The following is a 72,089-nucleotide window of genomic DNA, read 5'->3' as shown; positions in this document are numbered from 1 at the left end:
TTTTGTTTGGGCGCATTTCACTGAATGAACATGATAGTACATTCTGTTTTTGAATGTATGTCTTTGCAAGTGTTTTCGCATGACTTATAGGAACAGGAGAAAAAGGTTTGATGTAGATTTCCACAAGACAAAATATTTAGATATTTGCAGCAGTTTCACTTTGACACATTTCAGGCAATCAACATGACACACAATCTCTTTCCGAATATTAAAGTCTTTTGCATATTTGTCTGCATGATGTGTAGGAGCAAGAGAAGAAGGTTGTAAAGAAAAAGCGTCGACCCAAGAAAAAGCCTGCCAAGAGACTACAGGGCACAGCCCTGCTTGGTGGCAATCGAACTCCCCTCCCACATGAACTGCACTCTCCACCACAGGCCCTGCACGAACAGCTGCCAGTAAGTAGTCTCACTTAGGTAGCAAGATGAAATGGTTATGGGCAAGTCCAAGATAAGGTCCCCTCAGAAGGCAAAATTTTATCTTTGCTCAATATTGACATGTTTGGTATCATTTTGAAGCTTATGAGTTGAAGTTTTGATTTCCATGGAGGAAAAAATTACAATACGTAAATTTATGCAAATTTCAAGGGCTTCATTTGCATAAATGTGAAACACAGCATTACGTATGGGACATTTATAAAAATTCATATTAATTCAAAGGAAAGCAAATGATATTTGATTAATATGTGGACATAAGAAGTTCATCAAATAGTTTAACTTGGTATGAAAATTTAGGGATTATGCAAATGATTACGCAAATTACCTTGTGTCCTATCATGAGATGTCCCATACGTAACAAATTGAGGTCATTTTTTTAGGTTTTTTCTGAAATTGCTAAGGTTATATTAATGCCCTTTTGGAAAGTTCTAATTTATTGTTTAGAGAAATTAAATACCACAGAAAAAAGAAAAAAACAGTAAAAGGAATATTTTTTATAAGGCATTGAAATAATGTTACATATGGGACAAATGCGTTACGTATGGGACATCCTCATACATAATGCATGTGAATGCATGTAGCTAGCTGGGAAAGTCTCTCAGTACACAAATGGTCAATCATCCTGAAGAAAGCATCCCAACATTGTCGCCACTTTTTGAGTTATAGACACTTTAAACAATACATGTACTTGACTGAACAATTTTCAGAAAGGGGGAGGGGAAAATGGCAAAATACACAATGAAAAAACAGCATTAAAGGGATGGTATAATTTTTTGTAGAAATGGGGATTCAGTTTTCAACATTTAATGAGATGATTGGAAACCAATTATATGAATTACTAAAGAGCATACAGTCCTAAGACTAGAGGAATTCAAAGTTTAGTGATGGAGATCCAATTTGAAATGGTTGTGATATAAATATTTAAAAAGAATATAAAGTAAAATGATTTTTTTTTATTGCAAGTGATACACAAATTGTCCTTATTCAGGTTTCAATAATAGCCACGACAAAATTCATGGGTATACATACGAGGTGTGACTCGAATCAATGACCTGACTGCTAGACAGACATCATATATCTACTCGATCACTGGGGTTCCACGCAGCAGGTATTGCTTATTCATAAAAATTAATATTTCTTGTGTCAAGTTGTTTTTTATTGAAACGAAATGGCAAACTGCCCTTCATCAATGAAAGTAAACACTTCACTATTCAATTTTTCAGTAGTAACTATCCTGATAAAAATAGGGCATACCCCACTCTCAGGTTGGTCATGAAAATATAGAATATGATTAAATATGATTATGATGGTAAATATTTGAGGAATATTGTTCCCTTGTCAATCTGGATCAGTATTTGAGTAGTTTCAACTGATTCCATTTCAATAATTATGCAAAAATTTGTTTATGGGTATTTTGCAAAATTATTTTGCAAAATACCCATAAATGTGTCTCTCCACACACTAAACGAATGGGGGACAAAGGGCATGCATTCTCAGGTTGGTCATAAAAATATAAAAATATGATTGAATATGATTAGGATGGTGAATATTTGGGGAATATTGTTTCCTTGACAATCTGGATCAGTATTTGAGTAGTTTCAACTGATTTTACTTCAATAATTGTGCAAAATACCCATAAACATGATCTTCACACACTAAATGAATGGGGGACAAACTGTCCCATACGTAACTGTCCCATACGTAACACGTCATGTCTGTCTTTAATTAGAACCTGTAATTAGAGCTTTTTACCTAATGACACGAAACTTACCTATGATAATCTTGAGTGTTGTGACTTTCATCACAGTGAGTTACAAGTTGTAGAATGAAATACTTTCAGAGAGTTTTGAGGTTGAAAAAAATGTTCAAAAAAACAAAATTTTTCTGGTCCCATACGTAACGGCACATATTTTCTCTTCTAGAATATAATTGTGAAGGTCATTTTTCTCCATTTTTTGCATGATTATACTTCTCCTAGATATCAATCACCATGATAAAGTTTGATATGATCAAAAGCCATTAACACTATTTTTCAGGTCATAAAAGTCTCTGAATGTCCCATACGTAACGCGCGTGTTATCTTGGACTTGCCCTTAAATTCATGTCCGTGGGGAGGTGAAGGTCTGCAGCTTGGGGAATGACTCATTTCTTCATACATGTCCAGTATTTGCTGTCAATGATTATAGCTTCCTTATTGACATTAGGAAATAAATGCCATACATGTAATGTTTAAGTAAATGTTCACAAGAATAATGGTTAACCTGTTTCCTCTAAGGTATTGTAAGGATATTGGAGGTACTAAACAGAATGCACCAAGTTCCTTTTGGCAAGTTGTTTACTCTAAATTAGTCCTAGAGATGGCTGATGCAGAAAAAAGCTCGTATTTTCAAATTATGCCTTTCCTGACAGCATAGAAGATAGTTGAAAATGTTTTTGATTGTTTCATCAGCCAGGAATAAAGAAAACAAAATTGTTTTTTCTTGTTTTCTCCATGTAAGAGCAAAGCAGTACTATCATGTTGTTTTTTTGTTCTTGGTTAAGATATCTAAGAGAATTGCAGGCACAGTCATCTCCCTCTCTGTTGAACCATGGTGGCCCGAAATAGCCTTGTGCAGATTATAGCTTAAACAGTGTCAAAGATTGACATGTGACAGCAGATTTAGTATGCAAGGTTGCATCAACTGTGCACCTTTGGGAAATAAAAACAGTTTGTAGTCTTTCTTGTCTTATTGTTTATTTATTGATAGTGTTAAGTTGAAACCTGAGTGAAACTTAAGCGAAACCTCCTTTCTTTACTTTCATGATGAATAGCTCCTGGCGGAACTCATGCGCAAAGCTGCCGAAGGACTGCCTATTTCTCAGCCACCTACTATGACTGTTCCAGGTAAGCCCTCCTTGATCCACTGTTGGGTCAGTTCCCCCTCCTCAGAGAATATTGAGGTAGTTGCTGTATTCCACAGACCTGTACCCACTACAAGTCAGATTAGTGCTAGTCCTAAGGTACCATGTGTACGTTAAGGAAAACATAATATCCAAGTACTATGTAGCCATCTATGTATATCTGTAGTTGGCGAATTATTCTTGTGAAATCACTTTTGATTGCAGATCAGTGATATGAAATTAAGTAGATTAGGTAGATCTATAGTCAATGCAGTGTGACTGTCAGTATTCTATCTTTCATACTGACCAGTGATATTTCAAATTGTAATCTTTCTTATGTATGACTACCATGTACATTTTGTTGTATTCTTCACTCTTTTGAAGTTCAAAGAGACGCAACAGTTTCAGAAATGGATTTTCTTGCATTTGTACGAAGGCATTGACTTTGTCCCAGAGATTGTGCCCTTGATACATTTTGATGAGTCGTGTTTCTCTTTCAATAAAGAATGCATGAAATCAGTTAATGTCATGTCCAAAACAAACAAGCTAAAGAAGTACACATGATCGTGATATTCATGTATCGTACTGTAAGTAATGGTATATTAACCACACTTTTTTTTCCCCTCTGGAAAAAGTCAAAATTCAGGGTGTGGTTTATACACTGTTACAGCTAATACGTACTGAATGTTTGCATAAAGTGTGCAGACAATGTTCAGTGTCAATGTTTGAAATAATGTCCTTTTTGTTTGTCATTCTACTGTATATTTCCTTCTTTTTTATGGCACAAAAATCAACACATTGTCTCCCCCCAAAGATTTCACTCAATTCAACCAACATGTCAGCAGTATCCCCACCTGTTACTGTAAAAGTGGTTTCTTTTGCGAAGGTTTTATTTTCGCGCTTTGAGGTTGAACCGCGAATTTAACATCACGCGAAAATGGTTTGAACTTGTCGCTTGTACAACGCTATCATTACCGACCGCGAATTCAAACACATGCGAAAAAGTCCGCACCGATGGAAACCGCAAAAGTTTCTATGCGCGAAAGAAACCACTTTTACAGTACATGGCAATATATGTGCTTCTTGGTGGACTGTCATTTTTTCCCTGATGGCCAAAAAAAGGGGGTGTGGTTAATACCCTGCTATTTACGGTACTGACTTGATGACTGACTTGATGTCCAGTGTTGCTTTACCAACATTCAAACGACTATGGTTTTTGTCCACATTTTGTAATCTCAGTAATCTGTAACTTGTTCCCTTTTACCCCATTACTGACATTCTAGGTTACATTGTACAGGTATTTTCTTTGTTAGAAGACATACTGTCTTGGTATTAGTTACATTATGCTGTTTTAATGATGTACAATTTGACAAATTGTTCTGTATTTGTGTAATATATTTTCAGTGTTCTACTGTACATATTCTCTGCCACAGGTTTGACCTCTCCACACGACCCACAGCAGCCATCTCTGCCCTCCCCTCACTCTCTCCTCTCCCCACACCACCACCATCACCCTGTCCTGCTTTCTCCTACGGGGGGTCTTGGGCTCCCTCCGTCTGCTATGCCACCGGGTATTGACCCCCGGGCCTTTGACAGGGGACTGCAGCAGCAATTCTCAATGCAGGGTCTCCTGGGCATGGGAGCAGGTCCTATGGGGCTGGGTGGAGTACCTCAGATGGACCTGAATGCCTTGACCGCTGCAGCAGCCTTGGACAAGGTGAACCAGGAGAAGAGCAAGAAAAAATCAAAGAAGTGAGTCCACTGATAGCTGATCAACAATTGTCATGGAGTATCAAAGTGTGATGCCATAGCCATACATGGCCACGGAAACTGGTTCTAAACCAACCTTACCTGGCCCCGAGTGTTTATGCGTGCACCTGGTTGCAGCCCAAGCTATAGCAAACAACTGTGACATCATCACTTCGGTACTGTACTGACTAAAACTCTGTCATACAGTGGCAGCAAAGGGTTGAAGGCACTTCCAACATCATAGATGGAACCGCTCAAAATAAACATGAACTTTTAACAAATTGGAAATGTAATGTGCACATGCATGTAACTTCTTTTATTTTTATGCATGTGTGTGTGTGTGTGTGCAAAATCATGAAATATGGAAATCCAGTCAAGCAGTCATGATTAATGAGTGATTTGCCCGTTTTTGCTATTCCCATTGTTATGGAGATAATCTGGAATGTGGCATGCAGTCCCACAAGAAGGGCAAGGAACATACTTCCCTGAAATCTTCAATTCTCCTGCAGTGCAAGTTGTACTCTGTGTCAATCTCACCATATGGCAATGGACTGTCATTCCTACAGTTCATGAATGGCTTGCCTTTGCATTCCATGTACAGCTGTATAATCAACGCTATGCTGTACAAGTCTCGAGTATGTTTTTTTTTTTTTTAAATTCACCTAGCTTAATGACATCATGCAAAGATTAGAGTGTGATGCGCTGCATCACGCGCACTCGAGGGTAGTTACAGTGTACAGTGGCACAACATCGTGAGTGCCTGAGAGCATGCTGCATCTCCACTAACATCACAAACTTACTTCTGTGCATTTTTTTTTTCAATTGGTCTATGAACTATGATATCAGGTGGTAAAACTTTGCATTTCAAAACAACAGGGCTGCTCATCTATCGGCTGTGCAGAAGACAGTGTAAATCAAAGGGATTGTTTGGATTTGTGCCTTCACGCACGGCTAGCTGCACAGAGCAATCGGTAGTCTGCCATAGGATAACGTGCCATGCAGTTACATGTATGCTTTTTTGCTGCGCATGTTTTGTACTTCCATGCAGAAAAATAAAGAGAGCACCGTGACTCATTTCTCTGCTTCTTTTTGCCTACATTCTTTAATAAACCCATTTTACAGTGTATATCCTTTTTATCAGTCATGTTTGATTGCATGCCATGAGTTTTACTTGATAGGCCAGAAATATGCAAGGTGTACATGTACATGTGTAGGTGTCAAGGTCAAGATAACACGTTTGAACTAAATGATTGTCATGACTTCTTTCACAGTAGGTTAAAAAGATTTGCCCTGACAGGGAATCTAACTTGTTTAGTTACTTTACTTATTTGGTACTACGGTAAAGGTGAAGGTGAAGTCTCTGTCCCAACAGTGATTACATGCTGATTGAAAAGATAAGGTTCCCTAACCTGCAAATATAATGAACCCTTCCATAACCCCATTGCTTTGCTGTACCAAGGATATTCAAATGAATGTGGAAACTTCATGAAAAGTTGTATTGCTAGGTTGATAAAAAGTAGGTAGCTGGAGGTATGAATTTGTGTACAAAGCACACCCATTTAGAGGCTGGACATACATTTCTTTGAATTAAGAGAGACTATTGTTTTGTTCGAGATTGATATAACATATGCTCTTTTTGGGTGGGGCAGTCTTCCTGCATGGACCCCTGAGTGGAGTTTGAAAACCCCTCCCCTTTGGAAATTTCAGATCAGATACCAATTGTAATTGTTTTGCATATTTTGAAGATTTTCTTCTTTCAATCTTTAGCATGTGGGAATCTGTTCGCATGTAAGAGACCTTTAGATGTCTCTTTCTCTCTACTGCAGAGACTCATCTGAGAAGCACACAGCTACATCTCGAAGTATGCCTTCATCACAGCAGACCATCCCACTCTCCCAGGCCTCCTCCTCCTCTCTGGTCTCCCTTCCCCACCCAGAGGGGATTCCTCTCGGCGAGCACAAGGAAGACCGTGTCACAGACCTCCCAGACTCAAAGGCTTGAGTCAAAATTCTCCACCAACATCTCCAGTGTTCCCCTCAGCTTCATCTGTGCAGAGTCGTGGCTAAACAATGACAAAGATGCCCTTCTGTATTGTGGTGGCAAAGATTGAACTTTAATTGAGGGACCACCTCACCACTAGATATTTTCTCCGACACTCTTCGGTCCATGAGGTGCAAGAGATCAATTTGTTGTGAGATTGTCTTGTCCATTCATTCATCTGTACATCTCAAAAACTTAGTGTGATGCTTTGGATCCTCCTAGCTCAAATTGGGCATCACAAAGCTGAGAGGTTTAAAATACTTTTTTCTCCAATGTTTTTCTACTCACATGGGTAGTTGTGGTCCACAGTGATTTGAATTGTATAGTCTAATGTGAATTTATGTCATATTTTGCAAGATGATAGGAAATGAATTATGCATTACTTATTTCTCTTTTATGTTATTATTCTTTTTGGTTGAAAATTTGTGCTGGTTTTGATTACTGTAAAAGTGGTTTCTTTCGCGATGGTTTTGTTTTCGCGCTTTTCGCGCTTTGAGGTTGAACCGCGAATTTAACATCACGCGAAAATGTTTTGAAAAGTCGCGCAAATTAACCACGCACGGAAATGTTTTGAACTCGCCGCTTGTTACGCTATTGCGCACATGCACACACAAAGATTCTGTGCATTGAGTGTATTGATGGTCAACACACACACAGCGATACTGTGCAATGTAGGTACAAGCATGTTATAAAGTACTCGAGAGACGGGATTTCAGGTAAGCCTGCATTTAATTTTAATTTCTATTTAATAAATAAAAGAATAATTGGATTATAGTTTGGGTTTTCATGTTCAAAATAAAACAGTTTTTGCCGACCACGAATTTAAACACACGCGAAAAAGTCGGCACCGATGGAAACCGCGAAAGTATCTGTACGCAAAAGAAACCACTTTTACAGTATAGCAGTGGCACATTAGAAAAACTGATCTGCTCTCAGGAAGACAGATTAGGAAGTACCAGTTGCCATTTTAACAACAGAGTTCTCAAAATATCAAACTAAAAGCAACAACAATATCAGACAAAGATGCAGTCTACCTCGCCTAAGTCAACCTTGCACAAGTCAAAAAATTGGCTAAGTGAAGGAAAATGTTGTACCTTTGTATGGGTATTAAATGCGATAACTCATGTGTAAGCAAAGGATTTTCTTTTCTTTTTTTTTTCTTTTTTTCTTTTTTGTTCTGGTCCCTTTGGCGAGGTTGACTGTATGTATAGTAAAGTATGTGATGAGACAAAAGCAGGTATACATGTGTGAAGATCATTTGCACACTAAATGTAGATTTGGAACCCAGTATGTATCGGTTGTTTAAATGTCATACAATAAACACAAGAGAGAGTCAGAGAGAAAGAAAAAAAAAGGCAAAAACATGGCTAAATGGCAAATGTACTATTTAGGAAACACTGTGTAATACATTGGACATTTCTCTCGGTCTATCTCTTTTCTCTTTGTATTTTTTGTTTATGTATGTGCACCGAGTATCAGTTTTATGTGTTGCATATTTGCTACATGTGTTGCACATATGTGTACCTCAGTCATGCGTATGTGTTTATTCTATATTTGTGTTCAAAGATGATATCTCACATAGGGCTAATTGTTGTAAGACTCTCCAAGAGTTGGTGGGATTATCTCAGATCCCTACTATAAACACAATCTCACATTGATATCATATCAATATTGTTCATCTTGGGTGTGTTTGAGCACTCTAAAGCAAACCAAAGTGAACTGAACTAAAGCGTAACATACTGAACTGTGCCAGATTTGGAGTGTTCGAGCGCTCTGTTGAGAAAGCGTACCTCACGAGTTATTTTCAGAGGAGGTCACACATTTTGTAGCAAGAGGGTCATTCACTTGGAATGTTTAAACTACTTACAGATGTCCCGAACAAAGAGAATGAACTATTTGCATTATGACATGTGTACATGTTACGCAAATTCTTCACATGCGAACTTTTGGTACCCTTTTGGAGCTCAGTGGGAAGTTTTCCACTTTGGGCTTGGTTCACTTTAGGAGTGTTCGAGCTGTAGGTCAGTACAATGTATGTTCTACTACAGTACAGGAGAGAATGACAGCTGCCTAGCACAAATTGTGGAAAGGTAAAAGCATTATTGTATACAGCTGTAGGTCAGTACAATGTATGTTCTACTGGAGTTTTTAGTGTGATGCAAGGTGCACTATCAGTGGTATTAGATACAGGCAGGCACTTCAATTGGAAAAACATGTACTTTGTATCATGTTTTGTGTGAGTAGCAGTGGAGATTTTATGTGCCCTCTGTAAAAAGCTGAACACGCCATGTATTTACTATATTGATGTATTGTTTGTAAGAATTTCATAATGATTTCATAATCTGCACTGGAGGAGTATAGAGTAGTTTGTGGGGTGAGCACTACAGCTAACATTCGATTTTATGATTTAGCATATACCGGTACTGTACTACATTTTGTGTGTGTTCATGAAGACAATCAGCTGCAAAAAATCCTCATTTTATGTGATTTTTGAAAAATATTTCAGGGCTTGTTTATATACGCACAGTATTGTTCACAATGAATAATACACAATGACACTTGGGACCAAGTCAGCAATGTAGTTTTGTAAGGTTTCTTTATGTATCCAACGTAGAAACAGGTTTTTCATGTTCGTAGTAATAATAGCTGAAGAGTCGTAAGAGTTCAGAAACTGGTTCCTAGTCTTTATGTAGACTATTTAAACTTGTGGGTTTGTGTGTTAAATATCTACCAAGTACAGTGTATGAGGATAGCTTTATGTGGCAGAAGATGCATTGTGACAGAGAACTGTCCCATTGCCCTCTGTAAGATGAAAAACACACTTCTGTACTGATAGTCTACTAAAACTGATGTTTGTACAGAGTTGTACAAACAATTATATTGTTCATGTATGTGCTGTGTGTATCCTTCTGAAATGTTTCGGTATTGTCTCAAGCAAGTTGTCACAATGTGTCTCTCACATCTGCTTAACAGTATATGCATGGAGGGGGTTACTTGATAAGCACTGGAACCTATTACACACATCAAGTAAAAATTAGCGAGAAGTATCATTGCCAAGTTGTCAAATAGATTTTTTATTGTAAATACTAAAGGACTGTACTTTCAGTATAGACAAGAATGTTGGTGCAAACACTGTACAATAATTTGTATGACATCTTATGCTAGAAAGAACAGGATTAAAATTGAACAGGAATTAGATTCAGTGGAATGCAGAGTGAACTGTCTATTGCACTTTGATATGCTGGAACCTCATATTTCAGCAGTTACATCATAAAACAAGTTTAAATAAAGATTTATTACACTTTCATCTGTCACTGAGGAGATCCTGATGTGAGCAGTTTACATATACTGTACAAAGTCACGAAATGGATTCTGTTCATGAACTGGTTTGAATTTTTTAAACAGGCAAAGTTTTTGTGTGTTCTTTGTGCTTTTATTTCATAGTCAAGGCTTCAAAAATGTGTACAAAAAAACATCACGTAAGGTGATTAAACTCCCTGCCCCACTCTATTACCTTGTGTGAGTAAAGAGGGCATTGAGATGAAAGCACACTTTTATATGATACTCTAACGTTACTTATCTCAGATAAAGATCAAATATTTGATACACACACGGGTAAGAATTTTCTCAGTCTGTTTTCATGTACAGAATAAATATATATTACTCAACACAAAGTGGGAACAACATTTCACTTGTATTGTTTAAACTCATTTAAACACATTTAAGCCAAATTTTGAGTTAGCTTTGAGCTAAAATTGAGGAAATCATTTGCCCTGAAAGTTTTTTTTTCCTATTATTTTGCTATTACAATGTATTCACTGTTACTTTCTGCACTTTCTGACACTCAAGAAATGTGTAGTGCACATCTAATATCAAGGTCAACATTTGTGATATATTCCAGTTGAATTGTTTAAAAGCTGCAAAAGTCCTTCACTCATTGGAAGTTACCTGCATACACGTCCAAGCCATTTGAGCTTTTTGTTAAAGTGTAAGAGGCTCAGCATGTTGAAGGATGCTTGTTGTCAATGTAGTACCAGCATCCATACTATATTCTCACAAAAACAAACAGAAGGCCCGAAGGAAAAAAAAAGAGCCACCTAACTTACTTACTTTGAGTAAAAAACATTAGAAGCCAAAAACCGGCTATTCGCAATCAGAGATCAAATGTAATAAAGTCTGAAACATTCATTTTGAGATATATTAATTACTGTCAGCAACATTTGCCATAGAGGTATTCCTTGTATCCGTCGTCAGCTAAGTCTTGATGATGGCAGAATTATAAACAGGGTCTGAGGGAGAGTTACTTGTTGCTTTCTTTTTCTCATTGTAATTACACATGATGTGGCATTTGTATTAAAGTTCATGTGATGCACATTGACATTCAAATGGGTCTTTAAGTGTTTCTGTTACTGATCAGTGCATATACTACATTGCTGTCCTAACGTAAGTATCTACCAGTATACAACAAACACTGCTGTACTAATAAATTGCCATATATGTGGTATGGTTTGAAGAGTCTAATATAGGAATGTTTTGTGTAGAAGTCCATTATAAAAGGAGCTGTTGTGGCTTAGTTAATGCTACCATAAGTTTAAAGGCATTATTTACCATTTGCAAATGAAACAAAACTGCAGTGCTTCAAAATACAGTAGTTCTAAAATGTGAGTTAGGGATAAAAAACAACCAATGTTAAAATTCTAATCGATATCATCAATATTAAAGGGACTGTACAGTACTGGTTGGGGTGGGGATTCATGTTTTGAACATTCTTAAGTGAGATAATGAGAAACCTCATATGAAATATGAAAAAGCATGTAATTTTAAGAAGGATTCAACGTTTATTTGATGAAAATTGGTTTTCAAATGGCTGAGATATCCCAAAAAGTGATAATAATAAAAGGCGACATGCCACAACTTTATTAGTTGTTTCACCTTGTTTTTGGATATTCTCAGCCATTTCAAAACCGATTTTCATCAAATAAACTTTTGATACCCCTTAGAATTGCATGCTCCTTGACATCTCAGAGTGGTTTCTGAATATCTCGCAAAACGTTAAAAGCTAAATCCTCACCTCGACCAGAACTGTACACACCCTTTAAGTATTGATAAATATACAAAATGTGAATACTTATAATAAAATTGTTTCGAGAATAAGCCAGATACAGTTATGGTTTATTGAAAAAATAGTGATATCTCCTTATATTTTAATAGGCTTTATTGCTGAATTGTTATATAGTAGGATGCTTTGTGATACAACTGACTTACACATATGCATCAAATGTGATAACTTTTTTGAATCACTGTTCCCAATGGTAAACAATACCTTTAATATTCGTTAAATAGATTTACAAGATGCTTATTACTCGGATCTTATCCGAGCATCAAAGAGAAAGTATCTGTTTCATTTTGGAAGAGAAATCACGGCAATATAACCCCACCCCCCCTCACTTCAGCTCTGCCCCTAGGCTCTTGGTAGATGTGCTTAAGGACGTTCCTCAGTTACAGTGAAGTCCATGTCATTTTCTTCAAACTTTCCATACTGTAACTTTGACCCATCCGAAGCCCAAATATGTAAATAAAACCACAGGTTCATGTGCTTGTTTTTCTTCTACGGGACTTTGAAGAATATGACCATCTGCCATCCAGTACCAAACAAGGCAAGTGCCAAAATGTGCCTCCCCCATTCGTGTAGAAGAAATTAATGTTTTTCTAGCTCCAGGAAGTTCATTGACCGCACCTCTGAGCTTTGACCTTGTGGTGAGCTTCAACTCCCCAAGGGACATTTACCAGCCAAGCTTTGTCACAAACAGACATATGGATCAAAAGTTATGAACCATAATCGAAATGCGCTGTAAAAACTTAACATTGGGCCTTAGAAGTTCGTTGACCCCTGTCTGTGACCTTTGATCTTGTGATGAACTTTAACTCTGCAGAGGACATCTACCATCCAAGTTTGGTTACAAACAGACATAGGGATCAAAAGTTATGAGCCATAATCGAAATGCACTGTAAAAACTTAACATTGGGCCCTAAAAGTTTGTTTAACCCTGTTTGTGACCTTTGACCTTGTGACCCTCAACTTCCCAAGGGACATCTACAATACAAGTTTGGTCACAAACGAACATATACCTCAAAAGTTATGAGCCATAATCGAAACGCGCCGTAAAAACTTAACATTGGGCCCTAAAGTTCATTGACCCCTGCCTGTGACCTTTGACCGTGAGGTGACCTCCATGTTTGGTAAAATGTGTAACTTTGCATAACCACTCTTCCCTCCAAGTTTGATTGATATTGAAGTCCTCAGTAGAGAGTTATTCAAGTTTTTGTAGCGTTACGGATGGACGACGGACGGACAGATGCCGCAGGAGATCCCTTAGTCTCCCCGCACATCCGGTGGGCTCGACAATGATAGCGGTACATGATCGAGACTATGATTGCCAACAAAATCTGCAGTGACAAACTTTAATCCCCATAATTTGTTCAAAATCCAAATTATTTTCTCCAAATTTACAAGAATTGCAGAAAAAGGTACCCAAAACGAGGAAAAGGTTTTAAAGTAAGGGTTTACACTCTCATTCTTGAGCAATCAGCGTCCTCACGCCGCAGAAAACACCGAAATCTCTCAAATCAGGGACGTTTTCTGTTAGGGGTGAGCTAAAGGACAAGGTTCATAAAACTTATGCTGTACATTCAAAACCCATGTCATTTTCACGAATCTTGACCAAATTGTAGAAGAAGGCTCACCAATTCCAGAAAAATAATAAAAAGTGTGGGTTCATGTGCTCGTTTTTGTGCTAGCAGCGCCCCCATGCGACATATATCATCGTAAGACCCTAAAATCTGGTCAGGAACCTGTGCAGAGATGCCCTGCCAGGGTGGGTTCATAAATCTCACGCTGTACATTCGAAACCCATGTCACTTTCACGAAACTTGACCATATTGTAGAAGGCGGCTTACTAATTCCAGAAAAACAATAAGAATTGGGGGTTTGTCTACTAGTTTTTTTGCTGGCAGCACCCCCATATGATAGAAATTATCCTCGGACCTCAAAATCTGGTTATAAACCTATCGTGGGTGCCCTGATTAGGTGGGGTTCATGAATGTCATGCTGTATATTCAAAACCCATGTCATTTTCATGAAACTTGATCAAACTGTAGAAGAAGAATTACTTTGCAGAACAATTGCGAAAATGGGGGGGGGGGGGTTCGTGTGCTCACTTTTGTGCTAGCAGTGCCTCCTTGTGACAGAAATCATCGTAAGATCCCCATATTTGGTCAGGAACCATTGCAGGGATACCCTGATAGGATGCATGAATCTCACGCGGTTCACTCAAAACCCCATGTTCCCCCCCCCCACCCCACACCCCCCCAAAAAAAATGTGTCACAATTGCAGCGATGGGTGGAAAGATATTCAGAAAGGAAGGTCCATGTGCGTTTTTGTTATTATTTCCCTTGCACAGCCATAATGATATTATGTCGACGCAAGCGTGGAAAACTCCACATTGACATGCTTGTTTGTTTGTTATATTACCCACTTGCTGTAACCACGTGCAGAAAGTGACACTAGAGGAAGAAGAATAAATATAAGGAAATGGGAGTTTCGGCATTAGTCTGACGGTCCTCCAAAGGAAAAACAAATCTTAATATAATGGCGTTGATTGAAGATTGCATTTGTTGGTTGTTGCAGTGATTGGTAAAGTGTGTGTTGTAAACTATGGAGATGTACCTTGAGTACCCCCCCCCCCCCCCCCCCCGAAAAAAAAATAATTCTTTGATTCTCAATTTGTTACACTAGATTTGGTAATCAAAAATTAATATCTGAATGGTGAAAGTGATAAATACATGTTTGGTTATACTTTCGTGACCTTTTATTTTGTAACCAAAAATCAAAAACTAATATTTTGTATTAGTAATGACAAGTTTAGATCTAATTTAGATTTTAACAGAGATACTCAGATTGTTTTAGTTGTTAAAGTGAAAACAAAGTTTTGGTAAGGGCTTGAGAATCCGTCTAGCACCATTTCATGTTTGCTTGCAATATATCAAAAGAGTCTACTAAGAAACTTACCTGGCTGACGCGGTTTGCCGGAATGATGAGTCGTTTTGGAGTATTTTGAGAAAAATGATAATAGTAGGAAAACCGACTTTTATTCCAGAAGGCTCCAGACTAACTCGGTCTCAGGAAAAATTCAACCCTACTTCAGACAAATTACATGCAGTTTGTGATCACCATATTCTACTGGCCACTGCATAATACCAAACGAGGCCTAACTGAATAGACAGGAAAGTGCGTGCTAACGTAATCCTGTACAAAACAAAACAAAACAAAAATCACAGCGCGCGGTCCTCAAGCCTATACGCACATCAACTCAGCTGCTGAGTCGAGACGCGCGGTCTTTGAAGTTATTGTTGTTGTTTAATATCGAGCGTCTTTCATTGTTTTAGAGGTGCTTGATAGGCGCACACTAATTTTACATGCGCGCAAAAGAAGTTTTTGATGCGCGTGGTGTAACAACTCGGACCATTACTGCGAGTAGTCAGAACACCAAGCGCTAGTTAAGTTTATACAGGCCGCTCCCACAGGACAACACTGAACAATCAGATGGACAACCATTGCAACTCATCCCGCCGTCAAAGCAAAGCCGAGTTATCCCCGAGTCCGAGTTTGGCCTGACCCCGCTCGGGTAAGTTTTGAGACTGAATCTTTTTAGTTAATATTTCGCATTTTCGTCGTTAACCATCGAATAGCTTGTTATTAAAGCGTTATCCAGCACATTTCCTAAGCATACGTTCACATTTGGGAGCGAAATTTGACAACTTTTGCAGGCGTACCAAAACTTTGTTAAGGCTTTAAACCTAAAGATGAAATGTATGTCATATGTTTGTTGTTGTTTTTCACACCTAGTCTAGTAGACTAGTAGTCCCCGACAGGTACCTTAGCACTCGACTTGATCATGTTTATGAACAGATAATGAACTGCATGTCACAAAACAGATCAATGGATTGAAAATGGAAACAGCTTAGTTCCACTTCCAAGCTTCCCGATTCTGTTGATCAGTGTTGTGCTACCATAACCATGTATATGCGGCTCGGACCGCTGAACTTTGCGTAGTACGTACAGAATGTAATGCGTACAGTCGGCACACGAGCCGAGCGAGGCCGCCCAGCGTGGCCGCGGTGGGGAGCTGTCGGGTATCTGTACGTACTACACTCTAGCTCGATCTACTAGCAGCTGCTCAGCTCAGCTAGCTCAGCTCATCACTCGTGCGTGCCCTTCTACGCTCTTTGTTACGTCACTGACCAACCTGCGCAGCTAGGATGTGCACGAACATAACTGAGGAACGTCCTTAAGTTAGCTTTCTCACATCTTCACACAGAATGATGTATTTTTATGTGGGTTGCCATTAAAAACGCAATATTATCAGACATTCACAAGGTATTTTGGCCTTATGACCACCACTAGCCTGTTATCAGAACTGAGGTCATAATGCATTCAGAGGTTTCTCTCCTAGAATAGAACTTTTTTTTTTTTTTTTGTAGGGCTTATCTTAGACACTAGAGCAAAATTGATAATGAGCCAAGGATGACTTTTAGACACTTCCTCTTCCCTAATCTTAAATTTCTCCATCCATCAAAAAGGAACAGGCTAAGTGGTTGTAAGAGCTAGATCCAGACAAAGCTGCAGGGTTGGCCCTGAAATCTTTCTATTCAGACAAGAGAGATAGGCATGTCTTCCCAAGATGAGATAATACGACAGCTGTGGGCTGAAGTTCCCCATCTGCAATCAGCTTGTGTTTTTTCGCAGTGGTGCATAAACCAAAACATTTGGCTGACAGCAGCCCATCTACCAAGCAGTCAGAATTCTGAGGCAGATTTTAAAATCATACATTACAATGGTAGAGCAGAATTAATGTTGCCTATGAAGAGTTGTGAAAAGATTGTACACATGGCACATCGTACAGTCACAACTTTTATGCATCCACTCTGCATATGCAGATAATGAGTTTATTCAGTTGAGAAGAGATGCTGTGTGCTGAGATACTAAAGGAGTGCACAGAATGTACCAGTATATCTGGGGGGACAGATAAGCATCTTTTCATGTGCAATAGGAAAGCACACCATTGAGTCAGCAGACGACTGTTTCCGAGATGGATTAAAGACACTACACATTGGGCAGGTGTTGACACCATTAGCTGACAACATTCAACAAGAGTCATGGTAGTCACAGTGGTAAAGGTAATATATGTCCTCAATGCAGATATTTTGAGACAAGCCGGATGGTCCCATTAACAAACTTTAATCAGCTTTACGATAAACTGACAGAAAGAATTAAATCTCACTCCTCACTGGCAGTACTTGAGAGTCACTATAGGGTATTAATGCACTATGGTGTACTACGTCAAGATTGCATTTCTACTAAAAGTGCTATTTTATCAGAACCTTGCCTGATATAAAAGTACAAGTTGCTGACGAAAAATGTGTCCACTTTATACTTCATTATCTAATTTCAATGAGCAATGCATCTTACAGATATAAAACAAATACTAACTGAATTTAACCTGGTTAAGTTTGGAGTTTTTATGGTAGATGTTGTGAGTATACATGCCATCTACTTTCTTCCTCAATTCAAACTCCATGGGTATGAAAGTCGGTCACAAGTTTTGACTTACACTTTATATTATGATTTACTAAAAGTAATGTCAGTGGCTGCACTTTTTAGCTCAAAGGCAAACCTCCTGCCTAAGAAATGTTGGCAGATCAACGATGGGCAATCCACTGAGGTCATTTTTTGCCACATACAGGTTTGCCTGAGCAACTAATGTTGATTGCAGTGTGAACTAGTAGGCTTCCCATATTCCTGTATAAGCTGTTATTTTTGCGAAATCCACAAAATCACATTTAGACCGTGAATTTAACAACATGCAAAAATGCATGAAGTGTATAGTGCGCTTATGAAGGCCTCTGTGTCCATTCGTAAAAACAACATCTCGCGAAAATGTCTGTGACTTCCTCTTTCGTGAAAATAACAGTGTATACAGTAGCTCTCAACTCCCAGTCCTGTGACAATAAAAATCAAACTCTACACAAATTCATTTTCATTCACTATTTGCGTTATTTTTCAGTTTACTGATTCTTCTTGAAGTTACCACAAATACATGAGACTCTTAACTGTCAGCTCTGTTTATGTCATAAGAGTCTGGGGTCTTTCCTTGGTTTATAACCTGTTAATTCCTGGGTATTAGCCCATTATATTTTGAGACTGTTGGTTCCTGGCTTGTCTGGTAACATGTTTCCTCCAGGCTCTTGGCTCTGACTGCAACACAAGATTGACAATTCCTGTGTAGGAGGTTCTTGGCTAGAGGCTCCAGGCACCAGGTACTGGCACACTAACTCCTGTTGGTTCCTAGTGGTTACAGCTGTTTAAAAAAAAAAAAAAAAAAAAAAAAAAAAGAAGATATTTGGCTCCACACAGAGAGAGGAACCTCCTTCATTAAACTGTAAATGTTCAAACTGCCAGTCTACAATTTTAACTCTGCTTCTCAACCAGCGAAGACATCTATCTGGAAAAGTCCTTTCTCTTGATGTATTTCTCTTCTACCTTCATCTTCATGTGCCAGCCAACTGTTTAAGAGTTTCCTGGACCTTGTTACATGCTTGGTGGACATCATGTTCTATTGCCACCTTGACAGGGAGGAGGAGGTCCAGAATTTCCTTCAGCTTCAAGTTAGACTGTGAAATAGAATGTAGAGAACAAATAATGTGTGATTGAGCTAGTTGGCGACATAAGCAAAAGCAAACTTTCACAATTGTTGAAAATTCATCTCAAAACCATACAAAGGTGGCTGATTTACTACAGCATTGCTCTACTACTTTGGAAATCATATGATAAAAATATCATAATCACCAACCATATACTTGTCAACGTAGACTCCTTTCCCCCTCCCCCCCCCCCCAAAAAAAAAGAAGAGAAAATGCGTAAACTTTCCAAACACTCAAATACTACACCAAATCCCCTAACATGTAGTATTGCATCATGGCTACACAAATGCTGTTACCTGAGATACTATTGATGCTACCCTGTAATTCTGCTAGAGATTCAGTGTAATTTCAGTAGGTGACAAAGAAATTGGCATGCTTCATATACAGGAGCCTACTAGTGTGTATGGCACATGCCATGATATAGCCCATAAATCTCATGTAATTAAAGGTACTCTAACTAAGGGGGAAAAATACATGTAACATTTTATAGAGACTAATGAGCACAAAAACAGAGAATAAACTAGCACATTAAATTTATGAATTAGCATAACTGTACAGGGTGCACAATGTGAGAGTTACAGGAAATTGGAGCCTGCTTGGGCACTTCTGGTAGTGGAAGCTGGTTTGAGAATCATAGTCAAGGGGCAGTGGGGATTTGGTTATTACAAGCGAAATTATCATCTTTACCATCTGATGGTACACATACAAGTGCTGTAACAAGAGGAAACAGTATGGTAACCCCAAAGTACTGCAAGAGGCCCTTACGGGCTGCATATTACACAAGACTACCACAACATGTCACTATGTACCCCATGAGTTAAAATGTGACTTAGTTCTTTAATTTTTAAATTTTGAGCCAGTTGAAGATTTCCCCACCAAACGTGATGACACAACCAAAAGTCCTATTGTTACCAACCTGCTTCTCAATGACGATGGTCTGATCACCAGTCTGGGGGTGCTTCTCCACTACCTCCCTTAGTTTGTCACCAATCACTCTGGGTAGAGACTGGGGAACAAGGCTGCCTGGCTCATTCAGCACCTCCTGTACCTTCTCCAGGTATGCTGTACTCATATTACCAAGGGTAGACTCCTTCACAGGAAACTATGGTTGCAAATTATAGGACATCATCAGTTTAGACAGGACTTTTATCCTGGGTAAGCCAGGTGAATATAACAGTTGTCTACTTAAATGTAGATATTTTGTGCACATGTGCTTTCATAAATGTCCAAAACCAGGGACACATGATATAATCAAATATGTATTTTACCACATCTGATACTCACAGGACATATTTATCATGTGTAAATCTTGACTACAAGCAGGAAATTTGAACTGCTTTGATTTAGTACACACAAAAAGGCAGACTTGATCATAAATGAGGAGTGATAGGAATAACTAGTTAACCACAAGCTTTGACTTGGCATTTTTTTTTAAAATTTCATGTTAATACTGTCACCTGCTTTCATAGACCATTTCACTCTTACCCCACTGAACTTACTCAGCATGTCAACACCACATAATATAAAATTCTGTGTCTTTAATTTGTCACAGAAAAAGGTATTCACTCATCTCCCCTATTCAGAAAGTGAAGATTTCACTTTCAGTAATACACTGATAGGCAACCAACGTTATAATTTCATGATCAGGTTTAGGGAGATGATGGAATGAAATTAATTCACATCTACTGGTGACCATGAAGCAGCTAGTACAAACAGAATGTAGTTTATTAAACAAGGAGAGTAGAAAGTGATCAGGGCAGTCAGTGTGTGGAGTATAAGGTCTGGACATTGTCTTAACATCCTGCTCAGCACAATAAACCAGTCCTAGGCAGAAATGTTTATGCATGGTCCGGAGGTAAATTGCCTGTTGCATATTTCACAGATTATCATCTTAGTGACCAACCTTCTTGACTGGAATGGTAACCCCTTTCTTGGCCTTTGCCTTTGCTGCTTCTACACTCTCCGTGTACTCTACGGTTTCCATGGCGTTAGGATGCTGAAGGACGTAGCGGATGACATCACACAAGGAATTGGTGAGGGCAAAGATGTACTCAAACTTGAAGGCCACACTGTGTAGCATGCGCCATGTATCAGCAAAGTACTCTGCATTCTGCTCACAAGCAAGAAAAGGAGATTGAAGTCTTTTCTTTTAGTCTGTCTTTCAGCTGTCAGTCTTTTATATCACAGAGGAAAAAATCACATTCTGAAAGGTTAAAATAACATATTAATTCTCTGTGTCAAAATGTGGTGTTTGGCACAGTTACAGCACTCTATGCTCCTTTCTAGTGGCAATCTTCTGAGCCATACTGAAAAGTTCACAATCACTGACACAATTATGACACTAACTCAAAATTCCGAAAAAAAATCTGATTTATTTGCATGAATAAAGCAATAAACCCAGTTTTCATATACATAACTAAATGAATGCACAATGCATGTTCTTTCTGTGGGAGGCCACTATGCAGAATAGACAATCTATAGAAGAGATAACAATGAATGTCCATTGATCACAATCAATTCTGAGAATTGGCTCAGGTATGCAACTTCTGACTGAAGATAAGCTGGTGTTTTGTAAGTCAACAAATTGACTACTGCCTAATAGCCATGTTAATACAGTGCTCACCCTTTAACTGGGAACCACTTTAGCAAGAACCCCAATTAAGTCAAAGTGCAATGTAGTTTCAGCTAACACATTTGCTTAGTGTTATTTTCACTGCATAATCACGACCATAACTCACATTCTGCAGCATATTTTGGATGAAATTCTGCCATTGTTTCAAAAAATGTCTCATAATTGATGACCAAACCCAGAAAATACTAAAAAAAGATCTAATTTTCCTACTAGCTATTTTCAAGCACAGTAAATGGCAACATGCAGTACATATGTGGTAGACGGAACAAGAAACTTCAGGACCACACTGCAGTCAAGTTACAGTAAACCAAATTGCTCATCTTCAAACAATTGTAGAACTTACTCATGATTAGTCCTTGTATCAACTTGAAAATTTCTGAGCCTGGATGAAGACTAACCTTGTTGATGAGGGATTTGGTCATGAGCAGCTTGTGTACCCCAATGAGATCCTGGTCCCTTAGCCGGCCCAGCACACTCTGGTCTATGGACTTATTGATGACAGCAACGTTGGTAGCACCAAGGGGGTTTCCCATGACAGAGACACCACTCTGCTGGTAGTGGTTGATGGCCTGTTTACAGTATACAAAGAACCAATCATTATTAGAAACAAGTTTGTATTCTCTTCAAACGAGCAATCAATTCGTATGTTATGAAATCCTCAAGAACAATTTGCTTACCTCCTCCAATGACAAGAAGACATTCTGGTAAAGGAAGATGGGGTCATCTTGGAAATAAGCCACATGCCTGAAAATAAAAGTTCAAGACTTACACTTAGGGTTTCATGAGCACCCTTGCCAGCATCTAGCTAACATGTAGCCTGAAAAGTCGAGAGTGTCCATGATCAAGTGGGGTGTAATTTTCATTTGGAAATACATGAAAAAACTGGTTTGCAAACAAACAAACCTTAAAACAAGAATTGTGACAAGATAGCGCCAGCATAGTGCTGTCGAATCCAAAGAAATCCTGATCAGACTTTGTCTTCAAGGGGATACAATACATGTCCCTTTGCTTTGTCATCTTTTATGTTGTTTTCTTTCTTTACTTTTTGCCAAATTACTTCAGATGTTAAAAATTTACTCTTTCACAAATTCTTTCCTCCAAAAATACCAAACCGCACCATACTGAATTTACAGCTTTTAAATTCTAGCTCTTCATTTATGATTCATACTGCAAATAATACAGAAAGAAAAATCATTAAAAGAAAGGAAAGGAAGAAAGAAATGAAAAAGAGAAATAACATAAGAATGCTATCACATGCATATCCTTATCATATAAATGTACTTGTACTATGATATACAGCTAGTGGCATTACCAAGACTTACTTGTCTTCAGCGTGATCCACAAAGAGGTAGTGCATCATGTAATATTTATGGATAGCCACATACCTCCAGCCAATAGCAGTGTAGACCTGAAGAAACAGTAGCAGATACATGTACCACAAAACACAGATGTCAACATAGTGACTTATTTTGTGTTTCTTATGAAGAAACAAAAATAAATACGATCATCCACATTTTATGATTGAAATAAGTGGAGCATTTTTAATTCTATATGTCTGGTAAGCTATCTTGTCAATGAATGTTCACTGTGCATTACTACAATTCACTGTGTATCAGCTTTCTTTGCAGCATTATACAACTACAATAGCTGCAGAAAACAAAAATTATCAGGAATTTCACGTAAAAGTTTATTGGTCAACCAAGTAACATTTTCCACTCCATATTTTTACAACACATTTTCCTAGAATACAAAATGGGCTCAAAATACCTTTAAATACAGAGCACTTTTCTGATTGGCTGCTTTGACGATGACTGACTCCGCCCCTTGCTGATCTTCTTCCAACTTGTCCTGGTTCAGAGCAAGCTGGTCATTGACATAGAGTCCTGTTATCACATACTTCTCTGAGCTGCACAGGTCTGCTATGTGGTCATAGACTACAGTGAATAAACATTGAAATAGAGCTTGGTTATCTGCATGGCTTCTACCTAATTTGACTCTAAACAAGATGTCAAGCTATTTCTATGCAACCACACCAACTTCACTGACTTTTCCCCCCCAATTTGAATTCACCTAAGATTCTTTCGAATGCATGATTAGAGTATCACAAAGGGTCTACTTTTCATGAAGTAATAGGATTCATCCCGACTTTGCTATCAATACATTTTGAAAAGTATGTGTGATGGTCACTATTACCTGAAATGTAAAGATTCAAACTGAATTGTTTCTTGTTATCAAGTGGAACACATTGATGACTATGATAAAAGAAAATTCTGAAATAAGAAGGCATTAACATTACGGTTGCTTTAAAAAAAATAGGATAGACACAAGACACAAGACTTGATGGACAAATGAGGGTTTGTTTTTTTTCATAAGAGAGTGATAAATAACGATCTATAACTGAACACATAAATAATTCTTCTTTTTTCAAGTTTCAAGTTTCTTTATTTCACCAAAGCATGGAACATATTAAAAACAATACATACATCAATATTCAGATACGATTACAAACATATCAATAATACAGTGAAAAGGAAAAAAAAATACAACAGAAATAGATTGAGAATAACACATACATACATAGGTTTAACAGATATGCTATGGAAGGTAGCAGCCAGAAAGGAAATGTCCCTTATTTTTAGCTGACCTAAAATCATTCATTCAATTTCAATTATCTATAGTGTGTTCAATTGAAGTAAAATGTAGGAACAGGACAAGACAAGACAAGACAAAACAAAACACACAATGACAACAAAATATGGGATGTCTCGAATCATAAAGAACTAGATATATCGCTACGGCTACTGATATGCCTCCGCCATAATGCATGGTTCTCCTAATAGGTCTATAGTACAATGTCTTGACAATGTGTGATGACAGTTTCACACAATTGGCAAAATAATAAAATGACAGGTTTGACACAAATGTGCTGAATGTTCACTTTCCTAGAACTAGGTTCAATTGGATGAATGATTAAAATGTCAGAGTGCAGGTATTTGGGGAACTGATAATTTTTACTTGACTTTTGACCCTTTTATGAGTTTATGCATTGAGTAATTTTCAAGGTATTGAGAAAAAGTATAATTTCAGTATCAAATGGGAAAATAGCATTATCTAAACCTGGCCTTTGACCTTTGACCTCACAGTTCCAAAGAGAATCACTGTTAGGTTGAACACGCATAAATATGTAAGTTTCATGATGATACCTTGAGTTACTTTCGAGATATGGAGGAAAAAGTGCAATTTAGCACTTTCACTTGACCTTTTACCTTTTAACCTTTGACCTTTTGGCAAGAAACTTCCCCAAAAATATATATTGGGTAATACATGCCATACATCAAGTTTAAAAAAAAAAAAAACCTTCAGCCTATTGCATTTTAAGGAAAGTAGTGATATTTTGAGGAGTTGACCTTGACCTTTGACCCCCTGACCTTTGACCCATGACCCCCAACTTCCCTAGATAATCACTGCCCATCAGTACAAGCATATATACTAAGTTCCATGAAGATACCTTGAACCATTTGCGAGATATGGAGAAAAACTTGAAATTTCAATTTTTTTTTCACAAAATAAACCTGTGACCTTTGACCTTTGACCCTGTGACCCTAAAATCCACACAAAGTATTATCCCCCAAGGATATACCCTCATACCAAGTTTGATGTAAAACCACCACACGGTTCTTGAGATATCGACAAAAACAAAACGGGACGGACGGACGTACGGACGGACGGACGGACGGACGGACGGACAGACGGACGGACGGACGGACGGACGGACGGACGACCCGAAAACATAATGCCTCCGGCCACTTCGTTGCGGAGGCATAATAAAAGATTATATGCTTGACCTCAATGAGTTTGGCTATAATTATAAAAGAGAGTTTTTTTGTAACCAGATTTAAATGTATTCAAAGAGTTAGCATTACGAATTGCACAGGGGAGAGAATTCCACAGGGTAGGACCAATGTAAATGATAGATCGTTGATAAAAAGAAGTACGGGATAGAGGTAGGTGAAAATCATTCGCAGATCGCGTGCTATAACTATGAATTTGATTATTAAAAGTGAACAAATCTAAGAGAGTCTTCGGTAATAAACGATTTTTACACAAATACATAAAAATGCCAGCTTGATATTTGTACATATCATTCAACTGCAATATCTTCAGGGACAAAAAAAGTGGCTGGGTATGGGCAAGAAAAGTGGTATGGGAAATGATTCGTATCGCACGTTTTTGAAGCACTAAAAGTCTTTGAATGTAACATTCGTGAGCATTGCCCCAAACAGTTATTCCATAATTATAAGGTAAAATTATAGCATTATAGATTGACTTTAAAACAGACTTCGGGAGAAAACTAAGTTTATACATTACACCAATATTTTTTGATAATTTATTACAAACAAAATTAATATGATTCGACCAATTCAATTTATTATCTACATGAACTCCAAGGAATTTCACTGAAGACGTCTGCATAATTTGACAACCACACATGTTAATAAATACATTGTCAGTGTTACATTTTTTCTTTGTAAATATCATAATATTAGTTTTTGATATATTGATTAATAATTTGTTCACTCGCAGCCAATTTGTAACATATTGCAATTCCTTATTAAAAACCTCTTGCAGAGAATCAATATCATCATGAGACAGAAATATACTTGTATCGTCTGCAAATAAAATATATTGTAGAATATTAGAAACATTGGGTAAATCATTTATATACAAAAGAAATAAAATAGGCCCGAGGATCGATCCCTGGGGCACTCCACATCTTATGTTTTTGTAATCTGATATATTATTATCAATGGACACAAACTGTTTACGATTGCTCAAATAACTTTTCAAAAGTTTTAAAGTGACTCCACGAAATCCATACGCACTTAATTTAGCTAAAAGAATATTATGATCAAGTGTGTCAAATGCTTTGCTGAGGTCTAAAAATAAGCCAAGTAAAATTTTCCTGCTATCTATTGCACAGATCACCTTATGAATAAAATCAATCAAAGTAGAAGATGTGGAGTGCCCCGGTCTAAATCCATACTGATTTTTCTTAATGATATTGCAGTTCGTAAGAAATTCAACAAGCCTATTGGAAATACATTTTTCAAAAACCTTGGAAAAAACAGATAACACTGATATTGGTCGATAGTTTGTCATTACATCAGAGGAACCACTCTTTAGGATTGGTACAACTCTGGCTATCTTCAATCTATCTGGAAAAATACCAGATTCCATACACTGATTAAATATTGCACATAGGGGTTTACATAACAAATGAATAGCTCTTTTAACAATTCGAACATCAATATTGTCATATCCAGCACTTACATCTTTCTTAAAATTGTTTACAATATCAATTATTTCTTTACAAGTAATTGGTTTAAAAAATGCGGTTGACTCAACCTTTTTAACATATTGGAGATAATCATACTCATATGAATCATCAAAAGAAGAGTTAATATCATTACCAATATTGACAAAAAATGTATTCAACAAATTATAAATCTCTTTGCTATTTACTACTGTTTCACAATTACACTAAATAGATTTAATGATTGTTTTCAAATTACACTTTTTCCCAAGGCAGTGTTTATCACATCCCATGTCTTTTTACTATTGCCACTACTGTCAGCTAGCTTTTTCTCATAATATTTCTTTTTAGCTAATTTCACCATATTAGTAACTTTATTTCGATATTTCTTATAAAGAGCTTTACGATAATCAGTCGGATTCTTCTTATACAATTTATACATTTTGCATTTCTTCCTTATCAATCTACGAATATCTTTTGTACACCATACATTATCATTTTTCCTGAGTTTACAAGTTGAAATTAATGGAAATGATTCATTATATTTGTCAGTGACTGAATCAAAAAAGTTATCAAAACTAATATTACCATCATTTCTGTCACATACCCATGACATGGATTCCAATGACCGTAAAAAATGTATAATATTATTTTCATTTAAATCCCTCTTTACTTGTCTTTGGTCTCTTTTTACCAATGAAATGACACTTTTACAAATGCAATAAACAGAAAAATGATCTGATATATTAGTAAGAATAACTCCGGACTGGATTTGGCAAGAATCATTGGTGAAAATATTGTCAAGTAATGAAGCGGAAGAGTCAGATACACGTGTAGGATGACGAATCAAAGGTAGCATAGAATTCAGTAACAACAATTCCACAAATTCATTTACATATTGCACATGCCCTACTTTAAGCAAATCAATATTAAAATCTCCCATCAAATAAAAAATTTTCTTTTCTTTCTTTACAATATCTAAAATATCATTCAAGGACTCACAAAATTCTTTAACTGACTTATTGGGTGGTCTATATCAAACACAAATTAGAATAGAGGAATTGCAATTTGTTATTTCTATAAAAATACTTTCTAAAAAATCAGTATTGGTATCAAGGTCACAACAGCGATTAAAAGATATGTCTTTGTGTACATATAATCCAACACCTCCTCCGCGTTTTGTTTTGCGGCTGTTACCAATAAACTCATAACCATTCATATTGCACAATGATAAAGGGGAATTATCATTTATCCATGTCTCACTGATGCCAACAATTTTAGTTTGCATGGACAAAGAAGATAAAAAAAGTGACAAATCATCAAAATTATGACACAAGCTTCTCACATTAATATGAATACAAGACAAATATTTACTCAAATCATCATTAGAATATGTATTTTCTATAAAATCATTAAACTCCTCAGGTGTACAATTTGTTTGTCTCATTATTTACTTCAGATTCAGGTGGTGATAAATATTCATTAAGAGTATCAAAGTCTACATCATCGAGACATCCTAGAAATCTATGCTTACATGACATTACACACTATTGCACACAAAATACAAATATACTAACATATACAGTGAATATATCAAACTGAAACACACAAGAAAAGGAGTAATATACCAATTGGAGATAAAATGATGCTTGGAGGGTTATCATTTTTCAGAAACGATTAGTTAAAAGTTAGGATGAGAACTAATGTCATTATTCTAATTGCACAAAACCAAAGTTAAAATGAAGATGCCATGTTTATGAGGATCAACATTGCACGTACTACAACCTGGTCAGATCGGCTTTGCTGTGAATTTGTCTCCGCATTGTCTTTCCGTCTGATGTCCTCACTGCGACGATGATTCTACCATCTTGTGACCAAGCGGAGACAACTTTGCTGTTCTGTGTTCTACTGGCAAGAAAGGCATCATGGAGGAGAGATCGATTGGGGTCGGTCAAGTCTTCACAGATGCTCAGGCCGGTGCCTTTGAGTTTCTTTCTGTTCGTGAGCAGGCGTTGGCGAAGTCGGTATGACGTCATCTTCACAATTATCGCTCTCGGCTTGGATGATCCGACTGGTGGTGGAGATCGTCGTTGAACGCGGTGACTGCGATCAATGTCGTCTCGTCGTAGCTCCACTCCGAGGTTCTGCGCACAGTTTCTGCGGGAGTACTGCTCCTGGTTGTTCAGGTCAGATTGCAGTTTTGCAATCAGGTGGCGATCCTTTTCAGCATTGGCTTTGAGTGTGGCAAGATCTCGCTCTGAAGAGTCTACTTTATGCTGAAGATCAAGTATCTGCCCAGCCTGTTCCTCGAGTCTAGTGAAGAGCTCCTGGAATTTGGAGTCAAGTGCTTGCATCACAGCTTCTTTCATGACCTTCAGCACCTCATCATCCTGGAGGATCTCCTTAATGAGGTTCTTTGTTGTCCGGGTACCAGCCATTGTTCTTGCAATGGCTATAGCAGTCAAATTTGAATATATTAATGTCAGATATCAGTTTTTAGGAATAGTGTTGGAATCTTGACATTACAGGCCCCACTGAACTTGTCAAAGAGCCTTGACCAATTCTTTCAATTACAATTAAAATTTTACACAATGGCTTATCAAGTCTGAGCCATCTTTTTCAAACAAACAGCTTCATACATTGAGGTATGAGCTTTCTTTAATTTGTCTCCCTCTGTACAAATGAAATTTGTACATTTGAAGAAAATTCATGTCTCAATCTTCACCCTTCATATCAGTAATCTCTTGCTTTCTGCTTTATACATTATAAGTAACTTGTACATTTAGAGAAATCAGACCATCATACCAAGTTTAGCAAAGAGGTCGATAGCACTGTGGTCTCTACCCATTGGTCCCCTGATGTAGTAGTGTTCATGAAGCTCCAGAAAGGGTAGGTAGGGCATCATTTGGCCATAGAGGGGCGAGTGTCCACTGATGGCTAGTCCTGATGACAGCTGGTCCACATTAAAATACACCACATATAAAATGACTAATTTATCGCATCACAACACACACATATCACTCACTGAACTGATGGAATTTAGAATAGACTTCAGCATTCTGCAGAGATACCATTAACCGAAACACACAGACCGCTTGGCTACATTTCGTATTAAAAAAAACCCCAACCAATTAAAAAACATGTATACCAGTGATATACAGTATATCTGATATTACAACAAATTGTTTGGAAGAAAATAATTGTGACTAATTCTTAGACTAGAATAGGTTTGTGTGGTCTGGATTTCAAATTAGACATTTGTCTTGTAATTAATCAAAATCGTAGTAATATGTCACAAAAATGAACAAATGAAAACAATATTTTTATCATACCTGTCAATTTCACATACTTGTTGTGAGTACTGAATGTGATTTTATTCCTTTAAAATTCGATAGCTTGCATTCACACAATGATTTCAAATGTAGCTTTTCCATGGACAATAACACTAAGACTTGGTCTTGAATTTTTCATTCTGAATTCTGGAGGACTTGATGATAATTAAAACCTTCTCACAGTGTCTGTGGTTAGTCATGGGAGGTAACATACCTGGAACTCCCCTCTATGACTTGCCATGCTATGGTTGGTCATCATCTCTATCATGACTGAGAGCTTCTTCAGGCTGGTGGCCTGCACTCCGGCCATAGCGGACGAGAGACCGTAGCCATCACATTCCTCCAGGACGGAGACATGATTGGTGCGGTCAGCCGGCCGGACCATGCCATGCATCGTCCTCGACCTCAGCTGTTGATCTGTTTCCCTCCACAGCTCCATCCTGGTGGATGCAATCAGGAAGGGGATGTAAACTGTGATATTTGGCATGATTTCATTATTCAGAGGTCACAGGTCTTCAACAGGAGTGGTGAAAATTTTTTCCCCTTTTAAATTTAATCTGCTCTTAGCTGTTACCATTATATTAAATCTGTTGCCTATATATTTATTTGCAAACCCTTCCCAATTCATCTCTCATTGTAATCTTTATTTGCACAGGTCCTATTGCATTACAGAAATTGTCTATAAAGTCAAATGAAACTTGACATTAACCATCAGTCATTCATAATGCAAATATTTGTTTGCTTTTACACACAAATATTCATGCTACAGAGCCCAGATCAATAGATTTCAAGTTAAACATAAGAAAAAAATATTTTTGAAATTTGTCTATCAGCTCCTCTGATTAATTGCAAAGGATCTCAACCCACTGCTTGAATGATGTTACATCATTACGGCCATGTGACATATATGGATTCTTTTTTTTTGCGTGTGTTTGTGTGTGTACATGTGTAATATGCTGCTGTGATTAGCTACAATAAAAATGAAGCTGTTGGTGACCTCCCATGCTGTCTGTCTTTAGGTTTTATCATCTTAAGGAACTCACATAAATATCAAAACTAATATTTAACCCTAAAAAAAAAAAATGCATGATTTGCGCATGAAATCACAAGTTCCTGTATCATTTTGATGAGGTAATAACTGCAAAGATCAAAAGAGTGAAGACTTATAACCTGCTCATTTTCTCAAATGAGCGCAATGAAGTCTGTAGTGGAGTGATGGAACTCACTTGCAAGCAGCCTGTCTAAGCCTGGTGATGAGTCTAGGGTATGGGTTGGGAGGTAGACTCTCAGCCATCATTAGCTCCATCAAGAACCCCTTCCACACCTGGTCCAGCTTCACATCAATCAGGTACTGTGCAAGCAAGTAACATTATTTTGCATGCAAGTTACATTATCAATCTTGCACTTGGTTCTCATGTCTTACATTAAAAAACAAACAAATAAAACAAAACAAAACAAAACAAAACAAAATAAACTAGAAATGTCGCTAAGGCGACTGGTATGCCTCTGCCAAAATGCATGATTCTTCAAATAGGTCTATAGTACATGTGGACAATGTGTGATTACATTTTCACAAAATTGGCAAAATATTAAAATGACAAGTTTGTCATAAATGGGTTGAATGTTCACCTTCCTTGACCTAGGTTTAATTGGATGAATAGGAGAGCATGTATTTGGGGATTTAGGGACTTTGACTTGACTTTGCCCATTCATAAGTTTATGCATTGAGTAATTTTCAAGGTATGGAGAAAAAGTGCAATTTCTGTGTTGAAAAGTACATTGTCACCATTTTCATCTGGCCCTTGACCCTAAAATTCATAGGATAATCCCTGTCAGGCAGAACATGCATGAATATGTAGAAAGTTTAAAAAGATAACTTGAGCCACTGAGGCAAAAGAAAGAAAGAAAAAAAAAACGAAAAAAAAAGTTTCCAGAGAATCTCTATTAGGTTATACATGCACACACCAAGTGTAAAAGAAAAATAATCCTGCTGGCATTGCATAAATATAAGGGAAATAGTAAAATGTTGAAGTGTTGCCCTTGACCTTTGACCCCTGACCATTGACCTCATGAACCCTAAATTCTCTAGATAATCACTGCCAGTCAGTACATGTACATATATACTATGTTCCATGAAGATACCTGGAACAATTTCCAAGTTACGGAGAAAAAAAGTGAAGTTTCAATATTAATACTTGACCTTTTGACCTTTGACCTCATGACCCCAAACTTTCACCAGAGAATCTTAATTGGGTAATACATGTATACACTAAGTTTAAAGAAAATATCTTCAGGCATTGCATAGATATGGTGGAAATAGTGAAATTTTACATATTTGACCTTGACCGTTTGACCTTTGACCTTGAGCATGTGCACCCAAAAGTTGATAGGCACAACATCACCCCCTAATACACATACATGCCAAGTTTCATTAGGATACCTCAAAAGGTTTTTTAGTTACGCTGTCCACAAAATTCATTACGGACGGAAGGACGGACGGACGGACGGACAACCGGAAAACATAATGCCTCCGGCACCACTTCATGGCGGAGGCATAAAAAGTACTCAGCACTTGTCTATTCCACACAAGATACAGTGTAATATTTCATTGGCTTGTCACTTGCCGTCATTTTATTTGCTCTTTGGGACACCTTATGGTTTTCTTACAATGAATTCAAAGCTTTGGTTTGAATTCATTGTTTTCCTTGACAGTACAACAAATTGACATTTTCAAATCACTTTATCTGTAGTACTCAAAATAAACAATGTTATACCTTTTCAATTAAGATTCAAAGATAAACTCTGCAAATATATACTTTTCTAATGTAGGAACAACTTTATGAATAACAGTTTTAAAAATCAAAGTTCACTTTTGCTTACATAATTTTTAATCAGAATATTACAAACACAAATACAAAACGATACTGTATATATATCACAGAGAAATTAAGAATTACCTGCATAAGGACTCCTTCTGTTGCCATGACAACTGGATGCATGCTTGTTTGGACTGACCACTGTACATTGACAACTGATGATTAAAAAATAGACATCAATCAGTTATCAAGTTTGTCAAAAAATCTAAGTTTTCATAGAGTAATGATTCTGGGCATAGTTTCATGTAACATTTCTTAGTACTGGTAATGCAAATTCAAGCTGTGGCTGGTGTTTCAAATGGTTGAGAAAAGATTTGTTGAGGGAAGAATATCATACTCTACAATTACAATCAGTACTTTGGAATGAATCCATTGTATTAATAAGTTAAACCCATGACCTGAACACATTTACTTCTATCAAGCTGCTTCAACAAGCTGCTAAAGACATGAAGTCCATTCCTTGGATTGAAACATTCCTTTTAAACACATGACATTATCTACATGGAAGAAAAACAAAATGTGACCCTGCACCACAAAACATATGAAGAAAAGCAAAAAGTTGCCAGACATAGATTTTTAGTTAAGGGCAGATTCTGAAAGAGCAGACTTTAAGCTTTAAAATGATGTATAATTCAAATGGACTCTCCTAATCTGAGTGAATATTGGAAAGAGAGCACACACTCTGGAAAAGTGTGAACTGAGAAAAGAGGCTCTGAAGTGCAGGGTCTATTCAAGCGCTTAACATTTTAATACTAAGCTGTGCTAGGTGTGTGAAGAATGGGACAAAAAAGAGGATGTAAACCATTGTAGCAACAACAATGAAGGGATTATCAGATTAAGCTGAAAGTGATCATGCTCTATCAACACATTCTGTCCATGATCAATGTCAACTTTCAAAGAAGTAGCATTATCCTTTCAAAAGTTATTAAGAGTTGAAAGTGAAGAGTGTGCAAAGGATTTTCAAGAAATGAAAAGGGGCCTCAAGACCTTAATCACACTACTCTACCAAAAAAGTTGTAGAAAAACTGCTGAAAAAGCACTTTCCCATTCATTTCATGATCCCAAACTTAGGAATAATATAGAAGTATAGCTCTTTAAAAAAATATGGAAAACTCAAAATTGACTTGGTTGACCTGAAGTAACCTTTTTTTGAGTCCTCACGTAAAAATCAAGGGGTGCGACATTTTGTAGGTTTTGTGATGCACCACCACATATTATTGTGATAAAAAAGGAAGATAAATCTCCTATTTGATAGACTAGCTTCAAGACATACCAAGGTTTTTCTGTTGAATGATGGAAAGGGTCTCCACACCATGCTTGAAAATCATTGGCTGCGTCTTGATAGGTTGTCCCTTGGTAGTCTGCTGGTAAAAAAGGGTATTATGCTATTACATAAGCTCATAAGAAATGGGCAATTCCTCAATAAATGGTCAAGACTACATACAAGCAAGAATTGGTGCCAAGAGCCACGAGTTAAAGAGTACAAAAATGAGAAACACCGAAAGACAACGAAGGATCAATACCAATCGCACTAGCTTACCACCAAGCCTCTGATAAAAATGAGCTAAATACACACAGCTTACCCTACGTATTACCTCTTATAAGACAGAGAACAGCAAATACTCCTTGAAAATTTAGTCACATGCATGATATGATTGCCAAATTTTACGAATACCCCACTGTACTGGTTAGTCCTTGTGATAGATAAAGTCGATCAGAGTTTATTGCCTGCTGCATGAAGATGGATTAATCTCTCACCTTCTTTTTGGTGCTGCTTTCTGGAATGGCTTTGACTCTGGTCTTCAGTTTTGGTACTTCTTCAGGAAACTTGTTTCTGAGCTGAACAATGTATTCCTGTATTGGGGACACCAACAAAGATTTAATAGACCAGTTCAAAGTTAGCGTGATGCAAATGACTTCGTATTTTAAACCATGAAAACAAAACAGCTGCAAATCTAGATATTATTAACTCACTGTTAACAAGCTCTCTTGAACGTTTTTTCACTGCAAAATACAGAAACCATTCAGGTGCTGTCCATGACATTGCAAATTACAACTTTGTGTCATAATTACGTCAATTTTCTCACATGACCCTTATCTCCTCATGTGCAGAATGTAACTTCAAACTGGCTTATTGTGAAGTCATGGATTCTTGAGCCCTGTTTTTCCCATCACCAGCCGGTAAGCCTGTGACACATGGCTTACAGGAAGGCTGCACTCTCTAATCATGAGGAAGAGGAGCTATGAGGAAAGACAGAGGAGGAAATTCAGACAAACTGAATAGAAGAACCTTCATTCTAATCAGATGGAATATAAGAAAGTTAAAAAATTTTGCGGCTTGGCATATTCTCAACAAAAAGTGGTATTTGTCCCATTGTCATAATCACACATTAGGCAAAACAATACTATCATTGCCTCAAACCTCATTCAAAGAGTTGTATCTATAGGTATAACAAAAATTATCCTCTTTGTCAATTATTCAGCAATATCAACTCCTATCCTTTACAAAGTCATCAGTGTTAAAATGTCACAACTCTTCAACAATTTAACAGGAAACTAAACATTCTTCTCAAAGAAGAAATTTATAGGAAATAATATCATATAAATTGACTGTTTTCCAACATTTAATGTTATTTTGATTAATTTCTGACATAAATCATGCAATAAAGTTGTCTCTGCTTTGAATATAAGAATCTTTATTTTTACCAAATTTGAGCACTGGAAAAAGTTCAATGCGGCTACGAAAAGTGCCAAATCTGCGACGTCACTAAATGTGTATGCAACCTAGTGGGATTTACGTATCTATAGGCAAACTGTGTGCACTTTTCAGGAAATTGGTGTGTAATTTGTTGTCAATCTAGAATAAATCGTCCGCCAAAACTATATATTCATGTTGTGAAATTGTTTGTTTGTTTGTGTTCATTGGAATCATTTTTTACACCCATGAATTTACGAAAAAACAAAGTTTTAAAAGCACAAAACCTATCGTCAGCTCAAGATTCACGATTGCCGTGATCAGCTGTTCCTTCGTACAGCCACAATTTGCTGTTATTATTGACACAACAAATCGATCATTGTGGGGGAATTGCGTATAGCTGATGTAATTTTACATACTCATGAAGGATGATAACTAAGTCAAAGAGCTGTAATTGATTGGAAATCATTTTTACACCCATAAATTTACGGAAATACGACGTTTGAAAAGCACAAAACCTACTGCAATCAGCTCAAGATTCGCGATTGCCGTGATCAGGTGTACTCACAACAGTACCAGCAGAATCGGCAGTGAAGAGGTATTCCTTGATGCTGTGATTTCAGCTTGATTCTTCTTCGAAATGGCATGATGAAGGTTTGTTAGATACATGTGACCTTCTTTTTCTCTTGTGTGTTGGTTTAAATTCTAATTTCTACCTCAACTTGCTAAAAAAACAGTCTAACAAAACGGGAAACTGCAACATTTCCGTGCTGAGCAGCAGTCACGATACATGTGTTGCATGTGCTTGCACCGCTGCTGCAGCGATCCCCATAGTATAACACGTAGGTTGCTTGGAAACAAGAGGGTCCTCGGCGCTGTTGACCAATCGTGCACACGTATTTCGATCACGTGTCTTGGTAAGCAACAAGGCTGTTTACACGACTGGGAGACGACTTGCATAAACGTACGCATGTTTCAGACGAATTTATGAATGAAAGTGAGTACCATGACATCATGCCATGACCATATTTGGAATAAGCAGAGGTAGAGCTTTCTGTTAGTACCAAATGTGTCAGGGTTCAACGCAGAATATCTAAGACACGATCGCCAAAAGAACAGTCATTTTCGCTGTAAGCGAAGGCGATTTGGTCTTTAGATGTAAGATTTTGGCCAACTTTTTGAGATTGACATCCCACTTTTCTCTTCAAAATTCCACATTTTGTAGGTTGTATTTCAAAATGTTGTTGATATCAATCAGAAACTAGAAAATTTCCCCTACAACGTGATACCAAAATGTCAATTTGGTCCATGAGGTAGGGCATTTTTTGACCTTTTTCGGGCTGTAGCGCAAAATCACATTTGCCGAGAAGTTTCGGGTTTTGCCAGAGCGGGTCTCATATAGCCGTACGGCAAATAAGCTCATACACATTTGGTGACGTCACTCAAATCCGATGTTTCTTGTAGCGAACGGAGCTACGTGGCCATGGAAATGGGGTGATTTTTCAATCTCAAAAACAGTTTGGGGGTAAAGTTACATCGTCTAAAAGATATCCAGTTTTGTTAACTAGCTTCTTAGCTTTCCGTAGATATCAAACTTGTCATATTTCTAGATTCTCTATAAATTTCTGCTTTAAAGGGATGGTACAGTATTGGTGGAGATGAGAATTGGGCTTTTAACTTTTTGCAAGATACCAAGATAACACTTATGAAATAGTACAGAGCACACCATACAAAGTTTATTTGATGAAAATCGCGTTTGGAATGACTGAAACATCCAAAAACAAAGTAAAACAAAGCGATCGTAATAAAGTGTGGGTCCCACACTTTATTAGAATCGCTCTGTTTTGGATATCTCAGCCATTTCAAAACCAATTTTCATCAAATAAACGTTGAATTCCTCATGGAATTACATGCTTTTTCATATTTCATAAGATGTTTCTCATTATCTCACCAAAAAATGTTAGAAACCTGAAATGAGGTCTCAACCAAAACTATACGATCCCTTTCAGGTCATACAAAAAAGGAACATCTGTGAGTAAGCAAATAGTTAAGATTATGAAGGCAGGTACTAATAATCATAACCTTGTTTAATTTGCCAATATCACTGTGACACATATCACTATTCTGGAAAAAGCCATAAAATTTTACAACACCATAACTTTCCTACTTTTATTGGCTACTTCCGATGAAACCTTCACTGTTCTGTTCACTAGGTCAACTTGAGCACATAATAAATGTTCACATCAGCTCCTCAGATCCCTCCATACTTAACTCTTTTTGTGTCACAGTGTAAACCTCCTCGATGCCACATTATTCTGAGACTGCAACGCAGGCATGATTTGGGAAAACATTCTGTTTTTCATCTCCATGTATAACTTTTTATGGATTTTTGTTTTGCTGGACATGCAATGAGCAAAGTCGTAAAGAAAATTCAAAGTGTTACTCTGATGTAAATCTTATAACAAATCTCCAATTACTTTTCTTTCAAATGACTGGTAGCTACAAGTTTGTCCAAGCATGACTTACAAACACAAAACAGTGACTTAGAAACTTAGAATTTGCTCAAGAATCCAACAGGGAACAATGCTTGACATTCAATCATCACAAAATGGAAGATACGTGTGGGCAGAAGGGGATTGCGAATGTAGTTTTCATCGTACTGTGGCATTTGGCAATTTATCAATCGGTTTGTGTGGGTTTGTGCGTTTGAGCAAAATATGCGAACTTGGCAAGCCATCGACTGAGTCGGGCTTGCGAACGTGGCACACAAAGAGTTAATTATTATATTGTGGCTGACAACAAAGAATTCCCTTACCTTCAGGTCGAAATGCTTGACAAATGTCAGGGCCTCCTCTGTGAGAGCTAGCTGGACTGTGTGACAGTAATGCTCCAACTGCAGCAGCTGAAAGACTGTCTGTTAAAACAAAAGGTGGGAGAAATATGGTGACTTCATGCCATGGTGTCCATGTAAGTTTTGTCAATTAAGATCTGAATGCAGCCTTCAATAGGAGAGCATAGCCAGTATTACCCTTCTGGTTTAAAGGAGAAGTCCGGACGATTTTGAAAAAAATTAACCAAAATCTACATAAATAAAGGACCATAATGACTAAGTTTCATTGAAAAAGACCCTCCCAACTCGCCACAATCGATTTTTTAGCATCACTAATTTTGAATCGTAACCGTTCGATTTCTGTACGCCGGCGAGAAAGATCACGTGACAGCGTGACGTATCATCCTCACATTGCTTTTTGCGTGGAGCGTCAGCTGGCTCGGGGGAGCCCTGCTTGAGCAACGGTGATACGGGCCAAGCAAGCTGTAGTAGCGTACCGCTCAACAGTCTCTGACCACACAGCGGATGCACGCGGCATGATCTATTGCTTCATTTAAAACAAGGAAAAGTAGAAATTACGCGGTGCGTAACATATGTCCCCGCCGGAAGTAGCATTTTGTAACAAAATGTGCAATATAGGTAAAAAATCAAGGTCAAAGGTCAAAGAAGTCAAAGGTCAAAATTCTGTGTAGAAGTTTTGAAGCCCTCACCTAGTGCTATCACATAAAGCAAACGGAATCGAAATCGGGTTAGAAATGGCGAAGGAGTAGCATTCTGTAGCAAAATGCACAATATAGGTAAAAAATCAAGGTCAAAGGTCAAAGAAGACAAAGGTCAAAATTCTGTGTAGAAGTTTTGAAGCCCTCACCTAGTGCTATCACATAAAGCAAACGGAATCGAAATCGGGTTAGAAATGGCAAAGGAGTAGCATTCTGTAGCAAAATGCACAATATAGGTCAAAAATCAAGGTCAAAGGTCAAAGAAGTCAAAGGTCAAAATTCTGTGTAGAAGTTTTGAAGCCCTCAACTAGTGCCATCATATAAAGCAAACGGAATCGAAATCGGGTTAGAAATGGCGAAGGAGTAGCATTTTGTAGCAAAATGTACAATATAGGTCAAAAATCAAGGTCAAAGGTCAAAGAAGACAAAGGTCAAAATTCTGTGTAGAAGTTTTGAAGCCCTCACCTAGTGCTATCACATAAAGCAAACGGAATCGAAATCGGATTAGAAATGGCGAAGGAGTAGCATTCTGTAGCAAAATGCACAATATAGGTCAAAAATCAAGGTCAAAGGTCAAAATTCTGTGTAGAAGTTTTGAAGCCCTCAACTAGTGCCATCATATAAAGCAAACGGAATCAAAATCGGGTTAAAAATGGCGAAGGAGTAGCATTTCGTAGCAAAATGTACAATATAGGTCAAAAATCAAGGTCAAAGTCAAAGAAGTCAAAGGTCAAAATTCTGTGTAGAAGTTTTGAAGCCCTCACCTAGTGCCTTCACATAAAGCAAACGGAATCGAAATCGGGTTAGAAATGGCGAAGGAGTAGCATTTTGTAGCAAAATGTACAATATAGGTCAAAAAATCAAGGTCAAAGGTCAAAGAAGTCAAAGGTCAAAATTCTGTGTAGAAGTTTTGAAGCCCTCACCTAGTGCCATCATATAAAGCAAACGGAATCGAAATCGGGTTAGAAATGGCGAAGGAGTAGCATTTTGTAGCAAAATGTACAATACAGGTCAAAAATCAAGGTCAAAGGTCAAAGAAGTCAAAGGTCAAAATTCTGTGTAGAAGTTTTGAAGCCCTCACCTAGTGCCATCACATAAAGCAAACGGAATCGAAATCGGGTTAGAAATGGCGAAGGAGTAGCATTTTGTAGCAAAATGTACAATATAGGTCAAAGGTCAAGGTCAAAGGTCACGACTGAAATTCTGTGTAGAAGTTTCAAAGCTCCCATGTAGTGCTATCATATAAAGCAAACAGAATCAAAATTGGCTCATAAATGACAGAGAAGTAGCAAATTGAAGATTTTGATCACACACGGACGCACACACGGACACACGGACGGACACACGGACGGACGGACGGACGGACACACGGACACACACACGTACGGAGCCCGTTTCATAGTCCCCTGCTCGAACTCATTCGGCGGGGACAAAAATGCCGATGTGTCAAGTGTTAGGGTGTTGTCAATACTTCAACTTTACTAGTAAGTTTTCAAATTGAAGAAATATTTCGATTTTAAATTGATATTTATCCACGATACTACCTTTACATGATCCTGAATGCTACAACACGCAGCCCGATTACGCTGTGTGTATTGGGCTGCTGGTCGTAGTTACCGGCGCGGCGCGGCGGCGGTACCAAGCTGGCGCTGGCGTTTCTTCCGCGGTTCAAGTTACATGTATACTGTCGTATTTTATCACCGTCAGACACACTTTTCAACAGTCTCGGACAACAAAAGAGGCAATAATTCTGACATTGACAGACTGATTTCAGATTGTTCACACTCAGAAGTCGAAAAAACGATCGCGGATTGTGATAGCACTTGGCAGCAGCAGACGTAAATGTATGCCTGCACAGCCCGACAACAGCTAATGCATTGTAAGTGATGGGGTGGACACTAATAAGTAGGCAGTATTATAATACATACATATTTCAATTTAAACGAAAATGTTATAGCATTGCAACTATTTTACATTAATCTTTGAAGATTTTATATAGATATATAACGAAGATTATTTGAATAAAGGAATACAGCGTTTGGCAACAGCACTCCTAAATCGGTGTACGGTCTCCTGCAGTAGCGCCGACAAGGCACACCTATGCAGGCATGCAGATACCGCCCGCAGTCAGCAGTGCAATGGGAGATTGATGCGTAGCTGGGCTTCGCTCGCGGTGCTCTCAGCTGAGGAAACTGCGCCCGATACGTCACGCGCAATGCATCCTGGGACAGATAGTACGATGGGCAGCTCGCGACGGATTCGAACATGAAGAATTACCTTATTTTAAAAAAAAATCATAGCAAATGTATCTGATGGTCTTTTCTCGTCAGGAAAAGGGTAATAGGTTCATGAAATATTGTTCTTTACACACGAAACGGCTGATAATCGTCCGGACTTCCCCTTTAAGTACCTCCACAACTGCGTGTTCTCTCATATGCAGCTGGATACAGATGCAGAAACAGAAACAAAAATGTTCACAATTACTTTGGCTGCAGTCAATGTGGTTTTTACTTCTTATGACCATGCTACAGTTCTGGGTATAATCCCTTGTCAAAAAAAAAAAAAAAAAAAAAGGAGCAAAATTCTATAGTCTAAGATGTGATTTACCAATCTTCATTTGAAGCTATTGACAGTGTAAATTGATGATGAGCTGATTAAATTTTGTGGATAATGGTACATACAACTATAGCACAAAAACAGAAATAATGTCTATAGCTCTACTCCAACTGCTAGTCTTAGTGCTTATGCAAACTGAGTAGCACACACTCGCACATGCTAAGAAATGCATTGTTTACTAATGGTAAAGCTACCTCCAACAACAGCTGTACCGAATCATATAAGCTGACTTCTCATCTCATCTTCACTTTGGCTTAGATTTATTCTACATTGGCCACTACAGGAGCAATTCAATGCTTAGGACTGAACAGGCACCCATGGGACTGACAGCTCTGAGTCCTCACTGAAGGACACACTCAATGGGGATACACTACAAGTGCCTTGTATAGGGGTTACTGCTGCTGCCAGGAGGTCCTACCAAGGTCCTCTTCAAGCAATGAGGATACAGTGCCTTGCCTAGGGTGTTACTGCTGCTGCCAGCAGTCCTAAAGCAGGGTCCTCTCCAAGCAATGGGGATACAGTGCCTTGTCTAGGGTGTTACTGCTGCTGCCAGGAGGTCCTAAACCAGGGTCCTCTCCAAGCAATGAGGATACAGTGCCTTGCCTAGGGGTTTTACTGCTGCTGCCAGGGGTCCTAAAGCAGGGTCCTCTCCAAGCAATGGGGATACAGTGCCTTGTCTAGGGTGTTACTGCTGCTGCCAGGAGATCCTAAACCAGGGTCCTCTCCAAGCAATGAGGATACAGTGCCTTGCCTAGGGGTTTTACTGCTGCTGCCAGGGGTCCTAAAGCAGGGTCCTCTCCAAGCAATGGGGATACAGTGCCTTGTCTAGGATGTTACTGCTGCTGCCAGGAGATCCTAAACCAGGGTCCTCTCCAAGCAATGAGGATACAGTGCCTTGCCTAGGGGTTTTACTGCTGCTGCCAGGGGTCCTAAACCAGGGTCCTCTCCAAGCCATAGGGATACAGTGCCTTGCCTAGGGGTGTTACTGCTGCAGCCAGGAGGTCCTAAACCAGGGTCCTCTCCAAGCAATGAGGATACAGTGCCTTGTCTAGAGTGTTACTGCTGCTGCCATGGGATCCTATACCAGGGTCCTCTCCAAGCAATGAGGATACAGTGCCTTGTCTAGGGTGTTACTGCTGCTGCCAGGAGGTCCTAAACTAGGGTCCTCTCCAAGTAATGAGGATACAGTGCCATGTCCAGGGGTGTTACTGCTGCTGCCAGGAGGTCCTAAACCACAGATCTCAAGATTGAGAGTCCTTGCTCTTGTCCACTGAGCATTCACTGTTCCTCTGCTAAGACATTCATGATTTGCTAGTATTGCTGCCTCTTTCTTCTTTCTTCAAATTATTTATTTATTTATTTTATGATTGTAAGATATCAAACGAAAATACTTCAAATATTTTCAAGCTGACAAAATGCTGGGTTCCAATATGTGGAAGAGCACATTTTACCCATGGCACGCATCACTCTCTTCATCCTCGATTAATGCATATATTGTAGCTATTGTCAACAGTGGATTAGATACCTGTAGTCTAAATGGAAGGATAGTGGTTGTGGATCCATCTGCCCTGGTCTGAGTCTCTGTGACCCTGTCTAGCTGTCTCTTGAGAAATCTGTGCACTGCCTCATACTCTGAAGATCTTTCATGTCTGAAAAACATAAGAAACACAAAACCAGCTGATACACTCAGGTGGTAAGGCCAATGGATTACTTTTTGCTACCCTGGCAGATTAGGAAACTTGCCAAAGAATGAATAATGATATCAATTCAAACAATTTTGAAGGTTCAAAAGCTTTGAGAATGGAAAAAGGGTAAACAGAGGAGGGTCTCAATGATGGGAACAGACAAAGTGCTCCATGGATTGAGGGGCTGATTTCATGAAAAAGGCTCTTCAAACTTGCAATGTTTCCATGAAAGCTTGAGAATTGAAGGGTTAAAAAAGAAAGGTCCCCAGTGATAAAGGACTCCAAAAGGCTGAGAATACGATATCATACAGGGTCTTCTCTAAATTAGATATAAGGAAGGCCCATACAAGGGACAAACAAAAGGTTCCATGGATTGAAGGGTTAACTCAACAAAATGGCCCTCTAGAATTGAAAAGTCTTTGATATGGCTTTACGAGTTAGGAATGAAAGGGTACTTGTCAGTGTCTGCAATATCTTGTCATTAGCAAAACTAATCTAATACACATTGAGAGTTATAACTCATTTATCTATAATTACCTCCGCCACAGGAGGAGGTTATGTTTCTTCGGCGTTTGTTTGTTGGTTTGTCCAAGTGCAAAATAACTTGAAAGGTTGGGAATGGATTTGGATGAAACTTACAGGAAAGGTTGAAAATGACACAAGTAACAGATGATTAAATTTTAGTAGTGATCCAGCAATTTTTGTGGATTTTATGAAGGATTTTCAATATTTTGGCAGGTAGGGTCAATGAACTTGGGAGTTCAAGCTGCACATTTTTTGAGGTTTGAATACGAGCACTAAAGTGCGTGCTCCAGTTTCTGCTAGGGCGAGGTGCGTCGGAAGTTTATGATGTAACAAAAGGCTTCTAGATTGGGAAAACAGGCGACTTTCAGCACGCATACGTATGGAAGAACAAGATCAGTGGTGAAAATGAGCTGCTTGACGGAGGTCTGCGCTCTCAGAGTGCTCCTCTTGTTTGTGTTTACATTTCATGGTTCAAAATATTTCTGTAGCTGTACTGACTCTCTACATCAGAAGGCGATCTCAGAGGAAAAAGTGCTCTTAAAGCCATCTCAATACACTCACAGTGAATGATCCAAGGTGTGTAGCAGGCAATGCTTGTACTGTAGGAAGAGTTTGAGAGCAAACTCCTGATGGCTGTCATCCTGTTTAGTGATGAAATCAAGAAACACACAGTCTTGTTCCATGCCATCGAATGCAATACATACTAGACATGAAGAACTATTTCCTCCACAGCATTCTATCCATATTCTTGAGCTTAATTCACAATTTGTTTATTTTTAGCATGCCATTTTGAATGTAATTTAGTGTATTTGTTTTTAACTCTTTATGTGCCATGTTTGCACGTCCCACTCAGTCGACGGCGTGCCAACTTCGCAGATTCCACTCAAATGCACTAATCCGCTTAAACTGATCGATAAATCGCCTAATCCCGCGGTACAATGAAAGCTTTTCTCGTTCTTCTGTTCCTTTTACATACAACTTGCATTCTATGTGGTGATTGACTATCAAGCGGTGTTCCCAACTAAATTTGCGTGTAAGTTCTAAGTTTCTATCACGGTTTCACGTGCAAAATTCATGCCTTTACAGTAATGGAGCAACTGGTCATTAAAAAAATAAATAGAGATAGATTTGTCATACAATTTATATCAAAGCTTGGCATTCCTCTTCAACTTTGCTCACTATTTTGTCCAGCTTAGCGGAAATTTATAGAAGTTGTATAGACTGGAAAAACAGAATTCTTTCTCAAAGCATGACTACCTTCATGTCTCAGAATAACGAGGCACACAGGGGGTTTCCACCATGGCAAATAAAGAGTTAAACAGTACTTTCAGTAATTTGTAAGTTTGTGACATGTATCAAAAGGGCTTTTGAACAGTAATTGATTAATGTAAATGTTTTTTCAGTGAGATGACATATGACTCCACACTTAATGATAATAATATATATGACTTATATTGCGCCAAATCCACTTTGTAGAGTGCTCAAGGCCTATACATATTATCATTACCCCGGTTATTGGATAGGCCTACATCATTTCCAACCAGCACTGAACACTCCTCATTCTTAATGATTTTCACTCCTTCGGGTTAGTGTCATCCCACGTAAGAATGATAAGCTTTGATGAAAAGAAAAAAAGACATTATTTCTAGATCATTCAAAGAGCTTTCCTTTCTCCACATAGTTCAGTAATAGTCAATTCTTTATATCTGATATCATAATGCCAACACTGGACATGAGAGGTAAACATAGATCACAACTATTCATGCCAAGAAGTTGAAGTCAGTGCTCCCTATCTGACATGCCATTTACTTGCAACAACTGTGAGGTAAAAATGTTTGCATCTGAACATCTGAACCTGTACCTGTTGAAGTGTAAAATGAGGAGAAATGATGAGTATTTCATACATTCTTGCATAGGGTAGGATTACTTACATATTGCCTGATATATGTCCGCAGGTAGAGATTGACGGATGACACTGTGTGAAAGATGTGGGACGTACTGCGAAAAAACCGATAGATGTCCACCAAGTGCTCCAACTTATACAAGTTTCTGTGGGAGATATCAGGATTGGAATGGGAGGAATTACTGGAAAAAATCCAAAGAATTTCAAGCAAACAAAGACATACTACAAGGAAATGATACAGAAAAAGAATTCAGAGCCAGGAGAACAGTAACATCAACCTGTATTCATTCCAGAAAAAGTGGGAGCCAAAGAAACATATACATTGTAAAAAGAACTAGAAATGTCGCTATGGCGACTGATATGCCTCCGCCATAATGCATGGTTCTCCTCGGGAAATAGTGAAATTTTGAGATGACTTGACCTTTGACCCAAGACCCCTAAATTCCCTGAATAATCCCTGCTAGTCAGTACATGTACATGTATCAAGTTCCATGAAGATACCTTGAACCATTTGCGAGATATGGAGAAAAAAATGAAATTTTAATGCTTTCACCTGACCTTTGTCCTATTGACCTTTGACCTCATGACCTGAAACTTTCTCTGGAGAATCTTTATTTGGTAGTACACGTTTATACTAAGTTTCGAGAAAATACCTTCAGGAATTGTATGGTGAAAATAGTAAAATGTTGAGCATTTGACCTTGACCTTTTGACCTTTGGTCGATTTCATTAAAAAACTAATTATTCAACTACCCCATCAAATATCATCCTTGGACCAAGTTTGGTAAAATTTGCTTCATCCAGTCTTGAATTATTGCATGAACAGACATATCTTAGGATTTGACCTTGACTATTGACCTTTGACCTCTGGCCTATTTCACTAAAACACTAGTACTTGCCCCATCAAATGTCATCTCTGGACAAAGGTTGGTAAACTTCGCTTCATCCAGTCTCAAGTTATCTCGTAAACGGATACAATTTCATGATTTGACCTTGACCTTTGATCTTTGACCTCAGCCGATTTCATCCAAAAAAGTAATTGCCCCATCATACTTTACACCTGGACCATGTATGGTAAAATTCCACTCAATATTACTCAAATTATCGCGTAAACAAATTCGGACGGACGTACGGATGGACGTACGGAAAACCTGAAAACATAATGCCTACGGCACTCTTCAGGCGGAGGCATAAAAATGAAAGGATGTACTGAGGCTCAGAAAATAAAGGAGTTAACCAAAATATACTGCCATATCAAAGGGCCTACGAAATAGCTGGGAATAAAAGGGTTATTAAAAATCTTCTGCAAATTGAAAGGGTATACAGCGGTTCACACAATAACGGGGTTAATTAAAGGGAACTGTCATATCAAAGGGCCTACAAAATAGCTGGGAATGAAAGGGTTATTGAAAATTTTCTGGAAAATAAAAGGGTGCAGAGAGGATCCGAGATTAAAGGGGTTAACCAGATGTACTGCCACATCAAACCGCCTACAAAATAGCTGGGATTGGAAGGGTTATTGAAACTTTTTTTTTTTGCAAAATGAAAGGGTACACAGAAGTTCAGAGAAAAAGAGTATTAACCAAAATGTACTACAGTATCAAACAACCTTCAAAATAGCTGGGAATTATTCACACTTTTATCGACACTTTTCTGTAAAATGAAAGGGTGCACAGAGGTTCTGAGAATAAAGGGGTTAATTAGAGGGAACTGTCATAACAAATGGCCTACAAAATAACTGGGAATGAAAGGGTTATCGAAAATTTTCTGGAAAATAAAAGGGTGCAAAGAGGTTCCAAGATTAAAGGGGTTAACCAGATGTACTGCCACATCAAACGGCCTACAAAATAGCTGGGATTGGAAGGGTTATTGAAACTTTTTTTTTTGCAAAATGAAAGGGTACACAGAAGTTCAGAGAATAAGAGTGTTAACCAAAATGTACTACCGTATCAAACGACCTACAAAATAGCTGGGAATTATTCACACTTTTATTGACACTTTTCTGTAAAATGAGAGGGCGCACAGAGGTTCTGAGAATAAAGGGGTTAGTTAGAGGGAACTGTCATAACAAATGGCCTACAAAATAACTGGGAATGAAAGTATTAAACATTTTCTGCAAAATGAAAGGGTAAACAGAGGTTCAGAGAATAATGGGGTTAATTAAAGGGAACTGTCATATCAAAAGGTCTCCAAAAGAGCTTGAAATGAAAGGGTTATTGAAAATTTTCTGGAAAATAAAAGGGTGCACAGTGGTTCCGAGAATAAAGGGGTGTCACATGGGCGGACTTAAATAATACTCAATCACACTCGTGCCATTCACTTTAATGTACAATTTAATAAACCATTTGTAGAATATTTACAAGACTGAAATCAAGGAGTTGTGACCAACATAAAATGCAAAATCAAAATTCTGAGTGAGATAAATTAAATTACAATACTCTTATATTCGACAACCATGTGAACGGGACCCTGTCTTGGTCCGGTTCCACCTGTACTTTTGGCTTGACACTTCTTCAGAATAATTATAACAGCTTCACTATTAATTCGTTATCCCTGACAATACACTATCTGCTATCAAGCGCAACACTATATGGTTCACACCACCGTAGTGCTGATCCTGAGATGACCAGCCTGCACGCACGACGGTTTACCGCGGTTATAACACTTGCCTTCAATTACACTGCTTCCGTTTACATCCGGGTTCTGTGTTAACCCGCAACTCTCATGGAGTGTATAAATACCAACATTCGAATTATGTGCACATCATATTCATCCTTTTACCAATTTAACATGACCTTCACCTCTCTACTTCGGCGACACTTCCTCGTCGTAACCAATCATATCAACAGGGTGTCATGCACCCGCCAGGTTCATCGCTCACCTGCGTTGTCCACAGAGTCACCTTAATTGTCAAACTATTCGCTTCCAGAACATAACTGATTCGTGGGTGGAGCGTCCTTGTATGCGAGGTTGCTGTTCCAGCTCCAAAGTCTCGCGAGGGACCCGCGTTCCGTATTCATTGGCGTCAAAAGTTCTCCCTAGCGAGGGGCGGGCACAGTCGCTCCGCTGCGAATGCGTCGGCCTGGGAGTAGATTCGACCTCGGCCTCGGCGCCATCAATGACCGGTGTAATATGACCAAAATGCCTCTTCTTCTTGTCTACTGGGAGGCTGCAAAGGCTGTTGGAATACGCCTTCTGGCAGCAAACAAAATCTGAACTCAAATCAGCCAGTATACAGGCTGACGGTAAGGTGGACGGACGGCTCCTGGCCGCAAACGAAATTGGGCTTAGACACAAAATTATCTTGCCAACTGGCGCCTGGGTGTGGCAGGTTGGTTTTCTGCCATCACGGAGCTAACTCAATGTTCTCTCGGTGAAATCAAACTGGTGTCTGCCACGAAAAGATCCAACTCTACTGTTAAATTGCTACTCGACTACGACACTCCTTTTCGAGGCATTTGGAATATTTGATACAACTAAAAGGACTTGAACGAAAACACCTATACCGCACTCTCCCGGAACTGGAGCTATTTCCTGTCTTTTCTTTCTACATTAATTGACATGCAAAAATAAATGAACTCCTCTCGGTCATCGATGGCGCGACTTGTAAAACATTTACACCTGTCCTAGCACTTTCTCTCTCTCACTCTCGCTTTCTCTCTCGCTCACTCACTCGCACTTTTTGTCTCGTTATCCCTACCCGTAAACATGTTTGTCTAGTTGAATGACCGATAGGTGTCGTACATGAAACAACCTGGAAATGCATTTTCAATGTGACAAGGGGTTAACCAGATGTACTGCCACATCAAAGGGCCTACAAAATAGCTGGGACTGGAAGGGTTATTAAAACTTTTTTGGAATATGAAAGGGTACACAGAGGTTCAGAGAATAAAGGTGTTAACCAAAATGTACTACCATATTAAACGGCCTACAAAATAGCTGGGAATAAAAGGATTACTGACACTTTTCTGTAAAATGAAATGGTGTACAGAGGTTCTAAGAATAAAGGGGTTAACTAAAGGGTACTGTCATATGAAAGGGCCTACAAAATAGCTGGGAATAAAAGGGTTATTAAAAATTATCTTTAAAATGAAAGAATATAGAGAGGTTCAGAGAATAAAGGGGTTAATTAAAGGAAACTGTCATATCAAATGGCCTATGAAATAGCAGGGAATGAAAGGGTTATCAAAAAATTTTCTGCAAAATGAAGGGTACACAGAGGTTCAGAGAATAAAAGCGTTAACCAAAATGTACTACTATCTCAAACGGCCTACAAAATAGCTGAGAAAGAAAGGATGATTGACACTTTTCTGTAAAATGAAACGGTGCACTTAGGTTCTAAGAATAAAGAGGTTACTTAAAGGGTACTGTCATATGTAAGGGCCTACAAAATAGCAGGGAATGAAAGGGTTATTAAAATTATCTGCAAAATGAAAGAGTATAGAGAGGTTCAGAGAATAAAGGGGTTAATTAAAGGGAACTGTCATATCAAATGGCCTACAAAATAGCGGGGAATAAAAGAGTTTTTAAAACTTTTCTGCAAAATGAAAGGTTCACAGAGGTTCAGAGAATAAAAGCGTTAACCAAAATGTACTACAATATCAAATGGCCTACAAAATATTTGGGAATGAAACAGTTATTGAAACTTTTTTTTTTTTTGAAAATGAAAGGGTGCACAGAAGTTTCAAGAATAAAGGGGTTAACCAGGTTTACTGGCACATCAAAGGGCCTACAAAATAGCTGGGATTGGAAGGGTTATAATTAAAACTATTTCGCAAAATGAAAGGGTGCACAGAGATTCTGAGAATAAAGGGGTTATTTAAAGGGAACTGTCATATGAAATGGCCTACAAAATAGCTGGAAATGAAAGGGTTATTACAAATTTTCTGGAAGATGAAAGGGTAACAGAGGTTCAGAGAATAAAGGGGTTAATTAAAGGGAACTGTCATATCAAAGGGCCTACAAAATAGCTCGGAATGAACGGGTTATTGAAAATTTTCTGGCAAATAAAAGGGGGCACAGAGGTTCCGGGAATAAAGGGGTTAACCAGATGTACTGCCACATCAAACGGCCTATAAAATAGCTGGGATTGGAAGGGTTATTGAAACTTTTTTTGCAAAATGAAAGGGTGCACAGAGGTTCTGTGAATAGAGGGGTTAATTAAAGGGAACTGTAATATTAAATGGCCTACAAAATAGCTGGGAATGAGAGGGTTATTAAAAATTTTATGCAAAATGAAAGGGAGCACAGAGGTTCTGAGAATAAAGGGGTTAATTAAAGGGAACTGTAATATTAAATGGCCTACAAAATAGCTGGGACTGAAAGGGATACTGAAAATTTTCTGGAAAATGAAAGGGTGGACAGAGGTTCTAAGAATAAAGGGGTTAATTAAAGGGTAATGTTATATCATAGGGCCTACAAAATAGCTGATAATGAGAGGGTTATTAAATTTTGTTGCAAAATGAAAGGGTACACAGAGGTTCAGAGAATAATAGAAATGTTGCTATTGCGACTGGTATGCCTCCGCCATAATGCATGGTTCTCCAAATAGAACTATAGCACAATGTCTTGACAATGTGTGATGACAGTGTCACATAACTGGCAAAATATTAAAATGACAGGTTTATCACAAATGCATTGAGTGTTCACTTTCCTTGAACTAGGTTTGTTTGGATGAATGTATATACTGTCTAAGAGTGCAGGTATTTGGGGATTTGAGGATTTGTAACCAACTTTTGACCCTTTTATAAGTTTAAAGAAGAAGTGAAATTTAGCACTTTCACTTGCTCTTTGACCTTTTGGCAAGAAACTTCAAAGAGAATCTGTATTGGATAATACATGCATACACTAAGTTTCAAGAAAAAAATCCTGCAGGTATTGCATAGATAAGAGAGAAATAGTGATATTTTGATGAGTTGACTTTGACCTTTGACCCCTGACCTTTGACCCAGACTCCTAAATTCCCTACATGATCACTGTCAGTCAGTACATGCATATATACTAAGTTCCATGAAGATACCTTGAAATATTTGTGAGATATGGAGAAAAAAGTGAAATCTTAAATTTTCACTCGACCTTTGACCCTTGACCTTTGACCTCATGACTCAAAGTTCTCTCTGGGGAATCTTTATTTGGTAGTTCATGTATACACCAAGTTTCAAGAAAATACCTCCAGACATTGCATAGATATAGGGGAAATAGTGAAATTTTGAGCATTTGACCTTGACCTTTTGACCTTTGACCTTGAGCATATGCGCCCAAAAGTTGATAGGCACAACTTCACCCACTCATACATGTACATGCCAAGTTTCATTGGGATACCTCTAACAGTTTTTTAGATACGCTGTCCACAAAATTGATTACGGACGGACAACCCGAAAACATAATGCCTCCAGCGTCACTTCGTGGCGGAGGCATAAAAAGTAGAGATCTCAGAAAAAGCTAAGCTGATGGTACCAAAACACCTTTACTTGAAGATCAAAATTCAACCTTGATGCAAACTGTTCTGCAATGTCCCTTAATGGTATGTACATTAGTAATTAACGAAATTGCAACTACCTCTTCTGGGCCCTACAAGCAATAAGACAGACACAAATGCACACAAATAGATGTCAGCTGGCTTTCAGATGTAAAATTTGAAGCACCAGGACGAGCCATCTTCAGAATTTGTTGAATGTGATTGTACTTAGTACAACCAAATGTATTTTACAATACACACACCAATTATAAACACAGACCCCTTGAACTGTATATATAACGGTATAAAAACAAGTTCACGGGCTTTACTCTGTTTTTGCGATGTATTTTCTTTTTCCTTTCACTGTTGCAACAAGGATAGCACGAAAGGGACATACACAACACTACACTTTTAATCAGGATAGTAATCACAGTAGGTATACACACTACTAATTAGACATTTTGAGACAGGTGACTTCAGCAATCTTATTGGTAGTCTGTTAAAGGCTTCTTGTTCCTAATATTTTCAGTGCATGTGACCCAGCACAATGAAAGCCAGATCAACATTTGTTTCTTTTTCTTTTTGACTGTACTTCCAATAAGCTATGTGAGCTTTGCTTGCCCTTTGGATTTCTAGAGACCTTGAGCCAAGTCCAATGGATGTCAGTGAATGAATCCACCTTACCTGTCCATCAGGATGATCAGCAGCAAGAGATGAAAGATTCTTGAGCTCTCTCCATTCAGGAAGCTCAGTCGGGCCAGTTCTCTTTCCATGTCATTCCTTGGATAACATTGGCAAATTAAGGAAAACACAAAGCACATGTTGTATCTATGTGAGGGGCATGATCAACAAGCAGCAACTGTCTTTCCTTCCCAAACTCCCCACAACCAGCAATCTCTCCACCACCAGCAATCTCTCAACATCTTAAAAAACATTGTAAGACTCACTTGTTTCATTAATAATTGTACAGCACATTTCAACATGTACATGGAAAATACACTATCTAAATATTTCATTACTATCATTATCGTCATTTTCATTATTACTTACAATCTTACTGAATCGTCTCCTTAAAATATGAAAGGTATAGTTTAAATCCTTACAACACAACTAGAGATGTATTGACCTAACCATATTGGCTGATTTGTTTCCACAAACAAAAGTGTATGCAAAGCAGTTTCAGGTGCATCCCATAATGATCTTCACTATTACTTGCAAAAACATGTGAGCAATGTAAGCAATACAAATATGCCCTGTTGTACAATATCATTAAAAAGAGTTTGACAAAGATTTTCATTTCTCAACACAACTTGTACATGTAATTTCAAATGAATCCCAAAAATGCAAACAACCAAGAAATATTTGGTAACATTTAACCTCTTCATTTTACTTATTTCATTCATGCGTATTTGATTCTAACATGTGAGAGTTAATTCTTAAGTGTACCCATAAAGTAATTATGGAACAACTTTTCTGGTCAATTACTCTCTAAATGTCATTTATCATTTCATTCTAAATTGTGAAGGTATGAACAACCCACCACTAGGCAGGCAGTAATTTTCTATGAACATTGGTTTATAATCAGTGCAAGGGTACGGAATGTCTCATCTAACGAACAAGATTTATACGGGGCTAAGCTTCTCCATCCCCCCTTTTTTTAACTTTCCTTACAATATAAAGAAAGGAAGCAAGCCGACAATGCCCTGATTCATCATCTCAATCATACAAGTGAGTTTCATTGCAAAAGATATGATGATATTTGCATATGCAGCCCCGTTAAAGATGGTGTAAGTGGGCTGGTGAATTAATTCATATGTTCCAATGAATATGTTCTGTATACCTTTTCAGCTTACACAGGACTGTCCTTCAAATCTTCTGGTAAAATCCCTTGTGATTGGCAAGATCTAAAACTCACCTGATGACAACTTTCACATTCTCTCCCAGGGCCTCCACATTGGTGTGTCTCTGTGGCTGTTCCTGTCTCCGCCCTCTTCCAGCTCGACTGGTGCCTCCATCCCTTGTTGTGGCCTGGGTGGTGGTGGCCCGGGTGGGACTGCCGTGCTGCCGCTTGAAGGCTGCAACATATGCCTCAGCATCGGCCTTCCTCAGGAAGATCGATGAAAACAAAGTGGCAAAGGGGTGCTCCGAGAAACTTGTAAATCTGTGCAAATAGGACAAAGCAAAACAAAAACAAAAGCATGCCATTCACATATATTAATTTATTTACTTACTTATTTATCAATTTGTTCATATCACACACGTAGACAAGAAAAAATAAAAGATGGAAAGGAGGGCTTGTCTTTAGGAAGTAATATTTTCAAGCCATAAGAAAAATGTGCAAACAGTGCAGAGTGAAATTTAGCAAAACAGCTGTAAATTATACACTACTCTGCTATTCCATTATCTATCTCAAAGAAATGAAGGATCTCTTCTATGTCGATATATCAAAGATATATGCACCATTTCTATAAATTACAAATCTGACCTACGTAACAGGAAAACTGGTTACTAGTTTTAGGTAAGCTGATGGCTAGATAGAGAGAATAAGCACTAATGTTATCATATTTCCCTGTTTGATATTCAGGCAAGATGTCCTTTCCGAGCTTTATTTTTCTTCGCTGTTTCAGTGCACTCAGTGTTTTGACTAGGGGAATATTCTGACCGTCTCACATGATAGCATACAATTTCATAACTGGGGAATTTCACAATGTTTTTAAGAAGTCTCAAGGGGCCATGAAGTGTTCCAAAATAGCACAAGAAATCTGAATTCATAGTGAAATAATTTATTTGATAAAAACATTCTTGGACTCACATCACAATTGTAATCTCAAACAAGGAAAAGTAGAAATTACGCGGTGCGTAATATATGTCCCCGCCGGAAGTAGCATTTAGTAGCAAAATGTACAATATAGGTAAAAAGATCAAGGTCAAAGGTCAAAGAAGTCAAAGGTCAAAATTCTGTGTAGAAGTTTTGAAGCCCTCACCTAGTGCCATCACATAAAGCAAACAGAATCGAAATCAGGTTAGAAATGGCGAAGGAGTAGCATTTTGTAGCCAATGTACAATATAGGTAAAAAATTAAGGTCAAAGGTCAAAGAAGTCAAAGGTCAAAATTCTGTGTAGAAGTTTTGAAGCCCTCACCTAGTGCCATCACATAAAGCAAACGGAATCGAAATAGGGTTAGAAATGGCGAAGGAGTAGCATTTGGTAGCAAAATGTACAATACAGGTCAAAAATCAAGGTCAGAGGTCAAAGAAGTCAAAGGTCAAAATTCTGTGTAGAAGTTTTGAAGCCCTCACCTAGTGCCATCACTTAAAGCAAACGAAATTGAAATCGGGTTACAAATGGCGAAGGAGTAGCATTTTGTAGCAAAATGTACAATATAGGTCAAAAATCAAGGTCAAAGGTCAAAGAAGTCAAAGGTCAAAATTCTGTGTAGAACTTTTGAAGCCCTCACCTAGTGCCATCACATAAAGCAAACGGAATCAAAATCGGGTTAGAAATGGTGAAGGAGTAGCATTTTGAAGCAAAATGTACAATATAGGTCAAAGGTCAAGGTCAAAGGTCACAACTGAAATTCTGTGTAGAAGTTTCAAAGCTCCCATGTAGTGCTATCATGTACAGCAAACAGAATCAAAATCGGGTTAGAAATGGCGAAGGAGTAGCATTTTGAAGCAAAATGTACAATATAGGTCAAAGGTCAAGGTAAAAGGTCACAACTGAAATTCTGTGTAGAAGTTTCAAAGCTCCCATGTAGTGCTATCATATAAAGCGAACAGAATCAAAATTAACTCATAAATGACAGAGAAGAAGCAAATTGAACATTTTGATCACACACGGACGCACAGACGGATGGACGGACAGACGGACAGACACACAGACACACACACATACGGAGCCCGTTTCATAGTCCCCTGCTCGAACTCGTTCGGCGGGGACAACAAGATTTAGCACTTCACATGATACATACTGCATGGATGGCAGACTATGTTGTTTTTACCTCTCAACTCCAGTGTCATCATCCGTCTCGATGAAATGGAAAACATACTTCTTAGTTCCTCTCTTGAAAGTCTTCATATCACCGTCTGTGGCAAAGACACACTGTGTGCACAAAAATCAATTACTAGTGACGTAACACAGCACAGTTTCTTACATAGTTAGACAGATTGCCATCTTGAAAAAGAAAAGAAAAGAAGACAGCTATTGCAAAGTTATTTGTCATGAACTGAAAGACAATGCACACTTGATTACTGAATGATTCTGATATCACCGTGTAAATGGGAATGCCTTCAACTTTGTCATCTATGTCCATCCTATTTTACCACTACATGCTCATTTTTTCTCCGCATGATTACCTTCTCGTATCCTTTCTGAAGGTAGTGATTAAAAGTTTTGACAAAATGTTCTAATTTGATCCTTGGACTCTGACTATTGAGACATCATGAATTATATTTCATTCAGTGAATAGAATTTTCCAGGCAAAATGCTCCTATCACAAGCACAATTAAACCAAATGTCACAGAGTAATCCAATAAGATGACATTGGCCCCGATATTTTTCTTCAATTAATTGGTCTGTACTCAGCCATTTCATTCCATTTCTTGTTGAACTATATACATTCTGCTGAAAAATGCCATTGCAATGAGTCATTCTAAAGTTATGATGACAAAGAGAAAATATCAGGGGTAGAACAACACATACCATTAGATACCATTGAAAGATTAGTTGAATGTTCCCTTCAGGAGACAATTCAATAGTCTGTCATATGTTCAAAGGAATACATTGATATTTACTCTTTCAAAAAACAGGCTGTCAGTGTTTGTATTGTGAAAATACATACTCTCACAGCATTCTAACAATATGATGTCCCGGAGAAATAATATTATTTGAGTAGTGAAAATGACGCAAGAGATAAATGTTTCCTCTGATTAAGAGAGAGGGGAGGACAGCAAAATCAACTGTTGTATGCAAAGCAATTAACATGCTTGCTACCTTCATTACTGGAGGTCTTCGTTGTTTTGTGGCCACTGCTACTGAAGTGCAAAACTCATCCTTCTCCGATTCTATCCTTTTCCTGTCCCACAGAACTTCTTTGTTATCGGCAGTATGGAGTGAGATACCTGAAGTCACAAATCATTACACACTTAGTACTCAAAAGTAAATTATGTTAAATGAATTCATGGACTAGCTATGAAAAAACTTCATGGCATCCACAGAGTCACAAAGTTGTAAAAGACAATAGCCCTGTGGGGCTTGATGCTAACTTGTGCTTGACGATAAATTTGACTTTGATGTAATCTCCCAGTGGTGTCCCCTACCATTAACTAATACAATTAGCCTTTCACAAGGCCATATGAATAATCATAAGCCTTTTCCTATATGGGTCGCTTATAGCAACATGATAGCTGTATTACACTGGTGGAAAGTTCAGAATTGATAAGGATTTTAGGGCTCTTGAGGATAAAGGAGTTAACAAGGATGTTGGATTGAAAAGTTCACATGATCTGAGAATACATTAAAAAAGAACAGGCTCAAGAATTAAGGATTTAAAGCATTATAAAAGGTAAGAGGCTCTTCAGAAGTGAAAAAGTAAAAAAATAAATAAATGAAATAAAAAGAGAATATACGGCTTAAAGAGAGGGAGAGGCCAGAGTTTTAAAGCACTCTACTGGCTCATCATTAAGAGTGTTGGAAAATAGCAACAAAGAAAATTGCATGTGACATGGTGACTCTGTTTTGCTTACCTAGGCACTGATGTGGACTCTTGCTGGACACAGTTCTTTTCACATCTTCTCTCAAGGTCATGGCAAAGACTTGCAAAGCCTGCCAATTAACAGTGATATGACATTATCAAGATAAAATTCAATTACTGATAAATGTTCATTTTGTGCCTCTTCAATGTAGACATACCTACAGCAAATGGTATAAGCATGATACCCATATGCATATATATCCATTTACTTATTTGTTTGGGACTGTTTTCATCCAGACTCTGACAATATTTCAGATGTTACTGATCATATTCTTTGAAAAAAAAAAATCAGTTGCGCTTCATCTACACACAAAAAATCATCTACATGTATTTCATGAAAACTAATATGTAAATATTTTGACTGATATGACATTCTTACTTCAATATGAGGCTAACAAATAAAATCTAAAGGGGAAAAATTAAGAAAAACCCTGTAGAATGTTTGACTTTTGAAACAATTCCAACATGTGGAACATGTATTCTTTAAATAATGTACAGACATTGAAAAGAGATTTCAAGCATGTTTTGATCATCATTCATCTCCCATTAAAGGAAGTAAAAGGCTTCCTTTATATGGCAATGAGTCTATATCTGCCCAATGCATTTATGAACAGTGTGATTGAAAACAAAGTAAAAGCCCAATACAGCTGCATATACATACACTAAATGAAACTTACCATGTCAATGTTGGTTCCATACAGCATGAATTCCAGAATGAAATCAACAGAAGGATACTCTTTGTAAAAAGTTCCAGAAAATACTGCAGGCCCTGTCAAAGCAAGTAGCATGTTACCCTGGAAGGAAACCAGATCGTAAAACTCTTGAAACATGGACATAAAATGAGCTTTTGAAATACACATCAAAGATTTTGCCACACTTCCCAAAGAGTGCAATAGAACAACAGCAATAAAGTGACACTCTAGCGAACAAGACCAGTTCTATCCTTGTTTTGATTCTAACGTTGATACTAAAATCAGAAGAGTGATATTTCTTTTAAGACCAAAGAGCTGTTTAGATAACGTGGTTATGTCCTAGCACATATTCCTTATTTACTGTGGACAACAGAGGACAACAAATATAATTCTTTCTACACCCTATCTGTGAAAAACAATTTGTGTCATTTTTCAGTATACATCAGAAATTTGAACTTAAATGCAATGATCATAATAAAGTATCTATGCAGAGTTGTATATTTTCCAAGAAAATGTTAAATTTAGTGACACTTCCATTCAAATGATGGGAGATATTATAGAAGAATGACATATCATGGTATATAGATGAATTTAATATAAACATATCTTATTGGTATTACAAATTGGTGCTGTTGTTGTTTTGTTTCCAGTGTTCCACGTCTTACAAGCTTAGCTTTTCAGTGGAACACTGTTTTCCGTCGTTATGATTACTTAATTTTTTTGTTTTGTTACCATGACAAAGTGTACATTGTTTCTTTTTTTAATGACATCATTCGTGCATATACTTTATACTGTCTTCGAAAAAAACTGTCCTTATCAGATTGAATGAAAGACAAATCAACAACTTGTAACGCTTTGAATCGTGTTTTCTTTTTCTTTTTGGAAGATGGAAATACACAAACCATTAAACTGAATTGATATCAAGGTGAAGCAACTGTTAAGACAGAGCAGCCGAGGTGTCCATCACAAAGATGGTTTACAGAGATTCTGAAGTGTGTCAACTTACTTGCCAACTTCCCTCACACTTTCACTGTGCAATTGTTATCATCCTACTTTCATTCCAGTTACTTTTCACTTAGAAGTACACTTAAAAAAAAAAAAGTGAAATAACCACTTACTAGACTGGCTTTATTTATTGCAATCACTCATTTTTTCTCATCATGATAACATACTTTGGAATGAAGCACATCCCTGCATGGATTAAATCCACAAACATTAATAAACCAACAAACAAGCCAACACATCGATGTCGGGCAATTTGTCAATCAGTTGCAAACAAACCAACAGTTCAGGCATGGTATTATACAGGGGAAACTCGGTATAACGAACACTGCTATAACGAGATATCGGTTATAACGAGGAAATTTTCCCGGTCCCAAATTTCCTTCCACACAAGTCTATGTAAAATGCTACTCTTATAGCGAGATCGGCTATAACGAGGTAAATTTTGTGACTTCCAAACAAAGAAAAACATAGTCAATCAAACCTGCTATAGCGAGGTAAAGCAAAATGCCTTCGGTAAAGCTTTACTTCGCCTGTGCTATCATCTTCCGAGATTAAAAGCTTGATGCGCCAAAAACTGTCTTGTACACACATAATCATTTTCTTCAATGCACTCCAGCTAGCACTGCATGTTGTACGTGTAAGTGTGTGTGTGCGCGCACACTGATACATGCAGAAAATGTGGTGGGATGGCCATCTGTATACATGACATCATCATGACGTTTAGCAGGTGTGAGGCAATCTGATGCTGTGATTGGCCTTCTACGTAGGGAATTCCCCATCTTCACACACACACACGCAGTCATAATGTACATACAGAATGTGTCACATACACACAGCATTGTGCAGACCATATTCAAGCTTTCCACACAACACACACCCATATATACGATAACCACATACCAATCCACAGACGATCTTGATACAATCGCAAGCTATATAAATTTACAAATTCAAACATCTACAATTAATAAGAAACACATTCTTGATATTCGATTTCCTTGGCGAAAAACATCGTCTTACCCATAAAGGTGAGTAATTCCCTCACACACAACATCAAGTTATCAGTATTGATTGAAATATGTTGGGTAGTCCCACATGTGCAAATTAATGTCTTTATGTTATGCCTTCTTTTATGCCTACTGATATAACGAGATATCGGCTATAACAAGGAAAATGACTCGGTCCCGACCATCTCGTTATATCGAGTTTCCACTGTATTTGAATTATGTTAGCCTACAGACAGACATTAAACACAGCTGGGTGAGAAACACAGCTACTGGAACACAGTGGCATTTAGTCTTACACAAATTAATGTGAATGCACACACAAACCCACATCATACATTCTAGTGACACACCACCATACACATCATCTTAATGTATAGGCAATGTCGGATTCTTTGATCTGAAGCAGTGTTAATAAAATGAACTGAAGGCAATTACAATACATACTCTTAATTGTCAAGCCCCTACCTTAACACTACTCCCCTCCATCTCTGCCAGCCTCAGGGGCAGTACCGTGGACAGCAGCCAGGCCTGATTCTTGATGGACTGTGGGTCTACTACCTGGACAATGTCCTTCAGGCCCCAAACATTGGTTTGACCTTTGACACCCCAGATTATGGGACTGCTGGTCTTCTGCACAGGGCTCAGTAGCTTGGCCCTGATGTTTTCATTGGTTTCTGCATACATGTGAAATCTGCAGGGATGGCACAATATGTAAAACATAACAATTCCAGTAGTGAGATTGTTTTTTCTCTATCATGTAAACCCAAACCCAAAGAGCAATGTGGATTGAGTGAAAGCAGCAACATTAGTAGAACACATAAGTGAAAATTGAACAATCGATGCAAAAGTTATGACGCATGTGTGGACAACAATATAAAGAAAATATAAAGAAAATTCCACAAAAATGCACTTTTCTAGCATAATGAAAGAGCACTTGACTAACCACTTTCAGAAAGCAGGGGGAATGATTGCTACCCTAACATATGTCAGTACAAAGTTGATGGAATGTGTAATTTTTATGAAAAATGAATTTCTGTGGAATTCCCTTTATATTGTTGTCGACACATACGTCATAATTTCTAGTAGTCTCCTCATCCAGCGGTTCCAACATCAAAACTTCAAAAATTCATAACTTTTGCATCAATTGTTCATTTTTCCTCAAATTTTCACTGATATGTTCTACTAATGTTGCTGCTTTCACTCAATCCACATTTCTCTTTGGGTTAGGGTTCCCTTTAATGAAATCTTTGAAAAAGAGACTTTGGGTCTGGAGACCTGCTTTCTACAGGGAAATATCTCTTTCTTTTTTTTAAATCTAAATTCCAAGTCTTTTAATATTCTTTTTCCTGAAAGGGCACAAAAAGAAGTAAAACAAACAAATCATAATACAAATCTTGTCTCTTCAGGTATTCTATGTATGGATATGGGACAAATAGGGTCATTACTAGCTTTCCATTTTGGTACTCACAAGTTATAGTCTTTGTCAAGTTCAAGGTACAAAACAATAAATTGACAAAGCTACTATTATAATACAAATAGATTATATATTTAATATTTCACCAAAGCATTATATATCAACAAACTGAGACCACGCAAGAGTTCTTCTTTACAACTAAATGGCACTATAAACTACACAATACATATCACAGACATAATCTACCCGTATGCTACAATCTATGTAACATACATCTTTATCTCAGCCTCAACATAGATTTGACCTTGATGCACCCTTCCCGTGATGCTCCTTGCCATTATAACAATTAAGATCTTTAGCTAACACAAAAGGATGCCAAACTACACATGTACATGTATGTAGATAAAGATGATGATTGAAGGATATTGAAGGTTGAGAGAATGCCTAGATGAAGAGAAAAAGGCTCCGCAAAGATGGAAGGCTCACATTAAAGCTCTAAGAATGTATAGGGGTTTAAAGGCTCAAAGTGAAAGGTTTCAGAAGCAATGAGAACACACAAAGTTTTAAAAAATAGGGCTCTGATGCTGAAAGAGTTGACAAGTGCTCTGAGAATAAAAGGATAAAAAAAAGACTCTGCAAATAGCAGGGTTTATAAAGAAGATCTGCAGACAAAAGGCTGTGAGAATGGAACACCCGACAATTTTTTTTTTGTTAAGTAGAAATCTAGACCAGTGTTTTGCCTTGCTCTTCTTTGTGTAATATTTGTTTGCTTGTTTACTCATTTGTTTTTTGTTTTTTATCTTTGTGTGTGTGTGTGTGTGTGTTTGTCTTTTCTTTTTCTTTTTCTTCTTCTTTTTTTTTATGGGGGGGGGGGGGGATTGGGGTGTGTATGGAGAAGCAGAATTCCTGTTTTTCTCCAACTGACACAAAATCTAGTCCATAATCGATACATACCCCTCTGGTAAATGGCACATCTTCTTCAGGAATGCCGGGTAGGGGTTGTATGGCAGGTTCACCTCTGATAGCAGTCCCTGGCATAGAGCCTGCATGTGATCACTAACATGGGTATCTGCCATATAGTCTGTGATGGTCTTCATCTCACGGGCTGCGTACTCATCTGATGGAGGCTGGTATACATACCGAGGCTTGGGTATGTCATTTGTCAGCTGGTGTTGGAAAGCACAAACGACTTTTATTCTGAAGTTAATGCCATTAAAAGTAGTGACAATGTTTATATGATATGCTGTGAAAAGGGGTAAAAAATATATCCATAAGCAATTTAAACTTAGCATGGATACCTGGCAATATGCTAGCAAATATTTACATGAATGCCAGCCTGGGTATGATGAATGCAAACATTTTGATAGATGTTTAGTGAACCTAAAGTCAAGCATTAATGTCCCCTTGCATGGTGGTTACTCTTCACTCCTGTTACCACCCATCCCTGAACCTACCACAGTCATGATGGAGTCTGTATCAAGTCTGTCCTCATTGATGGTGCTCAGTCTGTCCTGATTGAGGGTGCTGTGTCTGCCAAGGGGTGGTGGTTCAGTGCTGGACCCCGACATCCTGCTGACTGAGCGGTGCTTAGCAACAGTCACCATGGGTCTGTAGACAGCCTGTCAGTCAAGGGTGTGAAAATATCAATGATTTCTTCACATTGATTGTTACCAACTCCATCTCCATCTAAATCTCCATATGAAGATACAGTTCTCACATCTTCTGTCTTCTTGCAATACCTCAGTAATCCTCCATTAATATAAACATATTCATAAATTATCCCTTTCATTTGGAAATTGTTTAAAGTGTGACATAGATGCCATCCATTGCTATTCTTTTTTCTTCATACTACAGTGTATATCTGGGTCAGTGAGACAAGTACAATATCTGCTATAATGCTTATAAACCATTCAAGAAAAACACATTTCCAACACAGCAACAACAGATAAACCGATGCCTGTCCATACAGGTGTTTCATTTGAATCAACTGAGTTTACATGACTGATCTGTGCTTTGAACTTAAACCCTTGAATCCCTATGCTAATTTCTACATGATGTGACTGGTATGGTGTAAAATACTTCCAACATAAAAAGACAAGAAAAGAAAAAGTGGCCTAACCCTGGTTTTAACTTGCATCCTTGCATAATCCCTTTCAATGGTTTCACAGAGAGCCGAGCAAACATACAGTGCACTCCCGTTATAACGAAATGCTCGGGACCGGCAGTTTTCTTTCGTTTTATAACGAAATTTCGTTATAACCAAACAAATACAATATATAACGAAAACAAGGAAGCCACGCATATATGATATTCTGTTTGTTGAATACTCGTCATACACTGGAAAGCTATGTGAACAATAAAACAAATAGTTAATCAATTTCAGATTATTGTATTACAATAACACAAGTTCCCCTCCGAAACTGTGGGTGACACACCAAGCGAAGACACAGTGATGTGACGCGTTCACCCATGCAGAGACATTGTAATATGCCTTTTTCCACTACAAGACGTATTTTCGAAAGCAATCTGCATTTCGTTATAATGGAGCACATTTCTTTTGTTTTTCTTTGTCAGTGGTGCTTGGAAAAAACTTCGTTATATCGAAAATTTCGCTACAACCGTGTTCGTTATAAGCGAATTTCGTACCATAGACTTTAATGGCGATAATTTTGGGACCAGAAGTTTTACTTCGTTGTAACGAAATTTCGTTATAACCGTGTTCGTTGTAACGGGAGTGCACTGTATTAGAATCAGAGGGAGCAAAATGACTTCACACAGAAGATTAGATTGGTCACATTCTTTGTGTGTGTGATTTTTTTTTTCAAAGAAAGTTTACAGACTTGTAAATACAGTGTACTAATAACTGAAAAACAAGCTATGAACAGTAGAGGGCCATATGATGGACAGTTTTAAGACAAAAATATGTTCTGAATCCATGCCAATCACATACTGGTGGATGGAGTGGTATTGATGTGAAAGTCAAACAGCTATGCAGCATGTAGCTCAACATAACACATCCACACAAGAGTGCAGCAATTTATGCAGAATATCATCAAATCAAAAAGTACGCACTAGAAAATACATTCTCAAAATTATCACCTTCAGGACTGAAAACTTTACTTTTAGCTCCATATAGTAAAAACTGCCATTTATGGGGGCAAAAGAAATCAAGAGTCAAGACTGTCTGATAACTGATTTACAATGCACACAGTAGGCCTAAACTTTTTGAATAATAAATAGATTGCTACCATGTTGAGTTGACACGACAGTCACAAACCCCCTTCTCAACAAAGCTTTTCTTTACTGCTTGCAAACCTTTGGAACACCAGCCATGCCTTGGGAGGATCGAAAGGACTGTCTGGATGGTAAAGCACTGCCAGTATTGATTGACTGGGCTCTTGTTGGAGCCTGTGGAGCAGCACGGCTCATGGTGATGGGTTGGTCGTTATCGGGTGCAGAGATGTAGGCCACTTAGTTAAGTCCCAATTAGCATCACAGTGGAAAGGTCCCACAGCAGCTAAGCCAAGTACACCTGGACATCAGATTGAGGAGAGAATTGATGATTGACTAGAAAAATATCATACCTCCCTTTAAAAATATCGCTATGGATATCTAGTAGTCATATTAATTTATTTTGTTCTTTAAATACCATAATACTACCATTACTGTGTCTGGACCAAAGAGTGTGCACCATACAAACCTATGATCATCCTATAGATACAATCTAGATGTGCTGTGTTTGTTAAATCAATTAACTAAAACTCACAGGACTAGGGCTGCGTCCAAGGATCATTGTTTGTTAAATCAATTAACTAAAACTCACAGGACTAGGGCTGTGTGCAAGGATCATATTATTTTTTTTCTGACTGGAAATGGCCACCCTTTCCCATCTCTGGTCATCAAACTGTGCAGAGATCAGAGGAAATTTTACTGGCATCTTTATGAGCAAAGTTTGTCCCTCGAATAGGACATTAATGGAGGTCTCGTGTGTGCGTTATAGCCACAACATATGCATATAAAAAGTCCGGCCCCACTTGATCATTCATTCATCACAAGAGCAGGGTGCCAACCAGGTGAAGTGGTTCCTCTATATCCACCCACACAAGAAAACAGGTGAATGATGCCGACCCCTCATGGTTTGCCCAAGATGACTATAGCAATAGTCAGCAAATGGTATGAACCAGCACACTCATGCACTGTGCCATACGCTTTAATGAACGAGCAAAGTCATGCATTGCAAAATTCTAGATTTCTACTTCAAGTCTTCACTGAATGAGAATAGCCTGTTAGAAGAGGGATTTTATTTAACGCGTTAGTGGGCAGGTAGTCATACCTCTAGCATTGAGCAGGATTGCTACTTTTTGCTTTTTATTTGCTGCATCTGCTACAACTTTCATTCCAGGAAGCCTAACGTTAGACTCAACAGACCCAGACCAGGATACGGTAGGGGCCGGGTAACTGCGACCAGCTCCAACGCTCACACAGTGTAACTGTGGAGTGTGGCCAAGCAAGGGCAAGGAGTGCTCCGGGGTTTTACTAGTTTAGGGTAGGGAAGGGGTACCTGTAGTCACTTGTGAGGTTTGTTTAAAAATCATATGAAAATCTTCCCAAAATAATCTGAGTGATAGTCATCTTTTAATCTACCGATTTATAATCATCTTATTTAAATTAAAGTGATAATATCATTGACAGTCTAAGTTAGGCAGCTAATTAGGCCAGTTAGGGTTATACTTATAGACGTCTAGATACACTATCTAGAACTGACTTCTAATACTAAAAAACCAAAAGCGATTCCTACTCGTACCATAGCCGCATATATCCCATAGGCCTACCAGTAGGATAAAAAATCAACGACACACTCACCCCAGTACGGTAGGATAATGTTGAATATTATGTTATGCCTCAGTTTTTAGCTGCAGATATTCCAAACGACGTAAGGGATGCTCAGGAGGCACATCAACTATCCACTTGAGTTTGATTAGAGTCTAGAAAATCCTCTACGTGTATTTGTAGATGCAGCACATTAGAGACAGAGCGTGCAACATCAACACCACTTTACGACCAACCACTGTACCAGCTAGTGCGTCAACTTGCCCCCATAAGGCATGGCCCCGACGACCAGAGACGCGACGCAATGCATGCAGAGCTAGCTAGCCGAGCCATTCCAGCCCGAGCCAGCGCCCTGCGACGTACGGTCCCCTACGATCCTCACCATAACAACGGAAGACGCCTCCCCCAGGTACACATCATTGTAGTTGCTCGACCTCGAGCGATGCGATGATACACTGCGAGAGCGCACTCAAAGAGCGATCGGACGCTGATTGTGCTACAAGGACCAAACAGCACTTGCCGTGATTTATCGGAAAGGATCGATCAATAAAGGTTGACTGCCATGTCTGCTTTTTGCGTCGGTCTGTCGGTCTATTTGTTTGTATTTTGTATTTCTGGGGATGGGGCTTGAAATGAATATATCTTAGTTACATTCATGTATTTTATTTGTATACGAGATTTACTCCTCTGTCCATCTATGATCCACCAATCTATCCCTATTTCTTTTTTATCAACAGCAGAGCTACCAAGTCTCACGCATTCTGCGTGAGACTCAAGCATTTTCATAGGGTCTGTCTCACGATCTCGCGCATATGACACCCATTTTTCTCACGCATCGGGTGAAGTCTGCAACTTGGGCCAAAAATGAGGAGCACAGCTCAAAGGATTAAAGTGATAATAGCAATTGAAGGTATATTTCCCTTTTGTCTTTCAAAATTAATAAAAATATAGTCACTTACCGGTAAGTATGCACCAGATAACAAAAAAAGCTCCCTACCATGGGAGAGGGGATATCCCCATCGTTCGCGCGCGCATGCGCGCGAGCGCCGAGACGCCGAGTCATGAAAATCTCACTCATAAAAGTTTTTTGAACTTGGCATCTCTGCAACAGATGTTCACATACCTGTATATGTATACCATGCACTATCTATTCATCACTTTCTATGTATAAAGCAAGTACAGGTGTACATAGGGACGGTCCCCGAGATTGGCTCTCAAACTTGACCTGCAAGTATTGATGATCCTAACAACGACAGCAAAATTCAGGGCACCATTCATGTTCACAGTTTACTACACATTTGTTTGGCTTATTGGGGGCATTTTAATTTGTTTTATTTTCACAAGGTGATGGTCTTTTCACTCCACTTTTCAACAAAACCATCCACTCTCCTCTGCCCCCATCTCTCTGTGCCATACAGGCCCATCAATCATATATGGAGCTTCTCTTATGTTCTATCCATCAACACTGCCATAGGCCACTATATACTCGTAAATTTAAATATGATGTGCAATACCCATTCTGCTTGAAATGAAACCCTAAAAAATTTGTCATGATTATCTCTATCTCTTTCTGCTGTTTAAAAAATGATTCTTTCAATCAACTCAGACTGTTAGGAAGAATATGTGAACTTCAACTTCCAATATTGTGAGGACACCTTGACAAATTACCAACTTTACTCAGCCTTGGTAATTATCTTTAAGCAGTGATAGAAGATGGTTTTAGTGAGAAATTATAACATACCAGATGATCAGGGCTGGGCTGACATGATAAATTGCATTGAGAATTTCACATCTTCATTATTTCTATATCTCTCTTATCTCCACGAGTCGAGATCTCCAACCTTCTCCTTTTCCTCTCTTCTTTACGGTTCATATCCCCCCCCCCCACTGACCTGTGAACCCTTTAACTGATTCTCTCCATTCTTCCTTACAACTGTCTTGTGTCTCCTATTCTCTCAAGTCTCCACTACAGCAACTTAAATGTATATATATGTATATATATATATATATGTATATATATATATATATATATATATATATATATATATATTTGGTATAGAATTATTGAAACATATTTATACAATTGCGATATATGAATAGATTTTATGTATGTATGTATACATCTGTTTCTTATGTACAGTAGTATTGATTTTTTTTTTGACATGAAATTTTGTACCCCACGGTATATGAAAGTATTTTTATAATATAATTTGGCAGAATATATATATACAGTATGTCTAAAAAAAAATTACAACGGGGCCCTCCGCAATGATATCTTTAAAAATAGTGAATCAATCTAAATACAAATTCAGGGTATATGATACTATAACTCATTGCCCACATCTTACAGATAACCCCTCTCGATATGCTTCAGTGGTCAAAGAGAAATACGGGATTTTGTAGAGGATGTCGGGAATCTCTTCTGTCCAAGTTCTGTCTATTATTCACACACAAGATCATCGAAATGCTAAACTCTAAAGAATCCGATTCATGACATGCTTTACAATAATCCACATTTCTCTGTGACCGCTGAACCAAATCGAATGGGGATTTCTGCAAAATAGAGCTAAAATGTTATATTTTAGGACCCTGAAGTAGCATTTTTAAAAATTAATCATATTGGGCATTATCAATGCGAATATCTGATTGTAATTTTTTTTTGGACCTTCTGCGGTAAGTCGCCCCAAAAATTACAATCAGATTTTCGAATTGATAACACCTCATATGATCAACCTGTCTAAGTGCTACTTCAGGGTCTTAAAATATAACATCTTAGCTCTATTTTGCAGAAAACTCCATTCAATTTGGTTAAGCAGTCACAGAGAAATGTGGATTGTTGTAAAGCATGTCATGAGTCTGATTCTTCCAATTTTAGCAATTCAATGCTCTTGTGTGTGAATAATAGACAGAATTTGGACAGAAGAGATTCCCGACATCCTCTACAAAATTCCGTATTTCTCTTTGACCACTGAAGCAAATCGAATGGGGTTTTCTGTAAGATGTGGGCAATGAGTTATAGTTTCATACCCTGAATTTGTATTTCGATTGATTCACTATTTTTAAAGATATCAGTGCGGAGGGCCCGTTGTAATTTTTTTGGGGACATACTGTATATATATATATATATTGTTAAGTAGAATGATGAAGGATGGTGAATGACATTCATACTTCTGTATTTTTGGTAAAATGTTATGTTATGTACGACAGCTCAATGTGTTCTATTTAATTTGGAGGTATTTATATGTCATTGCAATATATTTTAGCCTTCGGCTACGTGTTTGCAAGTCTTACTAAATAAATCATTCATTCATTCATTCATTCAACTTAAACTTCTAGCTTACTGCCGTCTTTCTACTGTCACTATTTGCCTTCCTTTTACTCTCCTTATGTCCCTTCCCTCATCCACTCTTCTCTTTCTAGCTTCTTCTTTCACAAAACAACAGTCCTTTCAAGGACTGCATACACATGGTGTTACTGCAAGCCTCTCATTCTCAATCACATCACCATGCAAACTTTCAGAAAAATGCAGAAAAATCAATACACCGTATCAGTGACGTTTGAGGAAAATCAGTCAATCCATTCAAAAGTTATGAATTTTTAAAGTCTAGGTACTGCCATTCCTGGATAGGTAAACTAAATGTATAACAATCTGTGATGTCACAGAAGAACAACAGTTAAAATATAGAGAGAATTCCACAAAATTTCATTTTTCATCATAACTACACATTACTTCCATTGTTACTGACATTGTTATGTTGAGGGTAATACTATTCCCCTTGCCTTCTGGAAGAGGTAAGCCTCATTCCTTTTCACTTTGCTAGAAAGATGAAACTACACTGAATTATCTCTACATTTTCTTTATATCGTTTTCCTGTGACATCACAAATTGTTGTAGTCTTCTTATCCAGCGAAGCTATGCAACGGATCATCTCATATTCCTTAAACTTCCCTGATGTGTTCTACTAATATCTCTACTAATTGTGCATTCACTCAATCCACATAATACTTGGGTTTCACTGCTCTGTTTGGAGCAAGTGAGGTGTGCAAGCACTCTGAATATTCTTGTACAACATGATGTGGATTAGCCATAATGCAGGCACTTTTTTATCTCATACACATAGGACTCCAAAACAAGAATTTGGGCAGAGGTCCTGAAATGATTATGCGTTGTTCCGACACTGGCAACATCCTGTTGCCTGTCCATCAGGTGGAGGTGCTCATTACCAACATGCCTGTTATTGAATCTGCATTGTTTGTCTACTACTGTGAGTCTATTCCCATGTGCTGATAAATATCTAGGAATAGCTAAGGTGTGCTCGATTATAGAACTTAATGAACCTAAAATCAGCATTAGCATCACACTAAGTTTATACAATGAGAAAAATCAATTCATCATTACCCTGATGTACACATACAAACACAACATGTAGCACATCTAAGTCCTTCCATCAATTAAATTTGCTGGGTCAATATCTGGTGACCTGCATTATGGCCACAATGACATGACTCTAAAATTTGCTAAATAATTGCAATTTTTTTAAAAAACAAAAATACTAGTTAAGGGAAACATAATTGAAAATCACTTAACAAATTGAATATAAATATTGGTATGACAGCCAAGTGTAACTGAAATGGAATTAAACGCAACAATGATACTGCCATACACGATGATGATGATAACCTAATAATAATCATCAATTGTTATCATTTTTTTTTTTATAATAAAACTTTAATTGCTAAGTACTGCGCAAAAACATTCTGGCAAGACTTCATTATCAAGCTCGATCCTTTCTTAACCTGTCGAGGACTAACTGATTTTGCTATAACATGCATTTCCCAGTAATCTCGGGATTCGTCTTCAATGGGTTGATTCTATTTTTCCTTAACTAGAATGGAATATATCATTTTTCTTTGTGTTACATCAGTCTTTTTTTTTAAACAC

The 72,089-nt window shown here is 38.0% G+C and overlaps 2 protein-coding genes across 2 annotated transcripts in view; one reads left to right on the top strand and one right to left on the bottom strand.

Annotated features, from left to right (window-relative positions):
• LOC139724695 (uncharacterized) overlaps positions 1 to 9,101 on the top strand; it is a 15,896-nt gene extending 6,795 nt beyond the window's left edge. The window contains exons 4-7 of the mRNA XM_071635818.1: positions 246 to 395; positions 3,246 to 3,339; positions 4,748 to 5,066; positions 6,890 to 9,101. Of these exons, the coding sequence (XP_071491919.1) occupies positions 246 to 395; positions 3,246 to 3,339; positions 4,748 to 5,066; positions 6,890 to 7,064 (738 nt within the window). The 3' untranslated portion in view covers positions 7,065 to 9,101. The remainder of the gene's footprint in view (positions 1 to 245; positions 396 to 3,245; positions 3,340 to 4,747; positions 5,067 to 6,889) is intronic.
• Positions 9,102 to 18,583: 9,482 nt separating this feature from the next.
• LOC139724694 (uncharacterized) lies at positions 18,584 to 67,361 on the bottom strand. The gene is made up of 28 exons (XM_071635817.1): positions 67,181 to 67,361; positions 65,633 to 65,849; positions 63,772 to 63,936; positions 63,272 to 63,483; positions 61,369 to 61,594; positions 58,877 to 58,993; positions 58,192 to 58,270; positions 57,440 to 57,567; positions 56,448 to 56,548; positions 54,363 to 54,608; positions 53,132 to 53,227; positions 46,020 to 46,137; positions 44,650 to 44,729; positions 43,404 to 43,527; positions 38,529 to 38,627; positions 34,777 to 34,872; positions 34,292 to 34,379; positions 33,100 to 33,173; positions 31,369 to 31,493; positions 30,357 to 30,582; positions 29,616 to 29,763; positions 23,264 to 23,430; positions 22,819 to 22,904; positions 22,174 to 22,240; positions 21,895 to 22,065; positions 20,768 to 20,974; positions 19,781 to 19,966; positions 18,584 to 18,834 (listed from the first exon to the last, which is right to left on the bottom strand). Exons 2-28 carry the CDS (start codon positions 65,744 to 65,746, stop codon positions 18,712 to 18,714), a joined length of 3,669 nt encoding a protein of 1,222 aa, XP_071491918.1. The 5' UTR covers positions 65,747 to 65,849; positions 67,181 to 67,361; the 3' UTR covers positions 18,584 to 18,711.
• Between the last annotated feature and the right edge of the window lie 4,728 nt (positions 67,362 to 72,089).

Source organism: Diadema antillarum, unplaced genomic scaffold (assembly GCF_040938485.1).
Source record: "Diadema antillarum isolate AM-2024a unplaced genomic scaffold, OU_Dant_1.0 scf00000226, whole genome shotgun sequence".
Taxonomy (NCBI): domain Eukaryota; kingdom Metazoa; phylum Echinodermata; class Echinoidea; order Diadematoida; family Diadematidae; genus Diadema; species Diadema antillarum.
Note: the sequence above shows the minus strand (reverse complement) of the source record. Positions and strands in the feature narration are given on the sequence as shown.

Excerpts from the sequence above, each read along its gene's own strand:
- LOC139724694 (XM_071635817.1), bottom strand. The coding sequence starts at position 65,746 with ATGAGCCGTGCTGCTCCACAGGCTCCAACAAGAGCCCAGTCAATCAAT. Across the intron at positions 44,730-46,019 it reads GGACATATATCAGGCAATAT|GATGACAGCCATCAGGAGTT; the intron begins GTAAGTAATCCT and ends ATCACTAAACAG. Across the intron at positions 33,174-34,291 it reads CATTCAACAGAAAAACCTTG|TTGTCAATGTACAGTGGTCA; the intron begins GTATGTCTTGAA and ends TTTAATCATCAG.